This window comes from Nicotiana sylvestris, chromosome 7 (genome assembly GCF_000393655.2).
Source record: "Nicotiana sylvestris chromosome 7, ASM39365v2, whole genome shotgun sequence".
Taxonomy (NCBI): Eukaryota; Viridiplantae; Streptophyta; class Magnoliopsida; order Solanales; family Solanaceae; genus Nicotiana; species Nicotiana sylvestris.
Window position 1 is genome coordinate 18,146,263 of NC_091063.1, and position 72,089 is coordinate 18,218,351.

The window sequence follows — 72,089 nt, forward strand, 5'->3', positions numbered from 1 at the left end:
TATCCCCCTTCAGCATACCCCAATGTGACTCTTCCTTACTTATGTTTCTCTGATTTCTGGCATGAACCTTTCTGTGCAAAGTAGTTGGCTATCCTTAAGTCACCTGATTCTGTGTTAATTCTAAATTTCCTTAACCTCTTAGCATATTGTTGATTCTGTACTTAAGTGCTCCTGCAACTATGTGTTTACCTATGTGTCCCCAAATCTCATTACCCTTGTTTGTGGTTGCTGAACCTATCTTGGTTCTATGTTCTTTGGTTATGTATGAACCTGTTTTGGGTGTTGTGTTTGGACTGTTGCTTATTACTCCACTCTCTTTTCAAAACTGTCTTATTGAATAACTCCTTCTGTTGTTTTTTATAAAAATATTTCAAACAAGTCTCTTTTCAAACTATTTTCCTACTTAAACCTTTTCAAACTATGCCAAGCACTCTCACTCTTCTCTTAGGTCCTTATGTTCTACCCCTCCAATGTGTGACTGCTTAGAGATCCCTATGAGATCCTTCTAAACTCTGATGCAATCGAGCTGGCCCTTCCACACTGCACTTACTCAACTATGATTATGAAATCTGTGTGTGAGCATTTCCGGAGATCCCTTGAGGTCCTTAGGAAACTCTGACACACCTGGATTATGTGAAAGGCTGTGAGGCAATCTGGCATTGGAAATTCTAGAAATCTGGGCCCACTTTCAGGCTCCCTATAGTGTAACTTCTTATTTTTCTTATCTACTTATGTAATTCATATAATATTGGTCTGTGATAATTTATTGTAAACGGATATTGGGGTTGGCTAATGAAAAGGGGAGGGTAGTCATACATATTATCATATCAATAGGTAGAAATCATGCCTTAGGTTTACATTTCCCATATGTTCATTAGAATCCATATTTAGGATCAATACATTCCAAGCATGTCATGCATTAGATATCATGTTCTTAGGTTTACTGTTTCAGTATCTCATTTGACATTATTTTATCACTTAGAAACACTGCTTTAGGCTAAATAGCAGTACTAACATAAAATTATTGCTCTTGCACATCCTGAAATCATGTTGTAACTGTCCGGGCGTCTAGAAATCATGCTTTAGAAATTCTGAATGTCCTGAAATCATTCTGCATTTATATGTGCATGTTAGATACCCTTGTTTTAGGATCTCATTCATACTCGCTCAGTCACACCTAGTTTAAACTACTGGTTATGAAAGATATAAAAACAATGTCATATTTATCCTGTTTAAGCAAAATTGGTCATAATACATGTATCTTTGCAACACTTAGTATAGCATGCTTTGGGTAAAATAACTTCTAAACTGTTTTAATAATTTTGGTAACTGTGTGCATTGTCCTATGCCTAGGCAAGCCTTAGGCAATCAATCTTTATAAAACTGGAAATTGTTTTTTGTGTTTATTGCTTAATGGTTAACTGGCTTGAAACCAGTAGGCAAACTGATTAGGGCCCCTGTTTCTGAGTTATAAACCAATCTGCATGTCTCTCGTATTCTGATACTCACCTAGACATCATGTCTTAGGATCCTGTTTAATAATATTGTCCTTGTGTGTGTTTGAGTCGTGTTGTTTACATACATTATCTGCGGAGGTAAACCTGAGCCTCTTATTTGCTCCTTCCTGCTTTTATTTGCTAAAAGTCCTATGTGTTATTTCTTTGCCCCTTAGTATTTTCTCCTTTAAACCTTAGGGGGTATATCTAGAACTGCCTGTAAGTAGAGGTCCTAACCGCCTCCAGGACCATTAAGAAGGGACAGGTAATAATACGCAATAGAGATCGCTAACCGACACTCGCTTTAATAACCGCTAAGGTGTGGGAAGGGTAGATATGGTATATGATGACTACGCGCTAATGTCACGTGTAGCCCCTCATTGAGGAGTGTTTACCGAGCATTGCGTAGGGTGATCCTGTAGGCTAACCAACTTAGGACCCTTCTTTCCCAAATTCCCTTTACTTAAACTTTACTTTTCTATATGTATACAATTTGTTTAAGCCTTTCCTTTGTCTCATTATTTGAGTCATGTAATGTCCAAAACGTGCTCTTATTTGTAATTATGTGTTTAAAATTATTTATTTGTTAATGGACTAGTTCACAAGTATAAGTTCGGCCGGGACCCACCGTTGTGGACCGAGAAGGATGCCTATCACCTTCCCTCGAGGTTATTTCGAGCCCTTACCCTAAGTCTCTGGTAATGCAAACCAATCCAAGAGTTAATCGCTATAGGTTCCCTAACGCACCATAATCCATTAGGGGGCGACTCTTCAAAATACCCAATTTCCAAAAGGAAACGAGTTATTTCCCCCATATAATATCGAAACCCGAACCTTCTCTCCGCGGAGGAAAAAAAAGGGGGTGCGACAACCAACCATATGAAATCACCACACTTTTAGTTCTCAACTTCAATAGCTTAGTATATACCCTCTGGTGTGGCACTGCACAACAATTCTTTAGCTTTTTAGGTGATATGTCAAAAGTCTATGATGTCAAAATATCTAACTTAAGAGTGATAGAATATAAACTCATCGTGTTTGCTTGAAAACTTCCATAGCTAAACTTTCCCAATCACATCATGTCTCTAAAATGTGACGTTCCTTGCTAACTTTTGCCTGAATAGATTAGAAGCAAAATCGAGTTAGGCTTGAAAATTATGTAGAAAAATGAGGGATTATTTACTGTGCCGATGACTTTCTTTTTCAATAAAAAGAAATATCTTTCTTAGCTATGAAACTTGAAAGTCTTCCTCTTCACTTTAAAAAAATTATTAAAGAAAAATAGACCACCATAAGAATGAGATTAAGGAACAAAGTATGTAATTCTTATAAGATAAAAAGCGAGTGCTAACTTTAAAATTTCACATGAATATATCCATTTATCATTGAGGAAGAGCGAGACGAATTGCTTTGAAAAAGAAAAAAACGAGCCATAAAATTGCTTATCAATTTATAGAACGGAAGCCAAAGGCCTTCTAAGATGAGAAAATTATAAGAAAATAGCAGGAAGTGATTAAATATACTATAATCGGACACCACATGTGATTAAAAATAAGTAATGTAGTTGGAAACAATCCATATGCATTGCAGATTTCAATTTCATTAGAGATATTGACACTACTACATGTTTTGGAGTGATATAGTATACAAGTTATTTACTAGGTTATAGTATACAAGTTATTTACTAGATTAATCTTAACTTATGTCAGAATCTCACAATTTAGGAAACCCATTATTTAAAAAGAATCATCTCTAAATTACCTTTTAGTTTGATTCCTTCTTTCTACTAAACCAAAAAAACACTTGAAACATCCTTCATGACTCCAAATTTATTATCCTATTCTAAAGAATTTGGAACCCATCCAGCCACAATAATTAGACCTTTCAAAAGCTAAAATTTTCAGAAAAATAAAATGTCACATTAGCATAATACAAAAACCCAATTTATATATACTAGGTCACCGTTTCCTTCCTCCACTATACTAAAATTAGGTCTCAGATGATTACTCCATAACTTTTTTCACATCTCATCAACCCAAAATTCCTTTAAGCTGTATTTGGATTCACTTCTACAAGTTTTTTCACATACTCCATCAAATCTTATCTCATCAAACCCATAATATCAAATATTATCTGATCAAACAAATGATTAATCCATAATTTTTTTCACATTTCATCAACCTAGAATTCCTTTAAACTGTATATGGATTCTGTTGAGTTTTTGTTTAAGATGAAATAGTCTTAAAATTAGAGTGAATGGGAAATGGGATTTGGATTTGGATTTGGATTCGGATTTGGTCAAATGATCGATCGATTGATTAATTTTTTGGACCAAATTTATTTGTTAATAGTGAATATTAACGTGATATAATCCGTGTTTGTAACGGATGTTTTCCAATCCGTGTATTGTGTTGCAACACTAAGCAACAATGCAGCCTAGTGCACCTCCCACAATGGTGCAAGTGTTCCTCCCACCAAGCAAGTGTATATACCACCATGTAAGTGCTTTCTCCATGATCTAGTGCTTGTTGCACCATGGAAGGGGCGGATTTCTCTCAAATAACTGCTATAAATAGAGCATAAGTTGGAGAGAAAGAAGAACACATCGGAAAAAACACTTGAAACACTCTGTATACACTTAATATACACTCTGTATACACTGGATATACACTCTGCATATACTGGATATACACTCTGTATACACTGCGTATACACTGGAAAAACGAATTGCAATTTGATATTCTCTTCAGTAAGAATTCAACATTGGCTATACTTTGCATTCCTTCCTCTCAGAATTTCCATTCGACTTCTGAGTTGTCCTCCTTATTCTGCATTGTTTTTAACTACAAACAAAGCATCCATAAGTGTGATTTGTTGCCGAACTTTGTGTTCACTGAAACACTGGGGTTTGAAGTACCGCTACACTAGTGTGTAATTCGTTCTATCCTGGGAGGAAATAATCTATAACTTTGGGTACTAAGAGGGGATTAAATTCCTTAAGAAAATACTGTGAATTCAGTAGGCTCGAATTAATTTCTGTTTTATTTATATTTACGTTTATAAGCTAAAGTTCTAATTTCCAGAATCATTATTTACAAGTACAGAAGGAACAACAATCTTAAGGAATTTAATAATTTAATTTCTGTATTTGTGTTACTTTTATTATTCTGGAAACTATAACCTTTGTGGTTTTTTGTGTACTCCCGTTTGGAGAGTAAAGCCTTCGTGGCGGTTTGTTGGAGATTAAAATCTACGTGATTTTTACTCCAGTTTTAAAGCCTTCGTGGCATTTTGTTGGAGATTAAAATCTACATGATTTTTCACTCCAGTTTTAAACGTTTATTAAACGTTTGATTGTGTCATTTTTACAGTAAAAATGGCGAATGACGGAAATCAAATTGTTCCGATGATGACTATCAACGCATCGACAAGTCGAACTCCGGCGTTGGCACCGGCAGAGAAACCCGAAAAATTTTCCGGGATGGATTTCTAGCGCTGGCAGCAAAAGATGTTCTTCTACTTGACTACGTTATGTCTACAGAAGTTCATCAAGGAAGATGTTCCTGATCTTCCAGATGAAACTCCAAAGAATGATAGCTTTCTCGTGATTGAGGCGTGGAAGCATTCTGACTTCTTGTGCAGGAATTATATTCTTAGCGGACTGGAGGATAATCTTTATAATGTATACAGTGGCGTGGAGACGTCAAAAAAACTGTGGAATGCACTTGAAAAGAAGTACAAAACTGAAGATGCCGGGATGAGGAAATTCGTCGCCGCAAAATTTTTGGACTACAAAATGGTAGATAGCAAGTCACTTATTACCCAAGTCCAGGAATTGCAAGTGATTATTCATGATCTATTTGCTGAAGGTATGTTTCAAATAAATACTGATATTGAAAGTAAATTTTTTAGTAATTTTACTAACGGAATTTTCATTGAAGGTCTTGTCATCAATGAAGCATTCCAAGTAGCAGCAATAATTGAGAAGTTGCCTCCATTGTGGAAGGACTTCAAAAATTATTTGAAACACAAACGAAAGGAGATGTCCCTTGAAGATCTCATTGTTCGATTGAGAATCGAAGAGGACAACAAAGCTGCTGAGAGAAGAGGCCGTGGAAATTCAACAATAATGGGAGCAAATATTGTTGAAGATAACAAAAAGATAAAGAAGGCTTCTGGTCCGAAATACAACCCAAGCAAGAAGCGGTTCAGTGGAAGCTGCTACAACTGTGGGAAAACCGGACACAAATCTACGGAGTGTCGTGCTCGGAAGAAAGACAAGCAAAGGGGTCAAGCAAACATGGTAGAAAAGCATGATGATGTTGATGACTTGTGCGCCATGCTTTCTGAATGCAACCTGGTAGGAAACCCAAAGGAGTGGTGGATTGATTCTGGAGCCACTCGCCATGTTTGTGCTGTGAGGGAAGCATTTTCTACATATGCTTCTGCTGGACCCGAAGAGACGCTCTCTATGGGAAATGCTGCTACAGCAAAAATTGAAGGATACGGTAAGATATTTCTCAAGATGACTTCTGGCAAGGTCATGACTTTGAACAACGTCCTTCATGTTCCCGAGATTAGGAAGAACTTAGTCTCTACTGGACTTCTTGTAAAGCACGGTTTCAAGTGCGTTTTTGTATCTGACAAGGTAGTGATTAGTAAGAATGAAATGTTTGTAGGAAAAGGTTACCTTACTGAGGGCCTTTTCAAGCTGAATGTAATAGTTGTTGAAACTAATAATAAAACTTCAGCTTCTTCTTACTTACTTGAGTCAAATGATTTATGGCATGTACGTTTAGGTCATGTCAATTATAAAACCTTACGAAAAATGATAAACTTGGAAGTATTGCCTAAGTTTGAATGCGAAAAATCAAAATGTCAAATATGTGTGGAATCTAAGTATGTTAAACATCCTTATAAGTCGGTTGAAAGGAATTCAAATCCTTTAGACTTAATTCACACAGATATTTGTGACATGAAGTCAATACCATCTCGCGGTGGAAAGAAGTATTTCATAACTTTTATTGACGATAGTACTCGATATTGCTATGTTTACTTACTTAATAGTAAAGATGAAGCAATAGACGCATTCAAGCAATACAAAAATGAAGTTGAAACGCAACTTAACAAGAAAATCAAAATGATAAGAAGTGATAGGGGTGGTGAATATGAATCTCCTTTTGAACAAATATGTTTAGAATATGGAATTATTCATCAAACAACAGCCCCTTACACGCCCCAATCCAATGGGATTGCGGAAAGAAAGAATCGTTCATTAAAGGAGATGATGAACGCATTGTTGATAAGTTCTTGTTTGTCACAGAACTTGTGAGGGGAAGCCGTTTTTACGGCCAACCGAATACTAAATCGAGTACCCCATAGTAAAACACAATCCATTCCTTATGAAAAATGGAAAGGAAGGAAGCCCAACTTGAATTATTTTAAAGTGTGGGGGTGTTTAGCAAAAGTGCAAGTTCCTAAACCCAAAAGGGTAAAAATAGGACCGAAAACAGTTGATTGTGTTTTCATAGGATATGCGACTAATAGCAAAGCATATCGATTTTTGGTTCATAAATCAGAAAATCCCGACATTTATAATAATACGGTTATAGAATCAGATAATACTGAGTTCTTTGAATATATATATCCGTATAAAAAGTAATGCAAGTCGATTGGTGAAGGATCTAAACGACCTCGAGAAGAAACAAAAGAAAGTACATTTAACCAGGGGGATCCAAGACGTAGTAAACATCAAAGAACGTCTACTTCGTTTGGACCAGATTTCTTGACTTTCTTATTAAAAAATGAGCCTCGAACATTTAAAGAAGTTATGTCTTCTTCGGAATCATTGTTCTAGAAAGAGGCAGTCAATAGTGAAATAGAATCCATATTGAACAACCATACATGGGAATTGGTTGATCTTCCTCCTGGAAATAAACCTTTGGGTTCTAAATGGATTTTTAAGAGAAAAATGAAAGATGATGGCACTATTGATAAATTTAAGGCAAGACTTGTTGTCAAAGGGTATAGACAACGAGAAGGTCTTGACTACTTTGATACATACTCCCCAGTTACAAGGATTACGTCCATACGGATGTTAGTAGCATTAGCTGCAGTGTATGGTCTTGAAATTCATCAAATGGATGTTAAAACGGCCTTCTTAAATGGAGAGTTGGAGGAAGAAATTTACATGGAACAACCTGAAGGGTTTGTGGTTCCAGGTAAAGAAAATAAGGTATGTAGACTTGTTAAGTCCCTTTACGGACTAAAACAAGCACCCAAACAATGGCATGCGAAATTTGACCAAACAATGTTGTCAAATGGTTTTAAGATAAATGAATGTGATAAATGTGTGTACATTAAAAATGTTCCAAATCACATAGTCATTGTTTGCCTATATGTGGATGATATGCTGATAATGAGTAATAACATTGCCAACATAAATGCTACTAAGCGTATGCTAACTAGCAAGTTTGATATGAAGGACTTGGGAATTGCGGATTTAATTCTGGGGATTAAGATCCAAAAGACTCCTCAAGGTCTGGCATTGTCACAATCTCATTATATTAAGACAGTACTTGAAAAATTCAAGCACTTGGGCTTTAAAGTTGCAAAGACTCCAATTGACGTGAATCTTGCACTAGCAAAGAACAAAGGCCAAAGCATATCACAATTGGATTATGCTCGTGTGTTGGGATGCTTAATGTACATCATGAATTGTACACGACCAGATATAGCTTGTGCTATAAGTAAACTAAGTCGATACACGAGCAATCCAGGCCAATCTCACTGGATGGCAATGAAACGAGTTTTGGGATACTTAGAACATACCCAAAACTTTGATTTGCACTACAGTAAATATCCTGCGGTGATTGAAGGATATTGTGATGCAAATTGGATCACCGGTTCAACTGATTCGAAGTCCACAAGTGGATATGTATTCACTATTGGTGGAGGAGCGGTATCTTGGAAGTCGTCCAAACAAACATGTATTGCCCGCTCTACAATGGAGGCTGAGTTCATAGCCTTAGATAAAGCCGGTGAAGAAGCTGAATGGCTCCGGAATTTCTTGGAAGACATTCCATTTTGCCCCAAACCGTTGGCACCAATATGCATACACTGTGATAGCCAAGGGGCAATTGGAAGGGTTGGGAGCGTTATGTATAACGGTAAATCTCGTCATATACGACGAAGACATAAAACCGTTAGGCAACTTCTCTCTAGAGGAATTATCACGATTGACTATGTAAAGTCAAGTGATAATATGTCAGATCCACTTACAAAAGGCCTAACTAGAGAGGTAGTTGAGAAATTCAACTTACATGAAAAATATTTGGAGGGAATTGGTGATTATTGTGAAAAAAATGGAGGGAAAGATAAAACATTAAAATTTGGTTTCAATTGCTGAAATGTAGTGGACATTCCTCTAAATTGCCAGTAAAAGAAAAAAGTTTCCAAACGAATGTTGATCTGCCGCAAATATTTCAATTTTAGGAATAATATACTAGCAATAAGTCTATTATCGTTAATTAATAGCCGGTAATAGTTATTTTTTTTTGTATTCTTCTCCTCAGTTGTCGCATGCTCCCCGGGAGGGATTGATTAGTGCGCAACAAAAATATCGTCTTCTTCAGACTCATCCATGAGCCGGAGAAGCGAATCAGAATCCGGTTCCTGAGAGTTCATGCTCTTCAGGGGCTTACGAGCCACCCTCTTCTTTGACTTCACCTCGGAACCCGGGGAACCTGAAGACTTTCTTTTCCTCTTCTTCTTTTCCCCGCGGCAGCCCGGGCTATCCCATAACGGAGGGATCAACGAACAAGGACACATCCCCTTACAAAGGCCTAAGCTCGGTGGTCTCAGACAAACCTACAAAAGAAAAAAGATAGGTTAGTATTATGTGAGTTAAGAGCATGATAGTAGCTATTCAAATGAGAACCTTACCGTGAGAATGGGCCTCCTATCGCCCCATGAGCGCTCGAAGTATGATATCTACGTAAAGATGCCTTCGATCCACTCATTGAGCTGGGGGCGAATTTGAAACCCGGGCAACAACTGCACAACCAGAAATACGAATGATGAGAAAGGAAATGAAGAAAAATTGAGACTTACGTAAAGACTGCACTTATGGGATGCATTCCACTTCTCGGGGAATGGTATGAACTCGGGAGGGATCAGATTCTCAGTTTTTACCCGAACAAAACTCCCCTGCCAGCCTTGGTCTCGATCCTCGTTAATGCTCGAAAAGGAGGCCTTGCTGGCCCTATGAGTGAGTTTGAGTAGTCCCCCTCAGAAAGGAGTAGATGGTCGAGGGTAAACCGAGAGGATTCGATGTGGTTCACAAAATAACAAAGCAGGATCACGATCCTCCAAAGAGACGAATGGATTTGCCCGAGGCATAATTTATACCTCTTACAAAAGGCCAAAATCAACGAGTCTACCGAACCCAGCGTGAAGGGGCAAGTATAAACACTTAAGTACCTCCCTACGGAGGTAGTAATATCATATTTGGGCCTGGGGACTACTGTTACGACCCTAAAACGGACCCAATTGTGATGGCGCCTATCGTGAAACTAGGTCAGCTGACACAAACCCTCAAACCAACCAAACAATTATTGTCACACCTCCTTTTTCGCCCGCGCCGCAAGGGCGCAGAGGGAGTTTTTCCAATTAAAGGACAATCGAAACAGGATTTGTTTATTTAATTCAGAGTCGCCACTTGGGAGATTTATGGTGTCCCAAGTAACCGATTTAATCCCGAATCGAGGAAAAGAATGACTCTGTTAACAGTCCGCGAATCAGAAATCCGGATAAGGAATTCTGTTAACCTGGGAGAAGGTGTTAGGCATTCCCAAGTTCCGTGGTTCTAGCACGGTCGCTCCACTGTCATATTTAGCTTAAATATCTGGTTTTTTATACGATTATGAACTTATGTGCAAATTTTAACTTTTAGGCGCTTTTATTATTGTTATTATTATTTTATTTTATTTTAAGAATGTGAACATCGTTCAAAAAACATGTCTTTGGATTGCGTCACATGAAATGCACCCGCAATTCGGAACACAATTTTATTCAATGTTTTGGGATTTGGATTTGGGTCACATGAAATGCACACCCGGGTTTAAGAAGGTAAGATTATTAAAATGCGTGCCTAAAACGACTAGCGCGTGGTTACTTTGGAAAAAAGCCGTGAATTTTGCTAAACAACCGATTCCGATTTCTAAGTAATTAATACATACATTTGTGAGGGCCCCGCAATCTATACATTTTACTAGGCGAAGCTCATCTCATTTTATTTTTTAAATGGACAATCCTAAAATGACTACATTTTTCTATTAAAATTAGTCTTCTAAAATAAAGAAAGAAAATCCAAATTAATTACGAGCTTAAAAAAAATAAGAAAAAACGTAACATACTACTTGCCAGATTAAGACAAATATTAATGGAAAGGAATTTTATTAAAAAAACAAAAATTCGAAATTGTGAATAAAATACTAAATTCGCCAACTAATATTCAAAAGAAATCAATTATAGCTAGATTAAAAGCTCGTGTTGTTATAAATAAAAAAAAATTATTGGAATTAATTATTCACAACCATTTGAAACTAGATTTAACCATAATTACTAAAGCTTATTAGATAGTTTATTAAACTTAAACGTTGATTCATCTTGCTCAAGCTCGCATCTAATGGATTAATGTTCTTAACCTTGCTACGTTGAGTCACACATTAAAAGCATCAAGTCTGCTGATTCTACGAAATTATTGGCCTAATATTTGCGGATCTTAGTTATTAACAAGATTCAAAGATTAAAAAAAAACTCAAATTGCTTTTATTCCAATAATTGCAAATTCAAATCTAGATTTTTACTAACCCTTCCCCCTCCAAAATTAAATCAGTTTCCCATATTGACTATTTACCAATTTTGATTTGAATACGATCTCAAACTAAAAAATTAACAAAAAGCTTAAAAATACTTATGGTGTTCATACCGACACCCATCCAATAGTTCCGCAATTTAACGTTTCACATTATACATAATTCTACCATTCATATAACATGCAACACATAATGTATATCTAATTAAAAATATGAATATTCTATAATTAGAAGCATAAATCTTCTGGCCATTTCATTTCAGCTTCAATGCATATGTCAAAATGATTCAGAGTAGTGTACCTGGTGTTTGTACAAGGAAAGGAAGAATAGGATCAGCAAAATAGTATGTAACGCAGCAACAGCAACAAATAACCAGCAATATCCAACAAACGGAACACCCAGTGACAGATTTGAAAATCGAACAAAATCCAGCAATAACCAATGAAGTAGTAGCAAATAACCAATTAAACTCGAGAAATAAACCACATGAAAATCCAAAAAGAACCAATAATAATCAACGGGCAATAATAAAGTGAACTTCTTCTTTTTTTAATTGAAGACCAGTTAATGTTTAACCTTTAATTCTCTTTTAATGTTCAGGAAATTCTTTGTTTTAAACTCTCTTCAAATTTGAATCCCTAAAAATCCTTTAATATTTTCGAATTTTTCTCTCTCTATTTTCAGTTCTTCCCCCCTTTTCAATTCTGTCCAAGTCCCCTCTATTTATTACCAACTTTCAGCATTTTTAAAATTAAATCTCACTATCTTCCACTCATCCCTCTTTTAATCCCACTACCTAATGTTTTGTCCCCCACTACATTAAACAAATACATTATTTCCCTCATTATATCTTGTCCCTCATGCCTACATTAAACAATTATATTATCCCCCCACTACATTATGTTTTGTCCCCCACCATGTACTATTTTAATATTATTTAAATATTATTTAATCTTAATGGACAGAACACTCAAAATAAAAAATTGTTCAGATTTTCAATTCCAAAAATACCCCTCTGAAATTACTGAAATTACTATTTCACCCCTGAAAATACTGCAATTGACCATTCTACCCCCATCAGCTATAACCAATTCACCTAATCAATTCCAACCAAAATATAGCAGCTATAACCAATTCCTAATCAAATTTTATGAACAAACTCAAACTAAATGATAAACAACAAAGAAACAACTGGAATTATTTTGACTGAAAATCTTCAAACAACAAATCTACTTTCAGATTCAACAACAATAACAAACAAGTATATTCAAATCATTGAGCTCAAATTCAAATTAAACTTAAACAGAACAAATAAATGGATTCAAATCACTAAACTCAATAATTAATTGATCTTCAAATTAAATCCAACAACATTACAACAAAGATGCATGATTCAAAATAAATCAAAAAATTAAAAACCAAAAAATAAACTCACATTAAATCACTGGATTAAAACACTCATTCGAAACAAAAATGAGTGCGAATTAAATCTATATTAAACAACAAACATGACGGATTCAAACGATTTAAACTAACACTCTTCTATATTAAAACTAAATCCTTTTAAATTAATAAAACAAACTGAAGAAATAATTAATTGAATCTTCAACTTAAAACTAACAACATTATAATTAAACTAACAATTTTCACATAAAAATAAACAAGAAAAAATGAAACAAACGAAAGAAAATAACAAAACGATAAAGACGAAATTAATATCGAACATATCTAATTTCAGATTCGAAAATATCAAACAAATTACGGACAGAAACGAAACTTAAACCCACTAACCGGATCGGAACGACGATGAACTCGAACGAAAACAAATCTGCCCGGAAACAAATATCGCACCAAAATAACTCGACGACAAAGACGACCGAATAAGAAGCAACTGATCGTGGCAGTCGCGTGCTACTGGCTGGACGGAGCAGCAGCAGCGATGACATAGTAGGGTCGTTTGGTCGAAAACGATGAAGAAGGTGTAGCCTGGCAGCTCGCGCGATGCAGTTGGAGGTCAGATGGACGTGAAGCAGAAGACGCAGCAACGCAGCAGCCATGGTCATGGTGAAGCTGGAAGGAGAAGAAGAAGAAGCAGCCAGGGTGGTCAATGCTCGACAAAAGCATGTTGCTCATTAATGGCGGACCACGGAGGAGGTTGGTTGCTGCTGTTTGGGCGACGAAACAACTGCCATGACGAAGAAGGTGAATACAAAGAAGATGAAGATGGGGCAGCCATGGGAGCTGTTTCACGTCGTCCATGGCTGGAGCTCGTCGAAGCGGGGCTGTTGGTCGTTCATGGCTTCGACGACGAGGCGGGGTTGTTGCTGGGTGGTTGTTCATGAGGAGGTGGGTGGCGGGCAGACATAGGAGGGCAGCCATTGGAGTGGAGTTTGGAGGTCGTTGGGGTGAGTCGAGGAAGAAGAAGAAAAAAAGGGGGGGCGGGTAGTTTTCAACAGTTAGTTTTAGGGTTTTGTTTTGAAATGAAAGATTGGGAAATAGGGGTGTTGGGTCTTTGGAGTTATGGACTGGGTCGGGTCGACCCGGTGAGGTTTTGGGTTGGGTAGAGGTGTTTTGGGCCTAAATTTAGAATTGAAGAGGAGGCCCAATTTCGATTTTCTTCTATTTTTTGTTCTCTTTTCTTTTACTTATTAAAATGTTAAAATTAAATTATAAAACCAAAATTATCTTAAAATACTAATTAACTTCTAACAATAATTATCACCCAAAATCAAGCATCAATAAAATAAAATCACACAATTTGGACATTAAATGCTAAAAATGCAAAAGATGCCTATTTTTGTAATTTTTATTCTTGTAAAACAAACTTAATTACTCGTAATTGAAAACCTAAATCCTAAATGCAAATGCGACATATTTTTTATTTTTTATTTTTATTATTAATTTAGCAAATAAACATGCACAGACAAAAATGAAAACAATACAAATAACACAAAATTCACAACAATTGCAAACAAAAAATTGTTTTATTTTTTTGGAATTTTTTGGGAGTAATTCTCATATAGGGCAAAAATCACGTGCTTACAGCTGCCCCTCTTTGTCCGAAAACATGAAGTGTTATCGTGCAAAGATAAAGTGAGCGATTTTTGCCCATCTGAGTACTCCGTGTGAAGCATTTTTTTTTGAAAAAAGTTTAACCGAACATTTGCTTCAAAGGTTTCCTACATATCCCTGGCTAGAAGGGAATCAGGTTAATGTAGTTCAGGAAGTTTTGGTAGCTGGGACTACCATGGGACTGCAATTTGTTGTTACTGCTGTTGTATGCTGTTACTACTACTTACCGATCTCCTTATTACATCGTGCTTAAAAGAAAAATCAAGAAGCTAGGCTAGACTACGGATTACAAGATCCCATCTATCTTCCATTTGTTCTTGATGCCCTGCTTTCTTGTCGGCTTGCGTCTATTCCGGTGCTTCTTTCTTCCGAGAACTGACGGGGATGACACCGGCCTCTTGCTTTCCTGAACACCAGTTTGCATCATTTTGTTCTGTCCGCTTGAGGATGCGGCTTCCTGCATTATGCTGTGGATCTTTTGTTGTAACCTTCTGCCTTTTGGTGGGTTACGGATTTCAAAACCTGAAATGTAAAGACTGAAAAATATTCCCTCGTTATACAGGTGAGCGCCTAATGCTAAGACATGAAAGTATTCCCTTTTTATACAGGTGGGCGCCTAATTGCTAAAGACATGAAAAGTATTCCCTTGTTATACGGGTGGGCGCCTAATGGTAAAGACATGAAAAGTATTCCCTTATTATACAGGTGGGCGCCTAATGGTAAAGACATAAAAATATTCCCTTGTTATACAGGTGGGCGCCTAATGGTAAAGACATGAAAAGTGTTCCCTTGTTATACAGGTGGGCGCCTAATGGTAAAGACATGAAAAGTATTCCCTTGTTATACAGGTGGGCGCCTAATGGTAAAGACATGAAAAGTATTCCCTTGTTATATAGGTGGGCGTCTAATGCTAAAGACATGAAAGTATTCCCTTGTTATACAGGTGGGCGCCTAATGCTAAAGACATGAAAAGTATTCCCTTGTTATACAGGTGGGCGCCTAATGGTAAAGACATGAAAAGTATTCCCTTGTTATACAGGTGGGCGCCTAATGGTAAAGACATGAAAGTATTCCCTTGTTATACAGGTGGGCGCCTAATTGGTAAAGACATGAAATGTATTCCCTTGTTATACAGGTGGGCGCCTAATTGGTAAAGACATGAAAAGTATTCCCTTGTTATACAGGCGAGCGCCTAATTGGTAAAGACATGAAAGTATTCCCTTGTTATACAGGTGGGCGCCTAATGGTAAAGACATGGCGCCTAATGGTAAAGACATGAAAAGTATTCCCTTGTTATACAGGTGGGCGCCTAATGCTAAAGACATGAAAAGTATTCCCTTGTTATACAGGTGGGCGCCTAATTGGTAAAGACATAAAAAGTATTCCCTTGTTATACATGTGGGCGCCTAATTGCTAGATAATAACTTGAATTTGTTTCCTCGATTCTCCGAGAAAATTTTCACCTATGGCAGAAAATTTTCTGCCCCAGTTCTGGCGATCTTTCTTATGGCGTGTCTTTCGGCCATCATCAACACTTTATTTTCCTGTCCAAATCAAAGAAAATTTAGTTAGTTTTTAAAATATGGCGAGTGGTCATGTCACTCCTGACGGGGGATGATTGTTCCCTTCCCCTTATTCCTGTTTGGCGTTCCCAAAACTTGTTGGGGATGACGTTATTTGCTGGGGATAACATTCTGCTGGGGATGGTTTTTTCATTTATCCCTTCCCTGTTCTGGGTCTCAAAACTTGCTGGGGTTATTTTGCTGAAGATGGATTTTCCTTTCTTCCTTTTCCACTCTGTGTTGTCCGACCACCTCGGAACTTGGTCGATAATCGGTCGGAGTTCTGCTGAGGATCCTCTTGGAACTTGGCCCACAATTTCCTCAACATGCTTTTTTCAGTTCTTCCCCGTACTTTCCTTGCCATTTTAGACCAATATGATTCGGCCTTGCAACCAACGTCTTTTGTCTTATTGCCTTGTCTCTGGCATGTCCTCTTCTCATTTTCGTTGGACCATTTTGGCAACTGGTAGTAAGCTCTGAAAGACCTTTCTCAAAAAAAAAATCTGGAAAAAGTCTTTTAAACAAAGAAATGAAAATATAGAAAAGAGAAAATCTTTCTGAACAAATGCTGGGGAAAAGAAAATAAATGAACTTATCTGGGTGGTATAACCGATTCTAACGATCATGTCGTACATTCCGGATTAATCAACCTAGTTTGTGTCGATCAATCTTTCTGATGTCTTCACTTGCTGGGGATAAATAGGTGCCCACCTCTTCGCAAAATGCGGATCCTTTCCGCCAATCTATCTTGTCGCCTCATAGTGCCCTTCGCGGGGTTTTCACTAATAAGACTCTCTCATTTCTCTCAGTTCCCGTCGCCTTATGGTGCCGGTGAAGGTTTTCACCGATAAGACTCTCTCATTTTGCTTCTCTCAGCTTACGTCGTCTTATGGTGCCTGTGAAGGTTTTCACCGATAAGACTCTCTCATTTTGCTTCTCTCAGCTGGGGATTGGAGTGTTGCCAGTAAGATTCTCTCTGCTGGGAATTCTTATGGCTATCAATTCTTTCAGCTCATGATCCTCATTCAGTCGGGGACCGGCGTGTTATTCTCGGCTTTCATTTGCCTGTCTTGGCACCTCTCGGATACTGATCGGGAGGTCTCTTTTGGACATCAATATGGGTTTTATGTGGGGCTTAGAAGAAAAGGATATAAAATTCAAAATAACTTTGATGGGTAAAACATTACAACTCTTGGAATCAAACTCTTTTTTTTCAAAATTTAAAAACATAACTTCTGCCCCAGTTTTCTTGCTTGGGGAATTTTTGATTTTTGTTACATTATGACCGAGCCGTGAGGTGCCGACGTATCCTTTTTGAGGAATCAAGTCGAACGTAGTTCACTTGATTCCTTTGTTTTTCTTGCGACCTTCCCCCCCCCCCCCTTTTTTTATTCTCCTCTTTTTTTCATTTTTCTTTTTCTTTTTCATTAATGATTCTAAGGGAGGGGTATAAAAGAATAAGTAAGGCTCAAAGGGGTAAAGCAACGGTTAAAAGTGTTTGGATAGAAGAAAGAATTGCCTCCGTCATTTCATTATTCGATAAGCACCAAGTACAAACAAACAAATAAACAACAAAAGAAATTACACATAATTTCTTTTGACTGCATCAGAATTGATAGCCATGTCGATGCATCTTCCTTCGACATCTGTCAGACGTAAAGCGCCGTTGGATAATACTCTGGTCACAGTATACGGCCCTTGCCAATTCGGGGCGAACTTGCCTTTTGCCTCGATCTGATGTGGGAGGATCCGTTTCAATACTTGCTGACCTACTTCAAATTTCCTAGGGCGAACCTTCTTATTGTATGCTCTTGCCACTCTCTTCTGATATAACTAGCCATGGCATACTGCTGCCAATCTTTTTTCATCAATTAAGCTCAACTGCTCCAGTCGGGCTTTGACCCATTCATCATCATCAATCCCGGCCTCAGCGACAATCCAAAGGGATGGAATTTCAACTTCTGCTGGTATCACTGCTTCAGTTCCGTATACCAACGAATAAGGAGTTGCACCTACTGATGTACGAACAGTAGTGCGATAACCCAACAATGCAAACGGTAGCTTTTCATGCCACTGTCTGGACCCTTCTACCATCTTCCTCAAAATCTTTTTTATGTTTTTGTTGGCTGCCTCAACTGCACCATTCGCCTTGGGACGATACGGGGTGGAATTATGATGTGTAATCTTGAACTGTTGACATACTTCTTTCATCAAACTGCTGTTAAGATTAGCACCGTTGTCCGTGATGATAACTTTCGGGATCCCAAATCTACAGATGATATGGGAATGGAACAAATTACCGCCTTTGTGGTCACTGACTTGAAAGTCTTGGCCTCCACCCATTTGGTGAAATAATCGATGGTTACCAGAATGAACCTGTGACTGTTTGAAGCCGCCGGCTCAATGGGTCCAATGACATCCATGCCCCACGCAACAAATGGCCATGGCGCTGACATTGTATGCAATTCTGTCGGTGGAGAATGAATCAAATCTCCGTGTATCTGACATTGATGGTATTTCCGCACAAAACTGATACAATCTCGCTCCATAGTGAGCCAATAATACCCTGCTCGAAGAATCTTCTTCGCCAATACATATCCGCTCATATGGGGCCCACAGACTCCAGCATGTACCTCTGTCATCACTATCGTGGCTTGACCCGCATCTTTTGTACAACACTTCTCCACTGAGGAAAAATTCATTTGCCAATCGTCTAATGGCTCTCTTTTGATATCCGGTTGCCTTCTCCGGATATATCCCCATCCTGAGGTATTCCTTGACATCATAAAACCATGGTTCGCCATCCATTTCTTCCTCTATCATGTTGCAATAAGCATGTTGATCATGAACCTGAATATGCAACGGGTCAACATGGATCTTGTCTGGATGGTGCAACATCGATGCTAAAGTGGCCAAAGCATCGGCAACCTCATTGTGAACTCTCGGGATGTGTCTGAACTCCACTGATCGAAATCGCTTGCTCAGATCGTGCAAACATTGTCGATATGGTATAAGCTTCAAATCCCGTGTTTCCCATTCACCCTGGATCTGATGTACTAGGAGGTCCGAGTCTCCCAAGACCAAGACGTCCTGAACATCCATGTCTGCAGCCAATCGTAGGCCCAAAATACATGCCTCATATTCAGCCATGTTGTTGGTACAATAGAAATGTAGCTAAGCTGTAACAGGATAGTTATGTCCTGTTTCCGAAATAAGTACCGCTCCTATTCCAACTCCTTTTGCATTCGCAGCCCCATCGAAGAAAAGTTTCCACCCTGGTTCCTCAGTCAGTTCTAACTCCTCTATATGCATCACTTCTTCATCTGGAAAATACGTCCTCAAAGGCTCGTATTCTTCATCAATAGGATTCTCAGCCAAGTGATCGGCCAATGCTTGGGCTTTCATGGCCGTCCTCGTCACATAGACAATGTCGAACTCTGTGAGTAATATCTGCCATTTTGCCAATCTTCCTGTGGGCATAGGCTTCTGGAAAATATACTTTAATGGATCCAGGCGTGAAATAAGGTAAGTAGTATGTGACGACAGATAATGCTTAAACTTCTGTGCTACCCAAGTTAGAGCACAACATGTCTTCTCAAGTTGAGTGTACTTATTCTCATAGACTGTAAACTTCTTGCTGAGATAATAGATGGCTTGCTCTTTTCTTCCTGTGATGTCGTGTTGACCCAACACGCAACCAAACGAATGATCCAGGACCGTTAGATAAAGGATTAATGGCCTCCCCGACTCAGGTGGAACCAATACAGGTGGATTAGATAAATAACCTTTGATCTGGTCAAATGCCTCCTGACATTCTGCCGTCCATTCTATCGCGGCATCTTTCCTCAACAATCGAAAGATGGGTTCACAAGTTGTTGTGAGCTGAGCGATGAATCTGCTGATATAGTTCAACCTTCCCAACAGACTCATTACTTCTGTTTTGTTCCTCGGTGGCGGCAATTCCTGGATGGATTTGATCTTTGACGGATCCAACTCAATGCCTCGCCGACTGACGATAAATCCTAACAGCTTTCCAGATGGAACACCAAATGCACATTTGGCTGGGTTGAGCTTAATGTCATACCTGCTAAGTCTTTGAAAAAACTTCCTTAGGTCTGCTACATGGTCTTCCTGATGCTTAGACTTTATGATCACATCGTCCACGTATACCTCGATTTCATTATGGATCATGTCATGAAACACAGTAGTCATTGCTCTCATGTATGTTGCCCCAGTATTCTTCAAACCAAATGGCATCACCCGGTAGCAATAAGTTCCCTACGGCGTAATGAATGTCATCTTTTCCGCATCTTCTTCATCCATCAGAATCTGATGATACCCAGCATAGCAATCTACAAAAGATCCGAGCTCACGTCCGGCGCAATTATCGATCAAGATATGGATGTTGGGTAAAGGAAAGTTGTCCTTTGGGCTTGCCCTGTTCAGATTGCGGTAATCGACACACACCCTGATCTTCCCATCTTTCTTTGGCACCAACACCATATTAGCCAACCAATCAGGATATCGAGTGACACGAATAACCTTTGCTTGCAGCTGCTTGGTTACTTCCTCTTTAATCTTCACACTCATATCCGTTTTGAACTTCCTCAATTTCTGCTTGACGGGAGGGCATGCCGGGTTCAGTGGGCAATTTATGAACCACTAAATCTGTGCTTAACCCCGGCATGTCATCATATGACCATGCAAAAACATCTTTGAACTCAATAAGTGTTTTGATCAATTCTTCCCTGATATTTGGTGCAATGTGGATGCTTATTTTAGTTTCTCTGATATCGCTGGCATCCCCTAAATTGATGGCTTCTGTGTCATTAAGTTGGGCTTGGATTTTTCTTCAAACTGGCTTAACTCCCTATTTATCTCCTCGAAGGCTTCATCCTCATCGTATTCCGATTCATTATCATAATCGACCTCTTGTATAGTTAGTTCGGAATCAGATTGATCTTTTAGACTAGGTTGAAAATCCGTTGTGCATGCCATGTCGTTAGAACCAGTATGAAAAGAACTGTTCGGAAAAAGAAACGAAGGAAACAAAATTAAAAAAAACAACATATAAAATAAGGCATAAAGAAGAAACTTTTTCGTTTTATTGAATTATGGGATAACAAGGTTTCACACTTTGTTGAGCAGTAATAGAAATAAAAAGGAATCTGGATTACAACCCTGGAATAATCCAAAAAACAAAAAGGAAAATCAGAGCCAACTACCAGGACTCCCTCCGAGTAGGAAGAGGAGTAGCTATCCAATTGTTGACATTGGCCCTAGGCCCCACAAACTGTATGTCTGCCTTACTGGAACCCTCTCCAGCTTCTATTGTGTTGACATCTGCGAACATTCTTTCTAAGCCCTCATCCAAATCTCCATCTGGCCCAATCAACGGTCCACGAATTTTCGGGACTGACGACCTTGTGACACCTGCTCTAACAAAAGATCTAGAGAGACGCGGAACTGGCTTGGGAAGAACCCAAACTTTCTTCTTCATTTTCCGAGCTCGCTTTATATCCGCTGCAGTTTGTTTGAATCCCAATCCGAAAGTCTCTAAATTCTTGGGCAAAGAGACAGGTTGAACAATTCCCTGGAGCTCAGCCCCCAGACCTTTTCCTGGCACGAACCCGTTACTTAGCATCTCCGAAACTATCATGACGGTTGCGGAAGCTATCCTGGGGTATGGAATGCTTTTACCCTCGGGAATCTTGTTTGCTGACACTGCATCAAAAATCTGATAAACCCAGGGACCTTTGTCATCATTGGTTTCTATGAATGGCACCTCCCATGGTGCACGCAGTGTCTTCCCCATGCAGTATGACATCTTGTCTGTCCCATTCAAACTTGACCATTTGATGCAATGTGGATGGCACTGCTTTGGCCGCGTGGATCCACGGTCATCCCAACAAAAGGTTATAAGATACCGCGACATCCAATACCTGGAACTTCATAGTAAACTCGACCGGGCCGATGGTCAACTCGAGTATAATATCCCCCACGGTGTCTGTTCCACTTCCGTCAAACACTCGGATGCAAACGTTGTTCTTGTGGATTCTATCATGGTCAATCTTCAACTGGTTCAGTGTGGATAATGGACAAATATTGGCACTTGAACCGTTATCCACCAACGCCCGAGTAACTGCCGAATCTTCACATTTGACAGTCAAGTAGAGAGCTTTATTATGTTCCGTGCCCTCCACTAGCAAATCGTCATCAGAGAACGTTACCCTGTTTACCTCAAAAACTTTGTTGGCAATCGTTTCAAGGTGGTTCACTGAAATTTCATTGGGCACATGAGCTTCATTTAGTATCTTCATCAGGGCCCGACGATGCTCGTCCGAATGGATCAATAGTGATAACAACGAGATCTGGGCCGGTGTTTTCTTCAATTGTTTGACAACGGAGTAATCCTGCACTTTCATCTTTTTCAGGAATTCCTCCGCTTCTTCTTCTGACACGAGTTTCTTTGTTACTGTTGGGTTGGTCCTTCTCAACTCCACGGGAGTAAAACACCGTCCCGATCAAGTCAGTCCCTGCGCCTCACAACTATCCTCCTCCATTTGCTTTCCCTTGTACATTACCACTGCCTTTTCATACTTCCAAGGCACAGCCTTGCTATCAATCACTGGCAATTGGACTACCGGCTTTATGATGACCGGTTCCCTGTAGACCCCTTTCACAACAACTACGGGTGCAGATGATGCTCCCGATACTACCAACTTGGCTAGCTCTGGTTTCTTTGTAGCGGTGGATGGATTCTTCCCTAATATCACCACTGGCTTGACATCTTCCCCCTTCAACTGTACCCCTGCTTCCCCACCGGTCGATTTTTCTTTCGGAGTGGCACGGATCATCATCACTGTCTGTGAGGGTTTCTTTGGCTCCCCTCCTTCGTGCACAAACTCGATCATGTGGGCTTCGTGGTGCATTGGCAATGGGTTCTGGTTAATGTTGGGTGCCTCCGGTGCCTGTACCTCGATCTTGTTGGTATCAATAAGATCTTGTATCGCATGTTTCAACCTCCAACATTTCTCGGTATCATATCCAGGAGCTCCCGAACAATATTCACATCTTACCGAGTGATCTATATTTTGGGGTAAGGGATTTGGCAACCTAGGCTCAACAGGATTTAATAAACCCAACTGCCTTAATTTGTGGAACAAGGCAGTATAAGTTTCTCCTAACTCAGTAAAGGTTCTTTGCCTCTGCAGTCTTTCATTTGTGGAAGCCGGATTCCCCCTGAAACCTATCCCTGGAGGGTTTCTGTAGGCTCTTGGCGGTGGATAGGTGTTTTGTGGTGGTGGGTAGGTATTATGTGGAGCTGGCGCGCGCCATTGCGGGCGAGCCGGGGGTTGAGTATATGTCTGGGCTTGATAGACGGAGAAATGTTGTTCTTGTGGTGGGTAGTAGGGTTGTGGAGGGTAATTTGGAATGTGTGGGTAGTTTAGATGATGGGGTTTGGGTTGGTAATGAGGGTAAGGACCTCTAGATCTAGACCAATTGCCTGCCTCTATTGTCGTAGCCTCCTCTCTCCTTTTCTTTCCGAGCGCACCTCCCGTGCCGCTCTGAATGGCCTGAGTTGTTGCCTTAATTGCCGAGTAACTCAGGATCTTATTGGACTTAAGTCCCTCTTCTATCATACCTCCCATTTTCACCACTTCATTGAAGGATTTGCCAACTGACGTCACCAAGTGACCGAAGTAAGTTGGCTCTAGAGTTTGTAGAAAGTAATATACCATTTCTCCCTCTCTCATTGGAGGATCAACTCTGGCTGCCTGTTCTCTCCATCGGAACCCAAATTCCCGGAAGCTCTCTCCGGGTTTCTTCTCAAGCTTTAGCAATGTGATACGGTCTGGGACTATCTCAAGGTTGTATTGGAAGTGTCCTGCGAAAGACTGTGCCAGATCATCGCAGGTGTACCACCTGCTCGGATCTTGTCTTGTATACCACTCTAGTGCCGACCCGCTCAAACTCTGGCCAAAGTAAGCTATCAGTAGCTCATCTTTGCCCCCCGCTCCCCTCATCTTGCTACAAAAGCCCCGTAGATGTGCCATAGGATCGCCATGCCCTTCGTATAAATCGAATTTGGGCATCTTGAACCCTGCTGGTAATTGGACGTCAGGGAAAGGGCATAGATCCTTGTAAGCCATGCTGACCTGGTTGCCTAACCCGTGCATGTTCCTGAAGGACTGCTCCAGGCTTTTAAATTTCCGCATCACCTCATCCTGCTCTAGGCTCTTAGCCGACTTTTCAATCTCCGTCGGGACCTCAAAGTGGGGATTATAGGTATGTGGCTCAGGTGCTTTGAATGTGAGTTCAGGGGGGTAACATTGTGTATCGTGAGCCTGAAACAATGGCTAACTAGACGATCTGTGCAATGGGGCTGGGGCAGGCGCCACAAAGACGGGAACATTTGGTGGAGGAGGATTCTGATTGGGTGGTGGAGCTTGGGTATCATAGGCCCCTCTTCCCTGATAGTAGTGATGGCTTGGGAAACTCGTTGAAGGGTCGGGAGAGGGGTATTCTAGCGTGTGTCCTGGTTGGAGAGTAAGAGTAACAGGTAGTTCATGCTCCTTTTGGGCTCTAGCTAAGGCTATCTGCATTTCATTCATTTCCAGCCTCATCTTTTCCATTTTTTCCATGGCCTCCTTCAGCATCTGATTTGCCGTCTTTTCCGACTCAACACAGTTGTCTGAGCCAGTCATGCTTTCCGGTATGGGCCCTTTTGATCTTGCTTGATAATGGTATGGTGCCAGTACGCTTTAATAAACTAACTGGTATAGATTGGAAAAGAAAACTTGTCAATGTTAGAGTCTTAACAGATATTGTAATTGCACGTTGGGGGATGCAATGTTCTTAGGTAGTTAACTATTTCTAACATGATTTTGCTCTGACCGCATGCATCATCCCGACTTATTTTATTTGTGCCTCTTTCGAGTGTTTCAGAGACCTCTCTTTTCTTCTTCTCTCTCTTTCTCTTTTTTTTTCAATTACGGTTGAATCCTATAGAGATTTCCTACGTATCGTAACCCCGCACGAATCAGACCAGGTGTAGTTCGTGCAAGAAAATTTTCAATTTTTCATTACTTAAAACAAACTATTACAAACTAAAACCCTTTTTGCAGAAAGAAAATAACAAACGCAAACTAAGGTTAAATACAAGTTCCAATACTACAGAAATACTTTGACGTAAAAAGACAACGGACAGACAAACCACAGGTTAAAAAAAAGAGAAATACAGACGCGAACTACGCATACTCTAAAGCTTCAAATATGGGTGCCCGCGGGGCATCGCTCGGCCTTGCCGCGGGCCTCGGTTCCAAATCCTTTTGGAGTTGCTTTAGTTCATTCATGGTCCGTTTCACATAGATTAGCACTGCTGAGACAAACGTAGTAGGGGTCATGTCCTTACAAGCTCGACATCTTCTGAAAATGGTGCGAGCAATGGCTCTAATCCTATCCCTTACTTGCTTCTTTTCTATAAGCAGGTGTTTTATCTGATTACTGCATGCCTTTAATGCCTGAGAATCCTGAAGGTGCTGATTCCGCAGTTGCTGCACTTCTACCTCCATTTGGGCCAACAGATCATAACAGTGTCTACTTTTTATTTCAAAATCCCTCGCCTGCTCAATTGCTTTACCCTCGAGGGTATCCACCTTTTCTTTCAGTTTGACAACAATTTTCTTGTGGTCCCATTTCAATCGATCTAAGTATTGGCGATGTTCATCTGCCCTCGTAGCCCCCTGTGCTTTGAGTTCTACCCTGACATTTTCAGATCTTTCCAACCTATCCCGATAGTCCCTGACTTCATTTTTTAGCCCTTTTATCAATCGCTCATCTGATCGACTCCTCGGTCGTTTATCAACGGCCATTCTAGATTTCCGGATTTGGGCCTTAAGTGTTTCGTTTTCCCGGGTCAATCTATTCTTTTCACCCTGATCCGCATCAATTTGCGCGCCGTTCTCGAATTTCAGACTTTCAACCTGTTGCTTCAACTTACCAATTTCTGCTCGATAACCTTCTTCTCTTGCCAGCCAATCCCATTGTGCTTGAGATGATTCAGTAAAATCTTGGACGTGGGGCCTTTTGGCGGGCCTCTGCGGAATCAAGAACCTTTTTCCAAACCAAGCATTGTACTTAGGCTACCTCGCCCTTAGCCCGATCTCGCACTATGGTTTTAGGCTCGAGGAACCTATACCGATTCTAGATTTCACGGATTTTTCCTTCAAGAAAGATATCTTTTGGGCCTAATTCAATCACTTGCTTGCTTAGATTTTCGTCATTGTGCACAGTTTGAAACCTTCCCAGTTGACGCAAGACCCTGTAAGGGGCATAAGGTTGGATGCTTCGAACTCCCATTAAGAGGATGTAGGGAACTTCAGTTGAAGTATATATAGCTTCTGTATCAAGAAGCCACCCTAGGGTCCACTCGATTTTGTCAGCAGTTAATGATCTCAAAAGCGATAGCCAAGCCTCTGTTCCTTCGGGGAACTCAATGCCTGTTATCCGAGTCCCAAATTCTTCAATATAGCTCAATCCCGTCAGTCCGTAATTCATGTACCCAACTTGATGGCAAAGGTGTTCCTGCATCCACAATTGCAGCAACAGGTTGCAACCTTGAAAGAACTTCCCTCCCTCTCCGCATATAGTTAAAGCTCGATAGATTTCAGCTATGATTAAAGGAACTATTGTGCCGTTGACTCATTTGGTCGCAACATCCAACATCCCAGCAAGGCCGATCTCTATGTGACCGTCTTCCCGAGGGCAAACCACAACTCCCATGAAAGCTACCATGAAAGCTAGAACCCGCCTGGCCTCCCATTTGCCTTTGTTTCCAGCGTGAGTCAAACCAAGTTTGGGCTCTTCGAAGCCTCGAGGGTTACCATAGCACTGATACAAAAACTGAAATGTGCAATACCGGGCTGCTAACTTCTCTTCCTGGGCATTCCGGCTGATACTTAACAAGTCCAAGAATTTGTGTGCCGTTACCGGCCTTGGTGCCAAAGGATAAAGAGTTCTAAAATTTGGGCTGAGACCCGCATAACTGGCCATTTCCTCCAAGGTGGGTGTAAGTTCAAAATCAGAAAACTGGAATATGTTGTGTGCAGGATCCCAAAAAGGTACCAGCGCCTCAATAACATCCACCTTCGGCTCAACATCCAATAAACCAACGAGGCCACCCAAATTTTTTATCACTGCCTTTCTGTTATCGGCTTCTAAATCATTCCACCACATGTGGAGCTGCAGAGGGATCTCTTTAAGGGCCGTGAAGGGTTTATTTTCGGTCGTGCTCATTCTGCACATTTATTAAGGTGATTTAGACAAAAGGGAAAACCTATATTTGACTCAAATATAAAACAAAACTTCTTTTCCATTTAATAACATTTTTCGACATTTTCGGGTTATCTTTTGCAAAAAGGGGAAGTTGGACCCGATGAGGGTTGCCTACGTATCTCACATCCGGTGAGAATCAAACCGACGTAGTTCGGGCAATTAACTGAACTAATTTAAAACAGGACCTTTTTTATTTTTATTTTTCTTTTTTTGGCAGCAAATAACCAAACCACTTTCAAAGCATGACTCTTTTAATTTTTATTTTTTGCATTTTCATAAACAACAAAAAAAAAATTAAAAATAAGACTCTTTTTCATTTTCATTTTTCGTGGCAAGACAAACTATTTTCCTTTTCTATTTTTGAAAACAAGACAGAACAACGACTCTTTTTTTTCAACAAACAATAAAACAACCTATTTTTCCCAAACTAAAATAAAGACTCTTTTCTTTTTCTTTTTCTGCGATCAATTTCCAAAAATAAAGACTCTTTTTCTATTTTCCTTTGCTTTTAGTAAAACAAACTATTAAAACTAAAATATTTTTTTAAAATTTCGACAGAGTTTTGACACTATTTGGACATTGTTATTTTTTCAAAGCAGAAGATTAACCCTAGACACTGCTATTTTTCTTTCTTTCTTTTTTTTCAAATTTTTTTCAATATTCAAAACCAGTCAGCATGCAAGTCCAAAGCAAATAAAATGCACAAGCAGTAAGTAGGATGCATCAAGATGGTCTTTTCTGTTTCAGGTTGCTATTCCTAGACGGACCCAACCCCTGTGTTGAGTCCCCTAAGTCAAAAATGCACATGATGCAGATAAGCGTTCCTACTAGGGATCCGACATGAAGTTGAGTTATTCTAGGTTCAGAACCTGGGTGTTTGTTCTAGACCTGGCTTACCCGAGCGGACAGCTCGAGCCGAGGGGGCAGCGTACCGGGGATATAGAAGCTCAACCCGGCTTTGCAACTTATCCGAACCTCGTTCTAAAAATGGGATTTACTCTAAACAGAAAAGAAGTCACACGAAGTGCACCCTTCTTCATGATTTAGAAGACTCAGAGAGGAGATGGGTTTCAGCACAGTTTATATACAGTTCACAAAATATCAAAGCGGTAAAAGCATCATTTTGCATATTAAGCACAAATCATATGAGAATACCAAATTTCTAACCCTGAACTGGTGGTTCTGGGTTAAAAGTCCCCAGCAGAGTCGCCAGAGCTGTCACACCTCCTTTTTCGCCCGTGCCACAAGGGCGCAGAGGGAGTTTTTCCAATTAAAGGACAATCGAAACGGGATTTGTTTATTTAATTCAGAGTCGCCACTTGGGAGATTTATGGTGTCCCAAGTCACCGATTTAATCCCGAATCGAGGAAAAGAATGACTCTGTTAACAGTCCGCGAACCAGAAATCCGGATAAGGAATTCTGTTAACCTGTGAGAAGGTGTTAGGCATTCCCAAGTTCCGTGGTTCTAGCACGGTCGCTCTACTGTCATATTTAGCTTAAATATCTGGTTTTTATACGATTATGAACTTATGTGCAAATTTTAACTTTTAGCCGTTTTTATTATTATTAATTTTTTTTTAAGAATGTGAACATCGTTCAAAAAACATGTCTTTGGATTGCGTCACATGAAATGCACCCGCAATTCGGAACACAATTTTATTTAATGTTTTGGGATTTGGATTTGGGTCACATGAAATGCACACCCGGGTTTAAGAAGGTAAGATTATTAAAATGCGTGCCTAAAACGACTAGCGCGTGGTTATTTTGGAAAAAAGCCGTGAATTTCGCTAAGCAACCGATTCCGAGTTCTAAGTAATTAATACATACATTTGTGAGGGCCCCGCAATCTATACGTTTTACTAGGTGAAGCTCATCTCATTTTATTTTTTAAATGGACAATCCTAAAATGACTACATTTTTTCTATTAAAATTAGTCTTCTAAAATAAAGAAAAAAAATCCTAATTAATTACGAGCTTAAAAAAAATAAGAAAAAACGTAACATACTACTTGCCAGATTAAGACAAATATTAATGGAAAGGAATTTTATTAAAAAAAAATCGAAATTGTGAATAAAATACTAAATTCGCCAACTAATATTCAAAAGAAATCAATTATAGCTAGATTAAAAGCTCGCGTTGTTATAAATTAAAACAAATTATTGGAATTAATTATTCACAACCATTTGAAACTAGATTTAACCATAATTACTAAAGCTTATTAGATAGTTTATTAAACTTAAACGTTGATTCATCTTGCTCAAGCTCGCATCTAATGGATTAATGTTCTTAACCTTGCTACATTGAGTCACACATTAAAAGCATCAAACCTGCTGATTCTACGAAATTATTGGCCTAATATTTGTGGATCTTAATTATTAACAAGATTCAAAGATTAAAAAAAACTCAAATTGCTTTTATTCCAATATTTGCAAATTCAAATCTAGATTTTTACTAACCCTTCCCCCTCCAAAATTAAATCAGTTTCCCATATTGACTATTTACCAATTTTGATTTGAATGCGATCTCAAACTAAAAAATTAACAAAAAGCTGAAAAATACTTATGGTGTTCATACCGACACCCATCCAATAGTTCCGCAATTTAACGCTTAACATTATACATAATTCTACCATTCATATAACATGCAACACATAATGTATATCTAACTAAAAATATGAATATTCTATAATTAGAAGCATAAATCTTCTGGCCATTTCATTTCAGCTTCAATGCATATGTCAAAATGATTCAGAGCAGTGTACCTGGTGTTTGAATACAAGGAAAGGAAGAATAGGATCAGCAAAATAGTATGTAACGCAGCAACAGCAACAAATAACCAGCAATATCCAACAAACGGAACACCCAGTGACAGATTTGAAAACCGAACAAAATCCAGCAATAACCAGTGAAGTAGTAGCAAATAACCAATTAAACTCGAGAAATAAACCACATGAAAATCCAAAAAGCACCAATAATAATCAACGGGCAATAATAAAGTGAACTTCTTCTTTTTTTTAATTGAAGACCAGTTAATGTTTAACCCTTAATTCTCTTTTAATGTTCAGGAAATTCTTTCTTTTAAACTCTCTTCAAATTTGAATCCCTAAAAATCCTTTAATATTTTCGAATTTTCTCTCTCTATTTTCGGTTCTTCCCCCTTTTTCAATTCTGTCCAAGTCCCCTCTATTTATTACCAACTTTCAGCATTTTTAAAATTAAATCTCACTATCTTCCACCCATCCCTCTTTTAATCCTACTACCTAATGTTTTGTCCCCCACTACATTAAACAAATACATTATTCCCCCCATTATATCTTGTCCCCCATGCCTACATTAAACAATTATATTATTCCCCCACTACATTATGTCTTGTCCCCCACCATGTACTATTTTAATATTATTTAAATATTATTTAATCTTAATGGACAGAACACTCAAAATAAAAAATTGTTCAGATTTTCAATTCCAAAAATACCACTCTGAAATTACTATTTCACCCCTGAAAATACTGCAATTGACCATTCTACCCCCATCAGCTATAACCAATTCACCTAATTAATTCCAACCAAAATATAGCAACTATAACCAATTCCTAATCAAATTTTATGAACAAACTCAAACTAAATAATAAACAACAAAGAAACAACTGGAATTATTTTGACTGAACAATCTTCAAACAACAAATCTACTTTCAGATTCAACAACAATAACAAACAAGTATATTCAAATCATTGAGCTCAAATTCAAATTAAACTTAAACAGAACAAATAAACGGATTCAAATCACTAAACTCAATAATCAATTGATCTTCAAATTAAATCCAACAACATTACAACAAAGATGCATGATTCAAAATAAATCAAAAAATTAAAAACCAAAACATAAATTCACATTAAATCACTGGATTAAAACACTCATTCGAAACAAAAATGAGTGTGAATTAAATCTATATTAAACAACAAATATGACGGATTCAAACGATTTAAACTAACACTCTTCTATAAACTAAATCCTTTTAAATTAATAAAACAAACTGAAGAAATAATTAATTGAATCTTCAACTTAAAAATAACAACATTATAATTAAACTAACAATTTCCACATAAAAATAAACAACAAAAAATGAAACAAACGGAAGAAAATAACAAAATGATAAACACGAAATTAATATCGAACATATCTAATTTCAGATCCGAAAATATCAAACAAATTACGGACAGAAACGAAACTTAAACCCACTAACCGGATCGGAACGACGATGAACTCGAATGAAAATAAATCTGTCCGGAAACAAATATTGCACCAAAATAACTCGACGACGAAGACGACTGAATAAGAAGCAACTGATCGTGGCAGTCACGTGCTACTGGCTGGACAGAGCAGCAGCAGCGACGACATAGTAGGGTCGTTTGGTCGAAGACGATGAAGAAGGTGTAGCTTGGCAGCTCGCGCGATGCAGCCGGAGGTCAGCTGGACGTGAAGCAGAAGACGCAGCAACGCAGCAGCCATGGTCATGGTGAAGCTGGAAGGAGAAGAAGAAGAAGCAGCAGGGTGGTCGATGCTTGACGAAAGCATGCTGCTCATTAATGGCGGACCACAGAGGAGGTTGGTTGCTGCTGGTTGGGCGACGAAACAACTGCCATGACGAAGAAGGTGAAGACAAAGAAGATGAAGATGGGGCAGCCATGGGAGCTGCTTCACGTCGTCCATGGCTGGAGCTCATCGAAGCGAGGTTGTTGGTCGTTCATGGCTTCGACGACGAGGCGGGGTTGTTGCTGGGTGGTTGTTCATGAGGAGGTGGGTGGCGGGCAGACATGGGAGGGCAGCCATTGGAGGGGAGTTTGGAGGTCGTTGGGGTGAGTCGAGGAAGAAGAAGAAAAGAAGGGGGGCGGGTAGTTTTCAACAGTTAGTTTTAGGGTTTTGTTTTGAAATGAAAGATAGGGAAATAGGGGTGTTGGGTCTTTGGAGTTATGGACTGGGTCGGGTCGATCCGGTGAGGTTTTGGGTTGGGTAGAGGTGTTTTGGGCCTAAATTTAGAATTGAAGAGGATACCCAATTCTGATTTTCTTCTATTTTTTGTTCTCTTTTCTTTTACTTATTAAAATGTTAAAATTAAATTATAAAACCAAAATTATCTTAAAATACTAATTAAATTCTAATAATAATTATCACCCAAAATTAAGCATCAATAAAATAAAATCACACAATTTGGACATTAAATGCTAAAAATGCAAAAGATACCTATTTTGTAATTTTTATTCTTGTAAAACAAACTTAATTACTCGTAATTGCAAACCTAAATCCTAAATGAAAATGTGACATTTTTTTATTATTAATTTAGCAAATAAACATGCACAGACAAAAATGAAAACAATACAAATAATACAAAATTCACAACAATTGCAAACAAAAAATTGTTTTATTTTTTTGAACTTGTTTGGGAGTAATTCTCATATAGGGCAAAAATCACGTGCTTACAATTATAATAAGTCATTTAAAGACATTTAATAAGCTAAAATCCCAAAATGTAAGGTAGAATAGAACAGTGCGGAAATAAACACATCCCGATATCGGGGTGTAACCAGTCATGAGCATCTAAAACTCGTCTAGGAATATGAAAAAGCAACATAGTTTGATACAAAACTAGTACAAAGCGGAATAAAGATAGAAAGGAGAGGTAATGGGCTGCAGACGCCAAACAACTACCTAGTCAACTCCAAAAGCCTGCTGGAAGACAATCAACACACGCTAGCGTGACCTGAGACTCCTGGATCTGCACACAGGGTGCACGGAGTAATGTGGGTACGCCAACTCAGTAAGTAATAAAAGTAAAGGTAGTTGAGCAGTAAGAAAAACATGCAAACCATAGCATAATGCTACAACAAAACAGTATAAATCCAGAACAATGCAGTAAAGCAGTAAAATCTCGTAAAAGCATCTCAGTTCAGTAAAAACCTTTTTAAAACATCTTTCAGTAGTTCAAATGAGTGATGAAAAGGGTGAGAAAAGGATAGAAACATAATTCAGCCCCTCAAACAAAATACCAACAGAACCAGCCTCTCGGGCAATATCAGATCTCACACTGGGTACCCGCGCTCACTTGGGGTGTGCAGACTCCGGAGGGGCTCCTACAGTCCAAGAGCTATATCAAGACATCTCGTGGCATAATCAAACTGGCCCTCGGCCTCATAACAAGTCAGCTCGTGGCGTAACAAATCAGTACAACACTGTTGTGGCGCGCAACCCGATCCCATAATACCATCACAACACATGACCTCAGCCCTACTCAGTCAAAAATCTCTCAAGCCACTCGGGCAATAGTAACACATGATGCTCAGCCCAAAAATATTATTTAAAATATCAAAATGGAGTAAATATTGTTGAGTTATGAAAACAGTAGAATACAACATAACTGAGTACAAATATGAAGTCTAAAACAGTGAGGAATAGTAGTAAAAATTCCCTAAGGGTCCAAAATAGTTGGCACGAGTCCCAAATATGGCATTCAGCCCAAAACATGATAATACTTTCCAAAACACAATGATATCAAACAGTATTCAATCAAATATGCAATTTAACAGTCATACGGGATAGACTAAGTCACAATCCCCAACGGTGCACGATCCCACACTCATCATCTAGCGTGTGCGTCACCTCAAAGTATCACAACGATGTGAAATCCGGGGTTTTATACCCTCAAGAGAGCATTTACAATCATTACTTACCTCTATCCGGTCCAAACTCTAGCCTATGACGACTTTGCCTCTCGAATCGGCCTCCGGATGCTTCAAATCTAACCAAAACAGATTTATACCATCAAAATATGCTAAGGGAACAAGGCCCACTCGAAAATAACAAATTTACATCAAAAATCCCGAAATTGGCCAAACCCGACCCCCGGGGCCCACGTCTCGAATTCCAATAAAAATCAAAAAACTAGAATCGTTACACTCCCACGAGTTCATACATATCAAATACATCAAAATCCGACCGCAAACAATCTCTCAAATCTTCAAATCAAAGTCTCAAATTCTAAGCCCTAGCTCTCCAATTTTATGCTTTAGATTCCATAAATTTCATGTTTAATTAGGTAGAAATCACAATATGATCGAGTATTAAGTCCATAAATCTTACCTCCAAGTGTTTCCCTTTGATTTCCTCTTCAATTCTCCTCAAAAAGCTCCAAAATCTCTCAAAAATGGTGAAAGTTAGACCCAAAATAGCGGACAATGGCTATTTAAACATTCTGCCCAGGTGACCCTTTCCTTCTTCGCGAACGCGGTCAACGCCTCGCGTTCGTTAAGCATAAAATCCATTGACCACTTAAATCCTTCATCACGAACACGACATCCTGAATGCGAACGCGAACGCGAAGCTCCTCAACCCATCGCGAACGCGACCCCTAGCTCGCGAACGCGAAGTACAATGAACCTGGACCTAGCTGCTCCCATTTACTCTACGCGAATGCGGGACCAACATCGCAAACGTGACGGCAAAACTTCCTGCCTCACACCACATCCCTTCGCGAACGCGAGAGCCTACTTATGAACGCGAAAGCCAAATGTCTGCAACAACAACAACAGAAATCTTTAACTTTTCCAACATGAGTTTGATCCGATCAACCACCCGAAACTCACCTGAGGCCCTTGGGACCTCAACCAAACATGCCAACATATCCCATAACATCATATCAAACTTGTTTCAAACCTCGAAACACTCAAAACAACATCAAAACACCAAATCATCATCGGATTCAAGCCTAATAATTCCAAAAACTTCCAAATTCCGTTTTCGATCAAAAAGTCTATCAAACCTCGTTCAAATGACTTGAAATTTTGCAGACACGTCACAAATGACACAATAGACCTACTCCAACTTTCGAAATTCTATTCCGACCCCTACATCAAAATCTCACCTATCAACCGAAAAATGCCAAAATTCCAATTTCGCCAATTCAAGCCTAAATCTACTCCGGACCTCCAAAACACATTCCGGTCACGCTCCTAAGTCCCAAATCACCTCCCGAAGCTATTCGAATCATCAGAATTCATATCCGAGCCCTTTTTTACATAAGTCAACATCCGGTTGACTTTTCCAACTTAAGCTTACTCAAAAGAGACTACGTATCTCATTCCTTTCCAAAACTTCTCCGAATCCGAACCAACTAACTCGATACCACATAATATAGCTGAAAAAGACATAAAAAAGCAAAAATAGGGGAAAATGAGCGGTAACTCATGAAACGACGGGCCAGGTCGTTATAACTACCATGTCTTTGCCCTCCCATTTATAGTCCTCTTGGACTAAAGGAAGGACATCTTCGATAATAGAGCATGTATATCTGCATGCTCTTTTGCCCCGATCTTGTTTGGACAAGGCTTTCTCGAATTTAAAGTCATATGCGACTGAACAACCCCCAGGTACGAAGTTTTTCATGGGAGGCTCGGGAGCAGCCTCGGGAGAAGCCACCTCGATATCTGTGGCCGAGTGGGAAAACGAAGAGCCAGCCTGCTGAGGAACTGACTTGGGGGTTTTAGCCATTGCTATCTCAGAGAGTTTGAAGATTTAAAGAAAAAGTATGAAGGTTTGAAGGAACAAGTTTGAAGGTTGAAGAAAAAATTATGAAAACTTGAAGGTAGGATGAAGATTTGGGTAAAAACCTTATAACAATTATGAAAGATATGAAGGTTTGAAAGAGTTGATAATAGCTAGAAAATTTGAAGGTGGAAGCTTGATCGGAAAGTGGAAAATAACAAGGGGTAGAAGCTTTTATAGGGAAAGCACACGGTGTTTCATATTCGAAGGCAACCAGACATTGATTGACATGTGTCCGAAGTCAGAACGGCATGACTGATGGGACATTTCAACTTTTTCATCATATCGGTTGCTGAAAAGACTAAAGCAACTATAAGGCCTTTCATATTTGTACTCTATATCAGCTTCAGCAAGAGCGTAAAAGTAGATCTGACTCTGTTAATAAACATCTGATGGCTCCAACATTCTGAAACTCTTACATTTTGCAAGCCTTGCTTTCCTTGCACATTTCCTCATGTATAGAAAGAAACAATAAAGGCACCAACAACAACAGAAGAAAGAAGAAGAAGAAGAAGAAGAAGAATAAGAAGAAGAAGAAGAAGAAGAAGAAGAAGAAGAAGAAGAAGAAGAAGAAAACGAAGGAGGGGGAGAAATAGGGCTGAAGTTATTTAAAAAGTGGGTACAAGTTAAAAGTTTTTTAAAAAATGGGTATAGGTTAAATGGGGGCGACCAAATAGGGCGCCCCGTGCAATTTTTACGATGAAACCCTCATACTATATAAAGGAGGTAAATTTTATTAAGTGAGAGCACGATAACACGCATATCAAGGCAATATAAACTTATTTTCCCTGCTTCTAAATTATTCAAAAGTTCTTATTTTTTTCATGATCTTTATAATTTGGTTCCGAATCGAGGGCAAAACAATTGTTAAGCTTAGGCCCGAGCCCGGAGTCAGCATCACAACTGGTTTGATAATTTATTTTACTTTTAATTTGCTTATCTAACGTTATTGATCACTTGTATTAAATTAATCCACATATCCTTAAAATCGCGTATAAATTCAGTTGTTATCGATTTTTAAGGGTAAACACAAAGTTCAATCATCTTTAAGAGGTTAAGTGGCTTGCTATTAATATAATCCAGTTATAGAATTCGAAATTGATTACATATAGAACTAACTATGTAGATAGTGAAATTTTGGTTAACTTCGATAAATTACGCTCTTCCAAATAAGTGATGTTATAACCATGAACCGATTTCAAGCTTTATAGTGAATGCAAATTTATTAAATAATTAATGATCTAGAGCAAAAGGTTTGGAATCTATGTTATTAAAGACCTAGAATGTTAATTTTCCTATTGCCATTGTGACTAAATAGCACTTATCCAATTAAATCTCATGTGGCACTTTGTTAATCATGGTTCCTTGGTTAATCACTAGAGTTTCCTAATTACTTGCGATTCTATCTCAATTAGAGTATATTTTTTTTAACTAATTAAGGTAAATATCATAACCAATCATTTCAGTGTTGAAATTGTTTATTTTAACTGGATTGGTTATTGTTCTTTAATTTGCTTAAAACCTTGTTTTCCAAGCCAAAAGTTACCTAAAACAACTTAAAATCAAGTATTGAACTAAACTTTTATTTTTTAATTTTTAGCAGCGTGCCAGATACACCCAAATAAATTCTATTATATTGTTCCTTTCATGAGGTAAGGGTAATGTATGCGTATATTCTATCTTTTTTGGACTTTACTTGTGTGATTACACTGAGTATATCATTATATATTGTTCCTTTGTACTATTTCTTCTTTATCACAAGACTTTTTACTTCTTCATATCAAGTATGCTTTTAAGCACTCATCAGTTATCATAAAAAATTGTCAATGATCAAGCAAAATCATAAGAAATAATTATCTATAATCAATTTTGATGTAAAAACAACTTGTAAATCGATCCATTTACATCCCTCTATTTTTTCTTACATTCAATTTATCTTGTTTCTTTTAATTCTTTTCTTTCTAGCCTATATTTCTTCTCCTTTTCATTTTGCCCCGTTTATGTGTTCATTAAAGGATGCTTTTGACCCGAAACTCTAACTGTATCATATAATTTGAAGCGACTTCAATTTTGAATTAAAGCCTTTTCTTTTCCTGCCATAACAGGATTAGAGTGGATCCCAAAAATTAATTTCACAGCCCAAATAAATGTCGATTGAGTTAAATCTTAAACATTACCTGCTAATTCAATTTATATTTTAAAATTTTGTTGTCCCGTTTTATATACTATTTTCAATTAGAATATTATAAAAAGCTTGATATTATTCTAGTAACAATATTGTACAGGGTAAAATATGCTATACCAGGTGGCCGCTTAAAAGAATTCCCGTTTGGCACCGTAGGGAATGAGACTCATAGAGGCAATAAATACCTTCCGTCCGGTGGCATTAATGAAGAATATTCCATGACATTTATGCTCGGCATTAAGTGCACTGCCCGTACAAGAAATTTGTCATTTATGCTTAGCATTACATCTTCATCAACGGCCCCTCATAATTGACATTAAAGAAGAGCACGATCCTAGGACCTTGTTCCCTAGACGTAACTATAAATATTGAGCCATGTTATCATTGTAAGGACACAAATTTTCTGGCAAACTAACACTACAATCTATTCAAAGCTTCATACAATTTTATCTTCTTATTTTATGTTCTTATTATTGTTGTGCCCGGAGGCTTCGCTACCAGAATCTTTATTTATGTCATTTCCTCTTCTGAGTTATGAATGATTGAGGTTCGGGACCTCGTGAAGGTTATTGACTAAATCTTGATGCAAAAGTGATTATTTTTATCTGGTTGCTACTTGCTTTTCTTTTAATCGTGTTCACCGGAATTAGACTGTGTTCAACTCACCCTACTGTGTCAGTATTATGGTGTTCCACTATTAGTTGTTTGTTTTCTTTTCTTACTGTAAATTTCTGTATTCTGCCATTATGCGTAGTCTTTATATAGATATCGCACTCTGTTATTTCTACACTTATACTTGTCCAGGTTATTTAGTCCAGTAGATGTCTTGATTGTTCCTCGTCACTACTCCATCGAGGTTGGTCTTGATACTTACTGGGTACCGATGTGGTATACTCATACTACGCTTCTGCACAATTTTTGTGCAGATCCAGGTATTTGATCATTAGTAGCTGTGCGGATCTTGCTGTGGAGACTCAAGGTAAACCTGTTGCTGCGTTCGCAAGCTTCGGAGTCACATTCTTATTTTGTATTTACACGGTTCACTCTTATTTCGAGACAGTTATATTTGAGAGGTTTTCCTAGCAAACTCTGTAGAGCTTATGACTTGTACTACTGGTTTTGGGATAGTAAATTTTAAAGAGATTTCTATTTTAAATTGTTAGATATTATTTAAATATTGTTATTGTTTCATTTAATGTTAGGCTTACCTAGTCCCTAAGACTATGTGCCATCATGATACCCAACGGAGGAAAATTTGGGTCGTGACATCAAACCTATAATATCAAATCTTATCTGAACAATCAGATGATTGGTCCATAACTTTTTTCACATCTCATCAACCCAGAATTCCTTTAAACTGTATTTGGATTCACTTCTATAAGTTTTTTCACATACTCCATCAAATCTTATCTCATCAAACTATATATATAGCAGAGAGAGATAAGTGGGATTACCCTGAGAAGGTAGTCGGCAACGGTCGGAGGAAGATGAGTTTGGCAGCCGCTATAGTGAGAGACAAATGAAAAATATTTTGCTTATTTCTGTCGTCTATAATTTTTCTTTAATAGAATCTATTCAACTCACATGAAAAATTTTTGGAGGGAATGGGTGATTATTGTGGGAAAAAATGGGAGGGAAAGATAAAACATTAAAAATTACTTTGAATTGCTGAAATGTAGTGGACATTCCTCTAAATTGCCAGTAAAAGAAAAAAGTTTCCCGGCAAATGTTGATCTGCTGCAAACATTTCAATTTTAGGAATAATATACTGGCAATAAGTCTATTATCGTTAATTAATACCCGGTAATAATTATTTTTGTTATAGTGTTCTTCTCCTCAGTTGCCGCTGCTCAGGTTGATCCGTGGGCAAAAATGTCGTCTTCTTCAGACTCATCCTTGAGCTGGAGAAGCGAGTCAGAATCCGGCTCCCGGGAGTTGGTGCTCTTTTTGGGCTTACGAGCCACCCTCTTCTTTGACTTCATCTCGGAACCCAGGGAGCCTGAAGACTTTCTTTTCCCCCGCGACAACCCCGGGTTGTCCCGTAACGGAGGGATCAATGGACAAGGACACATCATCATCCCCTTCCAAAGGCCTAAGTTCGGTGGTCTTAGGCAAACCTACAAAAGAAAAAAGAAAGGTCAGTATTATGTGACTTAAGAGCATGATAGTAGCTATTCAAAGGAGAACCTTACCGTGGGAATGAGCCACCCATCGCCCCTTCGAAAGCTTGTGCCATGAGTGCTCAAAGTATGACATTTACGTGTAGATGTCTTCGATCCACTCCTTGAGCCGGGGGATGCATTTGGAACCTGAGCAACAGCTACACAACCATAAATACGAATGATGAGAAAGGAAATGAAGAAAAATTGACACTTAAAGGAAAGAATGCACTTATGAGATGCATTCCACTTCTCAGGGAATGGCATGAACTCGGGAGGGATCAGATTCTCAGTTTTTACCTGAACAAAACTCCTCTGCTAGCCTCGTTCCCGATCCTTATCAATTCTCGAAAAGGAGGCCTTGTTGGCCCAGTGAGCGAGTTTGATTAGTCCCCCTCGGAAAGGAGTAGATGGTTGAGGGTAAACTGAGAGAATTCGGTGTGGTTCACAAAATAACAAAGGAGGATCACGATCCTCCAAAGAGACGGGTGAATTTGCCCGAGGTACACCTCATATCTCTTACAGAAGGACAAAATCAAAGGGTCTATCGGACCCAATGTGAAGGGCTAAGTGTAGACACTTAAGTACCCCTCTACGTAGGTAGTAATATCATCCTTGGGCCCGGTGACTGCTATGTCCTTTCCCTCCCATTTATAGTCCTCTCAGACTAAAGGAAGGACATCTTCGGTAATAGAGCACATATATCTACATGCTCCTTCGCCCTGATCTTATTTGGACGAGGCTTTCTTAGCTTTAAAGTCGTCTATGATTGAACAACCCCCGGGTATGAAGCTTTTCATGGGAGGCTCGGGAGCGGCCTCAGGAGCAGCTACCTCAGGAGCAGCAACCTCGAGAGTAGCGACCTCCATATCTATGGCTATGTGGGAAGACGAAGAGGCAGCCTGCTGAGGAACTAACTTGGAGGTTTTAGCCATTACTATCTGAGAAAGATTGAAGATTTAAAGAAAAAGTATGAAGGTTTGAAGGAACAAGTTCGAAGGCTGAAGAAAAAATTATGAAAACTTGAAGGTAGGATGAAGATTTGGGTAAGAACCTGAGAATAATTATGAAGAATTGAAGATCAAAGATGAAGATATGAAGGTTTGAAAGAGTTGATAATAGCTAGAAAATTTGAAGGTGGAAGCTTTGGTAAAAGAACAAAGGATAGAAGTTTTTATAGGAAAAGTACGTGACGCTTCACATTCGAAGGCAACCAGCCCATGGTTGACATGTGTCCGAAGTCAAAACGACACAACTGATGGGACGTTTCAAATTTTCGTCATCTCAGTTGTAACGTATGAAGGAAGGAACCTGGGAACACCTACCGTTTCTCATCGTTTTGGAAAACCTAATATCTGAGAAACGAGGGGACTATCTGTATATGGGTAAAATCGGGGCAAATGAGCACCCCGATTTCCCGGTGGGGCAAACGAAGCAAGCACATAATTATATGGAATTGGAATCGAAGCTAGTAACCTCTCGTACTAAGGCCCGAACGAAGCGCTTACCACCGAAGCCATCGAGACAACACTCTCCGGATCCGGTTCGATCTCCAAGACCTCGGAAAGGATTATCAAACGGTTGCACATGACTAATGAAGGACCACGATATCCGTGTCCAACCGGATATCACGGAGTGGATATCGGCCCGTATCGGCAGCAGATCAGTGATTAACGAAAAAGAAGATTTTTACCTTTCTTAGAATTGTATGAGGGATGAAACCCTCCTACTATATAAAGGGGTGACTTTTATTCAATGAGAGCACGGTAACACGTATATCAAGGCAATATAAACTTGTTTTCTCTGCTTCTAAGTTATTCAAAAGTTCTTATTTTGCTCATAGATCTTCACATATAATTTGGTTCCGAATCGAGGGCAGAATAATTGTTAAGCTTAGGCCCGAGCCCGGAGTCAATATCACAACTTGTTTGGTTATTTATTTTATCTTTAATTCGCTTATCTAACGTTATTGATCACTTGTATTAAATTAATCCATATATCCTTAAAACTGCATATAAATTCAATTGTTATTCATTTTTAAGGGTACACACAAAGTTCAATCATCTTTAAAAGGTTAAGTGGCTTGCTATTAATATAATCCAGTTATAGAATTTGAAATTGATTACATATAGAACTAACTATGTAGATAGCGAAATTTTGGTTAACTTCGATAAATTAGGCTCTTCCAAATAAGTGATGTTATAACCGTGAACCGATTTCAAGCTTTAAAGTGAATGCAAATTTTATTAAATAATTAATGATCTAGAGCAAAAGGTTTGGAATCTATGTTATTAAAGACCTAGAATGTTAATTTTCCTATTACCATTGTGACTAAATAGCACTTATCCAATTAAATCTCATGTGGCACTTTGTTAATCATGGTTCCTTGGTTAATCACTAGAGTTTCCTAATTACTTGCGATTCTATCTCAATTAGAGTATATTTTTTCAAACCAATTAAGGCAAATATCATAACCAATCACTTCAGTGTTGAGTTTTGTTATTTTGACTGGATTGGTTATTGTTCTTTAATTTGCTTAAAACCTTGTTTGCCAAGCCAAAAGTTACCTAAAACAACTTAAAATCAAAGTATTGAACTAAACTTTTCTTTTTTATTTTTTAGACGCGCGCCAGTATAGTACATCAAAATAAATTCTATTATATTGTTCTTTTCACGAGGTAAGGATAATATTTGTATATGTTCTACCTTCTTTAGACTTTACTTGTGTGATTACACTGAGTATATTATTATATATTGTTCCTTTGTACTATTTCTTCCTATATCGCAAGACTTTTTACTTCTTCGTATCAAATATGCTTTTAAGCACTCATCAGTTATCATAAAAAAATGTCAATGATCAAGCAAAATTATAAGAAATAATCATCTGTAATTAATTTTGATGTAAAAACAACTTGTAAATCGATCCATTTACACCCCTCTAATTTTTCTTACATTTAACTTCTCTTGTTTCTTTTAATCCTTTTCTTTCTAGCCTATCTTTCTTCTCCTTTTCATTTTGCCCCGTTTATGTGATCACTAAAGGATGCTTTTGACCAGAAACTCTAACTGTATCATATAATTTGAAGCGACTTCAACTTTGAATTAAAGGCTTTTAATTTCTTTTTCTGCTATAACAGGGTTAGAGTGGATTCCAAAAATTTCACAACCCAAACAAATGTCGATTGAGTTAAATCTTAAACATTACCTGCTAATTTAATTTATATGTTAAAAAATTTATTGTCCCACTTTATATAATACTATTTTCAATTAGAATATTATAAAAAGGTTGATATTATTCTAGTAACAATATTATCTAGCTTGTACAATATTTGATGATTCAAATTCATCTAGTTATTCAAATTATATATCATTTACTTTAATAATATCTTCTTTCAACTAACATGATGTACACCTTAAATTGTGTATCTTTTAATTTTGATCGCATGATAAATATCGAGAGGTCTTAAATTCAAGCTCAATAACAACAACAATAATAATAACAAACCCAATATAATCTCATAAGTGGGGTCTGGAAAAGGTAGTGTGTACGTAGACCTTACCCCAACCTTATAAAGGTAGAGAGATTATTTCCGATAGACCCTCGACCCAAGGAACAATGAAAATAAAGCAACAAATGATAATAACAACATATAATAGGATAACAGAAGTGAATGACACAATATGTAATAATAAAGAACCAAGAATAAGAAAATACAAGAATAGTACTAGTACTACTAGTAAGCCTACTCCTAACTCACGACTACCGGTCAATATTCAACTTTAATCCTTGACCTCCACACTTTCCTACTCTAGGTCATGTCCTCGGTAAGCTGAAGCAATGACATGTCCTTCCTAATCACTTATCCTCAATACTTATTTGGCATATCCCTATCATTCCTAAGACCCACCATGACCAACCTCTTACACCTCCTAACTGGTGCATCTATGTCTCTTCTTTTCACATGTTCGAACAATCTCAGCCTTGATTTCCGCAACTTGTCTTCCACAGAGACCACTCCCACCTTGTCCCTAATAATTTCATTCCTAATCTTGTGTTTCCTAGTATGTCCACACATCCATCTCAACATTCTCATTTCAGCTACTTTCATCTTCTGGACATGAGACTCCTTGACGAGCCAACACTCAGTCCCATATAACATAATTGGTCTAACCACCACTCTGTAGAACTTGCCCTTAAGTCTAGATATCATATTCTTATCATACAAAACCCTCAAAACGAGACTCTATTTCATCCACCTCGTTCTAATACAATGAGTAACATCCTTATCAATCTTCCCGTTGTCTTGGATTATAGACCCAAGATACATGAAACTATCTCTTTGGGGGAGGAATTGAATATCAATCTTCACTTCACTTCTGCTTCATGTATTCCATCACTGAACTTGCACTCCAAGTACTCTATTTTCGACTAACTCAACTTATTTCAGCGTGTGTCTCCAAACTTCTAACCTAGCGTTAACTCCGTCTCGCGTCTTGTCAATCAGTACTATATTATCAGCAAATAGCATACACTATGGCACCTCTCCTTGTATAACCAGCACATCCAATGCTAAGGCAAATAAAGATGGGATAAGAGTCAATCCGATGCAACCCCATCTCTATTGAAAAATATTTCGAGTTTCCTCTCGCAATCCTCACCCGAGTCTTAGCTCCCTCGTACATGTCCTTAATCACCTTAATGTATGTTATCGGGACATCGTTAACCTCCAAACATCTCCATAAGACCTCAATCGGGATTTTATCAAATGTTTTCTTTAGGTGAATGAACACGCAAGTCCTTTTTCCTCTCCATATACTACTCCACCAATCTCCATACAAGGTGAATGACTTCTATAGTTGACCATCCCGATATAAATCTGCACTGATTCTCAGAAATAGATATACTTCTCCTTACCCTCCTCACCACCACTCTCTCCCAAACTTTCATACTCATGAAACTCTACTGCCAATCTTCAGGCATTTTTTTCATCCTGAAAATGAAATTAAGCAAACTAGTAAGCCACTCCAAGCCTGCCCGATCCGCTTTCTTTCAAAATTCCACTGTAATCTCGTCAGACACAATCGCCTTACCCTTGCTCATCTTCGGTATTGCACCCTCAAACTCCTCGCTCTTAATACGCCTACAAAATCCAAACTCTCTCTGACTCTTTGAGTTCTCCAACTCACCCAGCACGATGTTCCTGTCTCATTCATTTTTAAGAGTTTATGGAAGTACTTCTGCCATCTACACCTGATACATGCTTCTTCCACCATTACCTTACCATCTTCGTCTTTGATACACCTTACTTGGCTCAGGTCCCGAGCCTTCCTCTCCTTAATCTTGGCTAACTTGTACATTTTCCTGTCACCTCCTTTGTCCCCAAAATCCTCATATAATCGTTCAAATGCTGCAGTCTTAGTCGCTATGACTGTTAATTTCGCCTCCTGCCTTCTTATAACAATCAAATTCAAGCTCAAAAGCAAATATGGACACAAAAATAAGATGAAATAGGTGCACTAGTACCTAATTCGTGAAGATTGATGCTTTATTAGAAGATAATTTAGTAAAGAAAAATAAAGAATAGAAATTATTCAGTGACTATTTGAATTGCTTCCTGTAGTGTTATATAGATTATGTTGTAGCCTATATTGCATTAATAAACAAGATATTAGTCGAATTAGAGCAATAATATCTCTAATTTGCTCAAACAAGTTATATCACAATTTGACATGATTAATATTTTTTTATTAAAGCAATGGTATCTCTTATTTGCTCGATAAATTAAATTATAATTTAAGATGATTAATAGTATTCTTTAATAATGTCCGTATAATTTTTAATAAAGAGGTATGGAATTCAAGTTTGAAAGACAAAATTGGACAGATTTTTGAAAGCCAAGAATAACCCTAAAAATCTTTTTAGAGAGGGAGCAAGCATTTGGGGCCCGTTTGGCTATTCAAATTTGATGCCATTAGCCTACGCAGCCCCCCTTTATTCTCTCCTCTTTCACCATCTCTGTTGTGGTCTCCTCATGACCACGTTCACCTATGACTCAACCCAACAACAACACTCCTCCATTTTCTAACTCATCCCACAATATCTTAATGAACTCTTCTCACTGTTATCATCCTCAGTTTCACCGCTCGAAATGTTAAAGACCCTTAAACCCAGGCGTTTTTCTCATCTGGGCCGTCTTCAATTTTCTTCAATACCCGAAATTAGTGAACAATTTGATTCCTTACATACAGGAGAGAAAAAGAAATTCTCTTTCATTATTTCAAAGGTTTCTGAAATTTTGTCTAATCCGCGAATGCAATGGAAGACAAGCAGAGAGCTTGAATCCTTGAGCTCCAAATTAAGACCCCGCCACGTGGCAAAACTCGTTGAGATCCATGAAAATACTGAGGTAGTTTTGCAGTTTTTTTATTGGGTTTCTAAGAGGCATTTTTACAAACACAATATGAGTTGTTATGTTTCGATGTTAAATAGGCTTGTTTTTGATAAGAAATTTGCTCCTGCTGATCATGTGAGGATTTTAATGATCAAATTTTGTAGGAATGAGGAGGAAATGAAATGGGTTATTGAGTATTTAAGTGAACTTAGCAGAAAAGGTCTTGGGTTCAGTTTGTATAGCTTTAATACTTTGTTGATTCAGTTGGGTAAGTTTGGCTTGGTTGAGGAAGCTAAGAGTGCTTATCAAGAAATCATGAGTAATGGAATCGAGCCAAGTTTATTGACTTTTAACACTATGATAAATATATTGTGCAAGAAAGGGAGAGTTCAGGAGGCCATGTTGATAATGAGTCATATTTATCAGCGTGAGCTGAGTCCTGATGTATTTACATATACATCTTTGGTTCTTGGGCATTGTAGGAACAAGGATTTGGATGCAGCATTTATGGTGTTTGATAGGATGGTTCAGGACGGAATAGATCCGAATGCAGCAACTTATACCACTCTTATAAATGGACTCTGCACGGAGGGAAGAGTCGATGAGGCTTTGGGAATGCTTGAGGAGATGATTGTGAAAGGCATTGAACCCACTGTGTATACATACACAGTTCCAGTTAGTTCCTTGTGTGCAGTCGGACGGGAGAAGGAGGCTGTTGATCTTGTTGTGAGCATGAGAAAGAGGGGGTGTGAACCGAATGTCCAGACATATACAGCTCTAATTAGCGGGCTGTCTCAGTCTGGCCACCTTGAAGTAGCGATTGGATTGTACCACAACATGTTGAGAAAAGGCTTGCTCCCAACTATGATTACTTTCAATGTATTGATAAATGAGTTATGTGGAGCAAGAAAAGTTGGCAATGCTTTTAGAATTTTTCGTTGGATGGAAGCACATGGATACGTACCTAACACTATAACTTGCAATGCACTTATCCATGGATTATGCTTGATTGGGGATATTGAAAGGGCAATGGTTCTACTCACTGAAATGCTAAAGGTGGGTCCGGCTCCTACAGTGATTACTTATAATACCCTCATTAATGGCTACCTTCAACGGGGCTTTCTCGACAATGCTGTGAGACTGCTGGATTTGATGAAGAACAATGGATGTAAACCTGATGAATGGACTTATGCAGAACTTGTTTCTGGTTTCTGCAAGAGGGGCAAGCTTGACTCGGCTTCAGCTCTCTTCCAGGAAATGATAAAGCATGGTTTAAGTCCAAACCAGGTCAATTATACAGCTTTAATCGATGGTCTCTCCAAGGAAGGGAAAGTGGACGATGCACTCGCATTACTTAAAAGGATGGAGGAGAGTGGTTGCAGTCCGGGCATTGAAACATACAATGCTATTATAAATGGTTTGTCCAAACAAAATAGGCTCTTGGAAGCAGAGAGACTTTGCAATAAGATTGCAGAAAGTGGACTGCTCCCAAATGTCATCACCTACTCAACTTTGATTGATGGGCTTTGTAGGAATGGTGGGACTCATCTTGCATTTAAAATTTTCCATGATATGCAGAGAAGAAATTGCACACCGAACCTGTATACATACAGTTCGCTTATCTACGGTTTATGTCTTGAAGGCCAGGCTGATAGTGCAGAGAGCTTACTCAGAGAAATGGAGAAAAAAGGGTTAACTCCTGATTATGTGACATATACTTCACTAATTGATGGTTTTGTAGCATTGAGTAGACTAGATCATGCGTTTTTACTTCTTCGCCAGATGGTTGATAAGGGTTGTGAACCAAATTATAGAACCTATGGTGTCTTGTTGAAAGGATTGCAACAGGAGTGTCAGTTGATTTCAGGGGAGGTCGCAATCCAGCATGAAACAGTGTATAGTAGCACAGGTAGCAAGAAGGATGTTAGTTTTGAACTGTTATGTACTCTCTTAGATAGAATGTCTGAAATTGGTTGTGAGCCAAATACAGGCACATACTGTACTTTAGTTCTTGGCCTTTCTAGAGAAGGAAAAACTGCTGAGGCAGACCAGTTGATAAAACATATGAGAGAGAAAGGCTTCAGTCCTACTAGTGCAGTAAATTGCTCTCTTATAGTTTCTTACTGCAAGAATCTGAAAATGGACGCCGCTATGGAAATATTTGATTCATTGATTCTACAAGGTTTTCGGCCTCCTTTGTCAATTTATCAATCACTCATTTGTGCTCTCTGTAGAAAAAGCCGACTAAAAGAAGTTGAAGTGTTATTTGAAAACATGCTTGGGAAACAGTGGAACAGTGATGAGATTGTTTGGACCATCCTGATTGATGGTTTACTCAAGGAGAGAGAATCTGAATTGTGCATGAAGCTTCTTCATGTCATGGAATCCAAGAGCTGCACTATTAGTTTCCAGACATATGTTATCTTGGCAAGAGAATTGTCCAAACTAGATGGTTAAATGATGCAAGTCAAATGAATTTTTTGAGGTGCAACTGATCTGCAGCTCCACAAATCAGAAATAAGTGAGTTTATTTTTCATATAATAATAGCCTCTCATGTATGGTTGCTTCAACTACTTTCTCTGAAGCTCGTTTGAAGAGGAAGCTAAGCAGAAAAAAATCTTCTGTTTCAGAAGCTGCTCGGCAAATGCAAGTAAGCTGAGTTTTGGCTGAGCTTCATGTTGAAGGAGCTGACCTTTGCAGGTCAAATGCAGAAGGTGCGTGAGATTGCCTTTTAAAACTTCGTTTTCTCTTGCCTAAGCTTGCTTACTATAGTAAAATTAAAATAAACACAGTGGCTTTTGGGGGATTAGTTGAAGCAGTACATTCTATTGGTTCCTTTTTTTTTTTAAATCATTAATTGTTGACATTTTTAAGTATCTAGATTAATATACACTTTCTTGCCATCTGTGATTATACAGCATTTATATGCCAGTTACAGCATAATAATCAGTTATAATAGCTATGTTAAGGTCCAGGGAATTTATTTTTTTGTAAGTTTTCAATTATGGAACTACTTCTCCCTTGTTTTTTAAAACCCTTTATATTTGATGTGTCTCATACTTTCGCTGTGAACTTTATCAGTAGCAGTGAATCTCAAAAGACCTCATTCCCTTTTATTCCAAGAATCAGCCTGTTTAGTATCGAACTAATCATTTAGAAGGAACGCGGCAATATTTTATGAGGAAGGAAGTTTCAGTTTCTGTGATTATTCTCGTTTCTAGATCGAATGTTAAATCTCAGAAATCTATGCCCCTAGTGACTTCTGGAGGTAGTGGAGAAAAATGTGTCGAGTAGTATTTTTTTCTTTTGATAAGGTAAGATATAAAAGAACAAATGTGTCAAGCAGTACAAGGTTTTTTTTTTTTTGGGAAATGGAGCAGTATAAGGCTTTCTTGTTCAGTATCAAATCAATTTCACTGCAGATTACGTAGAAGTTGAACGCTCTCGAATGTTTAGTTGCAAGTATTTTAAACCCCGATGAGATAGGCTGCAATTCTTGAAGTCACAGCTGAAATGTGATAACTACGTATATACTAGACAGCTCCATAAAGCTCCTTCAAAATGTAGTCGCAAACACCTGAATTTAACTTTCTGTTGCGGTATGAGAATCTTCAAAGATACCAAGTTTTTCTTGTGTATGTCATGTGAACCCTAATCCACATGATTATCATCCCTGGAGAGTGTCTCAACTGAGATGCTTTTTCAGAGAATCGCGATTCCCATTTATCGATTTGGGGCTGTGAGGAAGTCTAAGCTGTGGTGTATCTTCGCTAGATTGAAGTCTGAAGAGTTCATTTTGGACATTTGATTGAGTGGACAACCTTAGATGATAGGGATTGCTAGATCAACATTGATCTTTTTCCTGTTAATATACATTTAATGATGTGTTGAACCACAGGTAAATTTACTCCACTACTTGAGCTACTATGCAAGGAGAAAATTTCACTGAGTCAGAAATCCTGGAAGTGAGAAGGACAGAGCAAAGGATTTTCACAGTAAAAGTCCCTCTCTCACAGATTACTGAGAAGGGCGGAACAGGCACTTTCTGTAGTCTTCAGTATAGCACTAAGGGGTCGTTTGGTACATGGGATAAGAATAATAATCCCAGGATAAAATATGGGATTAACTTTATCTCATATTTGGTTCGGGGTATTAACTAATCCCGGGGTAACTTTTACACTAAAATGGTGGGATTAGTTATCCCACGTAGAAGGCAGGATAACTAATTCCATGGGATATCCCACCCCATGGGATATTCTACCATTGTACCAAACGACCCCTAAGAGTGCAAATAAAACTTTAAGTCTTTGTTTGGTTGGCAGCTAGGGGGGGCATCTTTGCTACAGAAAATCTGGGGAAGAGAAAGATCATTCATCAGTTGGTGTTATATGTGTATGAGGTAAGAGAAAGATTTAATCCACTTATTGTTGCACTGACAGTTTCTACAGCTGTCGATACAATTCGGAACCTGTTTGATACAAAATAGGTAATATTAAATATTGGCAACTGTTAAAGCCTTTTTTTTAAGTTGAGCAGTTAGAAGGAAGATGGAACGACTGAGTTACCCGGTACTTATGCTAGTAGGAGGTGGTAGGTACCCTTTGGAATAGTCGAGGTATGTGCAAACTAGCTCCGATACCACCGTCATCCAAAATAAAGGAAGAGAAGGAAAGGGCTTCGACTCCACAATTTGGAGCCTGTTTGGTATTGAACTGGTAATGTAAGCAACTGAAAGGTTTGTTTATTAGTTGGGCAACTAGAAAGAAGAGAATGAAAAGAGCTTAGGAAGTTGCTTATTAACACTCATGACATTTGGAGAGAAAGGAATCAGAGGTCACTTCTCTTATTTTGTGAAAAACTGGAGTACCTTTGGGGTCCCTATTTATTATAGATGATCGGGTACTCCTCATAGGAAGTCTTATTTTCTCCAGATACCTACTTTTCTGTACCAATTTTATATGGGAGTTTTACTTTTACTTCAATAAAAACTTGATTTATCTATAATTTCTGGATCTCCACAAGAAAATTAGCTTTAATTAACAAAATTATGTCCTTTTCTCTATTAATTAGCCTAGAAAGATTATGTTTCACTCATTAATCATTATAATAACAATACTATCGTATTGACAGCAACTACAGTAGTAACAGGAAGGAATAATCATCAACCTACTTATATTATCCATGAATTGACTTGAGAACTCAAAATTAAGAACCTCTAATTTAGTGCAAAGGAGCCGTAGCGGTAAAAGGAGGAAAAAAGGAGGGAAGCATGAGAATTATTTAATCTGAATAATGAAGCCTTTCCTCTCTTCTTCTGTGATGTTTTTTGCTCTAGTATATCTTGTTGTTTTTCATTTCCATTTCTCTCCTGGTGCTTCAAAGCCCCTCTTGCGTTGCTTTCCTCATAGACATGAATGTTGATGAGAAGAAATTGATTCTACGGTAGTTGGGAATGTAAAGGGGAAGGAGATGTAAGCCATTGGCTTGGGGGAACGATTAAATTCCATTGTACATAGTCTTGCCTGTATATCTATTTCTGTATATGGTTCCCTCCGATTAGAATGGAACCTAGCATGGAGATTAAAGAAAGCAAGTATTAATACAACTAGGTAACTTTTGCTTATCAAAAAAATAAAATAAAAATACAACTAGGTAACTTTCTATAACTTTTCTTAAAGGTGCCTCAGTTCGTACCTGATTGATACAAAAACTTGTAGCGAAGCTTATGGAAATAGGAATAGAAACAAGAGATGTGAAGGTTAAAATTTAAGATAAATGGAGAACATCTAAATGAGTGTTTCAATTTGCACATTCTATTTGTATCTTTGAGGACTAGGCCAGGACCCTTTCTGTCCTCCTCATTCTTCTTTGCTCTGATGTAAAACTTGATATATATATATAAGAAGTAGAAGATCAACAACTCTTCTGTGACCTGACATCTTTTGGTGTTGGGATGGAAATTAATCAGGGTTTAACTTTGTTCTTTGTGTTCTCTTGCAGGATCCATTTCGATAGTTGTCAATTCTCACCTGCTTATGGCATTTTTCATGTCCAGCGAAGTAGGAATCAAGCCTCAAGGCATCGACTAGAGCAGCCATATTGATTCTTTGACACATATACCTCGGTCCAAAGGTTCATTCTTTTTTCTCTTCTTTCTTCTCTAATACTAGATTCATGTAAATTTTAGAGTGTAGTTCCATTTTTTGAATTAACATGGAGGTATAACAGAGCAGTTTGATGTACATAGATCCTGCTTAGCTTCAGAAATCTTTGTTAATTGATGAACATCTACTTTGTGTCATTGTATTTATGATTTCGAGTTGAGCAGGATGCTGTTTGTACTTGTATTGCTTTAGACATAGTTACAGGTAATAAGATATGTACACATAAAAGTTTTTTGGGTTTTATTTTGCTAATGGTGGTGTCTGGATCTGCTTGCGTGCACCTTGAGTATTATCTCATGTCACGTTACATTCAATGTGTTTATTCAACACTTATCAGATGCCAAATATTTGAGATGATATGATGAATACAACTTGTGTGACATAATAAAGTTCTGATGGATAAAAAAAAAACTAAACAAAGTGAAATCCAAAAAAGAAAAAGAAAAAAAAAAGAAAAGGGAAGAAGTTTCTGCAACTTTGTTGACCTACGTGGAATAAGTAACAGAATGCGTCTCTCAAAGAGGTCCAAATCATGCATGCCAAATCTTGTCTTATATTACGAATATACAATGTCGCTACTGAATGAGCGTTTTATGAATTTTATTCTTTAGTATTTGGAGCCATCTCAACTTTCAGTGCCATATCATTTATTCGTTTTACTTAATACTGCTGTATGCATCATACTAGCATCATATGATATGGGTACATTGCTGAATTTTTGTTATCTCCCACCAATACAAGTATTGACTAGGGGCGGAGCTGGTTGTTAGTCGAACACCATTCGCCGGAAAATTATACAGTGTATATATATATATTAAATCCTGAACACCCTTAGCAAAATATCTGACTTCTCCACCAGTATTGGATAACTCTGCCTATGAAAACCAAGGTGGATAGAAAAAAATTACCTAATTTCTACTTTCAATGGTTTTCATCCGATTTCATTGACCATTTTGAAGGGAAGCCTTGGCGTAACTGGTAAAGTTGTTGTCATGTGACCAGGAGGTTATGGGTTCGAGTCGTAAAAACAGCTTCTTGCAGAAATACAGGGTAAAGCTGCGTACAATAGACCCTTGTGGTCCAGCCCTTCCCTAGAACCCTGCACATAATGGAAGCTTAGTGCACCGAACTGTTTTTTTTTAATTGACCATTTAGACCATACTCTTGAATGCTATTTCTGACTAATACAGTGATGTTCCTTTAACAAGCTAATCACAAAGGAAAGACAGGGCAGTTCTTCAACTGCACGTTCATGTTTTCTTTGGGTTTTTCTTTATTTCTGGGAAGTTCTAAATTCTAATACTGTTTGGTTGGATTCTCCCCACATCAGAAAAAAGAAAATGAGAAAGGGAAAGTTCATTCACACCAAAAAAACTCCATAAAGGATAACCACTACAATATTTGTCTTTAGTGTATGGCTTCCTCCTCTGCTATCAAAAACTCCATTACACAGCAACAATAATATACCTATTTCCGAAAAAATGAGGCTGTTATAGAGAGATTTAATTATATAAGCAGACTTTACCTCTACCTTGTGAAAGTAGAGAGACTGTTTCCGATAAATTTTCGCTCTCAGCACAACAAAAAATTTGGATGTCAAAATCATGAGACAAATAATAAAGACACAATGCCTCAACAAAAAATATAGTATAAAAAAATATACAGACGTAACAATACCTAACCCTTTATTCCTTGAAACACAATATTCCAAGTACTACATACATCATATTTGGACATTTCTTCTCACCATTTTCCTCTTCTAAAAAGTCCTCCTGCCTTTTACTCACATCAAAATAGCCTATCTTAACATAATCATTCTAAACATTTCTTTTTGGATTTTCTTCCTTAGTCGCCTGATTCTCGCCTCCTTAATACGTCATTTCTGAAATTTCAATAAACCAACACAAAAAAACTTAGCCATTCTCCTATATATATGCACAAATATAGGCAAAATCAACATAAGTTTTCACATTCTGAAGCTGTTCTTGATCTCTAGACTTTTTTCCCCTATATATCCATTTTGTTTAAAGCAGTCTTTCGATCGATGGAAAGGCCGAATAATGATGCTAATAATATTGCAGGTCCTTCAATTGCATTATTACAAGAAAGATTCAGACAATTGGAAAAAGCAAGAGAACAAAGAGAAGACAAGACACTCAAATTGTTCCCAGAACCTCAGGTGATGAATATTTCAACCAAGATTTGTATTCCTGCACATAAGCAAGGATTACAACATGATCAACTGGTAATTTTTCCATCCGAAAAGGATCATCTTTCACTTGGACTCAGCTTGAATAATAGCAATCGAACAAGTCACAGAGCTACGAAGACGCCAACTTTTTGGTCAGGTTTTAGTTCAAAACGTAAATTTGAAAACTCTGATGTTGATACCTCTCTTCATTTATAAGGCACGCAGTCCGATGCACAAGTCATCTCGCGTTCATGCAAGGTCCGGAAAGTGCTGCATCCCAAAGGGTTGCCTACCCTAATGCAAACATTAGTGGCTTCTTTCACGGCTCGAATTCGTGACCTATAGGTCACAAGGAGACGACTTTACCGTTGCTCAAAGACTTCCCTTTTTCTCTTTTCATTTTATGGGCATATCATAAATTTTTGTCAGATTTTTATTTCATTTTTACTTGTTCGGAGACTGTAAAAAAAATATCATTGTTCAAGCTCTCCTGATCCCTATGTAATCACGTTTCCTTAATTCCTTTTTCAAGAATCTGGGAATTGAATTGTATGTAGTCACACTTCCGATCCCGACTGTATATTTATATAACCAAGATGAAGTAAATCATGGAATTCACATCAAGTTTGATCTTGATGAGAAAAAACAAAAACTACATGATATGGGTACGTTAAAGGGCAAAGATCACTCCCGTGGCTGAAACTGTTTACATCCGGTAGCCACAAAAGTCATAAAATTTATATATTTTTCGTATATAACATACAAAAATGTATATATATACAAAAAATATACAAAAAATTCATATGTTTCGCTATTATTTTAAGAGCAACTATACAATGTTATTTTTTCACGTTGTTGTTAAATATTAGGCCCATTACCAATAATATTTAAAGTAATGGGCTCGAAATGATCACTTGAACAGGATGAGATTGATCGATCTACATAAAAAAGACAGTATCTTGAAATCCTAAGCAAAAGCTCAAATGAATAATTAATACTGTCTAGACTCTTTTCATATGCAAGGAAATGCTTTTATTCACAAAATCCTAGATCATCAGATCAATTATTTCTGAATAAGAAATAAAAGTCATGTTTCTTATCAAAGTTATGAGCAGTGGAAACTCAACATTTTGCCTACTGAGCCATTTGATGCTAAAAAGGTTTTGTCCTGGCCATGAAATGCCAGGAGAAATTAAAAAATAGCTAGATTTACAAGTGGTCATTAAAAAATAACCACGGTTTTAAAAGTAATCAAAATTTAGCCACTTTTCATGTAAAGATAAATCTAAACGAAAACATTGTTCAAAATCCAGAAAATACTCCAGCATAATATACTGGAATTCCAGTATAAATACTTCCAGCATAATATGCTGGAAGTTCATACACAGGTACTCCAATCTCCAGTATGCTAGAACTTTTCGTATTTCAGCAAAATAGTGTCTATTTTTCAATGACTTTGCAAACACTGACTATTTTTTAATGATCAGTCCGAAAACTGGCTAGCCCGTACTATTTTTACTGGAATACCTGAGTAAGCTCCCGAAGAGTTTGAAGAATTAATGGGGTAAGAATAAGATACAGCCCAAAAAAGCTTTTAAAAATAAAAATAAAATCCGAGTCATTATTTTTTATAAATTTTGGCTAGATGCGGTGCATAATCAATGTTTAATCAACATATATACACTTATTATACATTTGCTTACACTGAGTGGGCGTTTGGACAAACAAATTGTGAAATTTTGAGGAAAAAATAAAGTAAAAAAAAAATTCAAGTGAAAATGGTACTTTAAAATTAGAGTCGTGTTTGGACATGAATATAATTCGGAGCTATTTTTTAATTTTTGTGAGTAATTTGAAGTGAATTTTTTGAAAAACAGCTTTTTAAAAATTTTCAAATTTTTGAAAAACTTCAAAATTTAAATTCAAGTAAATTTGAAATTTTATGGCAAAATATTGATTCCGAATAAAAAATATTTAAAAAAAAAAGTAATTTTTTTTTTATATATGGCCAAACGGGCCTTGAGTATATTATACACCATCGATAGCTACAAACTGTTACATCTTGGTGGTTGGATACTGGGCCATCAATATATTTCATTGAGAAACTTTCAGAAATCACTATGTTTTAGTGGTTATTAGCTAGTTGTAGCTATCATTTACTATATTATTTCCTGTAGCTATGTTTTCAGGTTTTTTAGAGTGTATTCGGTGTATTTAAGCTACTGTATTTATGAATACAGTAGCATTTCTAGGCGTGAAATAGGGGATTACAGATAGACAAATTTTTATATTCGACTGTATTCACGGCGTGAACACATGAGATTACAGCTGGACAGATTACTGTATTCGACTGTATTCACGACGTGAAACAGGGGGGATTACACTATTTTTAAACGGAAACTGAATCGATTAGCATAATAGACTCCTAATATAACTCAACAAACTCAATTATAACACACAAATTTTGTATTTTCAGTTATAAAAAAGATTCTCAACCGAAAAACACCTCCAAAACATAGCAATCTTTAGAGAAATTATATAATACATCTGAATGCATAAAATATATTAATTAAAAAAAACATATGAATACATTCATGGCATATAGAGAGACAGTGAATACAATGAAATGCATAGAATACAGCGGGATACATTGAAATAAAATGAAAAAAAAAGACAGTGAATACGATGAAATACATCGAGATATATTGAAATACAATGAAAAAAAGACAATGAATACAATGAAATACATAAAAATACAGCGTGATACATTAAAATATATTAACAGAAAATTCAAGTTGCTCAGCCCCAAATTCCGTCGTCTTTGTTCAAGAACAAACCCTAATTTCCGGCGAATCCGCCGTGGAGCGTCAGAAGTGGAGTGTCGTCGTTGAGCATGATAATCTTTATAGAGCTTCACCTAAACCAGCTAGATTGAGAATTCGAAATCAGAGAAGGATAGATTTGTTGATGCATTGAATTCTGGCCTGATTCATGCGTCTTCGCCGGCGGGAGCTGTTGCGTCGCCGGCTGGAAGCACGGATTTTCTGTTTGATTCCGAGAAGGGAGTGGTAGAAAGAGAGGTAACATATTTTATGGCTTAAGGGTAGGAGGTGACTATAAATAGATATTTGACTATAAAAATCAAAAGATAGTTATGGAATATAATTTTTTAAAATAATATTTATTTAAAATAAATAAGGTATCAACCTTTACCATAGGAGGTAACTAATCCTATTTCATTCGGAAGGCCTTTCAGTGATGGGTCATTGATGGTATCGTTAGAAGCCCGTTGAGCTAAGTGATTGAAAGTTATTAGGACAAGTTATACATTTGGTCGGTCGACCAATAATAATTATATATATATATATATATATATATATATATATGCTAATTTTGTATAAGATATGCATATTATAAACTAATATACAAAGAAAATATTTTTGGGTTATTATTTTTTAGAGTGATTATACATTATAGTTTTCCCAAGTTATTAGGAAAGACAAGTGATGAAACAAAGGCAATGGAAGAGCAAAATGGAATTTACTATTATGATGGGTATACTCTTCAATTCCTTAGCATTCTTAAAGTGGTGTGTAGTTTTGAAAACAAAAGCTGATAATATTTTTGCTTTTTCCTTTTGATTTATGTATTGTTGACAATTACTCTCTCCGGTCTATAATAAATGATTAATTTATTTTTTTATTTTGGTTTAAATGTCCATTTATATAATCAAGAAATATTCAATTTATTTTTTCAAACTTACCCTTATATACGTATCCCTAAAAAGTATTTTACTCCTCAAATGGAATTATGCTGCAATATTTAATTAAGGATAGTTTAGTCACACTAACTATTTTTGTCTAGAATTTAGTATTTATTTAATGGGTGCCCAAAGCAAATTAGTTACTTATTGTGAACCGGAAAGAGTACAACGAAGAAAGAAAATCTTTTGAAACTTGAAATTTTGCACTGCTATAAAAATATGTCGTTAAAGGTAAAATGAAAAACTAAGATAACTCCGATTCATAGTTCAAGCTCACATAGTCTTTGTACGATAATTGAATTTTTAATTTCCCCCACCATCAACTTGTGTTAGAAAAAAAAATCAGTAAGTAATGATTTTAATTATATGCAACTAAGATCTGTTCCTCCTAACCTTTTCCTGTATTATAATTCTTTAAAATTTAGCAGATAAATACAAAAAAAGTTTTAGGTATATCTCCATTAATCATGCTTTCCACAATGTACAATATCTTTTTCTGGTTTTGTTTTTATACTTCAGCCGCCATGCATACTTCTTCCTTAAGTTACTTTAATCCACCTATTAAATTATTATTTCCTAAATTTAGTTACTTTAATGCAAAAATATATGTCAATCATTTCCTGTTACCTTCCATTTGATTTGAACATAAATTGATAAAGTAATAGTGTAAGTAGTACACATACTGATTGGTCTAAATGTTTGCCTCGAAGATCCCACATAATTAAATTTGTCAGAAGTAGTAAAGTTTTAATATAGTCTAATAATTTAGTGCACAACACGTCAGGGACTAAATGATTTAATATAAGCATCGAATAATTCTATGATTCTATCTAACAAGATTTGGCATATAAGAAAAAATTATGCAATTAAATCTATCTACCAAAGTTTATAACTATTTTTGCATTAATCACTCGTTAAATATTACTATTGCTATTTTTTGCGTGTATATTTTTATTTTGTATAAAAATATATATAATCTGGTTGAGTATAGCACTAAGACTAGATTACAGTTTTTGTTGAGGTGAACAGATAATAATTCAAAACTATAGTCATAAGAAATTATGAATGACAAGGATAAACTAGAATATGTTTTTCAAGCTTTTAAAATTAAGAAAATTGTATATAAACCGCCAAAACCTCTTGGTTTCTCGTCGGGAGAAATTCAAAAATAGCCAAATTTACAATTGGTAGTTCAAAAATAGCTCAGTTTCAAAAGTAATCAAAATTTAGACACTTTTCATGTAAAGATAAATCTGAGCGAAAACACTGTTCAAAACCCGAAAAATACGCCAGTATATTATACTGGAGTTCCAACATAAGTATGCTTGAACTCCAGCATATTATACTGGAGTTCCAGGATAAGTATGCTGGAGCTCCAGCATAATATGATGGAGTTCTAGCATAAGTACACTAGAACCCCAACATAATATACTGGAGTTCCAGCAAGTATAATTGTCCAGTATAATATACTGGAGTTTGGAGCACCGATGCTCTAATCTCTAGTATATTATGCTGGAGTCAGCAAAGTATACCGGTCCAGCATAATATGCTGGAGTTCATACACAGGTGCACCGAACTCCAGTATATTATGCTAGACCGGTCTTTGTTGCAGCAAAATAGTGACTATTTTTTATTGACTTCATAAAGCTGCCTATTTTTGAATGACCAGTCCGAAAACTGGCTATACCGTACTATTTTTACTTTCTCATCGTACTTCCAAAAGATTATTTTTAGCCCACGATCGAAATTATTTATATCATGTAGCCACAAAATATATAAAATTTATATATTTTTTGTATATAACATAAAATATATATAAAATAAATAACTTTTGACTATTATTTTGAGAGCGACTATATAATGTCATTCGCTATCGTAATTCCTGAACTTTTGGGGTCAGAAAAGAAAATAATTTTTGAAACATCGCCCACCATTATAACTAGTGTTATACCACGCGCCATACACGGATAAACTTGAAGAATCTTATGAAATTATGATATGATATATCATATTACTTTAATAAATTTTAGTTGCTATTTCATTTTTTAGTACAGTGTGCTAAAATATAACAAAATTTATATAATTAAAGGATACACATTATATGGTAATTAAATAAATTATTTATTTCTTATTTAATTTTTATTAAATTAGCAAGTACTTAGTGCTAAATACTTACTAATATGACTTTTTATTAACTTGTCAATTGGCTTAGTATTTTGTAACTATATTTCTATAATATAACTTGGATATATATATAATCTTACTATGAAAATATTTTTATTATTTTTACTGTTTAAATTCTTTAACTGTCTAAATTTGTCAATATTTTTTTGAGTGTTATTTACTTACATCTTATTTGTATTAATTAATATAAATTATAATATTCTAATGTTATCTTTATCATTCTCTTTTTATACATTCTTTTCTATTGTAATATTTGATTAATTTTCTCATTTTGCATTCTACTTGTAATTAAAAAAAATTAATATCTTTTTTTTTGGTTAAATTATAATTTTGAATTCATCAAAAATATAAGAAAAATAAGTCTTTTATTTTTTTAAAAATATAACAATATTTTTAATAATTATTATTTTGTGTTATATATATATATATATATATATATATATATATATATATATATTATGTATAATATCCTAATATTACTTTTTTCAATTATTTTTCAATTTGGATTTATGAGTTATGTTCTTATATTTAATAACTAAAACTTCCTATATGAAAAAATTAATTAATATATACATTTATGTTATCGCTTGGAATTCTTTCTTTCTTTAATATTCTTCCTTTATGACTCTTTGTTTATTATAATTTCAATTATGAATATATGTATGAATTTTATCATCATAATTCTACTTGTAAGTCTTATATTTCTATATTTTTCTAAAATTTATACTTTTTTGTTCCTTGATTATTCTAATTCGCATTATCAAATTATAACATAAAACTTTTAGTAACTTACCATGTTAATATAATAAAATTTATATAGTTTTATATTATTCATAAAATTTAACTTGACTTTATCTTGTATGACTATTTCTCAAAATTCTCTCGTTGTTCAAACTTATCAATAATATTTTTGAGTATTATTTATTTACTTATTTTTGTCAAATAAATTTAAGATAAAATCATATTATCTCTATTTAAAGTATGGATATAATATTTTACTTGTTCTATTTAGCATTTATCTATAATATGAATATTTTTATATTATTTTTTTAAATGCGTGGTGTTGAATTAGTTCAAAGTTTAAATAAAGAAGTTCGTTTGTTATATATCATAAATCTACTAATAACCGTAATAATTATTATTTTAGTATCACTTTCAATAAGCAATTAAATTAAATTCTCCTTCCTTTATGTATTTAGTATGAAAGTTGACTTTTAAATTTTTTATTAAAATTACTACATAAAAATTTAAATTATTTATTTATATTTATATTTGTTTCTTAGAATCATGTCAATTGTCTATATTTTTTGTTTTAGTTTTATTTATTATAATATTTCAGTTACGCGATCTTATCTATATAGCATGACCATATGAATTATTTCAAAAAACTATTTAATCTCGAAAATCGAATAACTCTTATCTTTTTATATATCTCAATACTAAAATTTTGTATCTATATATTTTTTTCTCCTTTTTTTGTTTTCTTGTACATATTATTAAGTTAACCATAATTTAGAATTGTTGATATCTTCCGTACTCTCATTATGACAATGACTTTGGTTTTTCTTTTTCTTGTAAAAAATAAATTTTCATCTACTTTTATTCTTGTGTTGTTTTATTCTATAGCTCATATTAGTGTTTAAACTTATAAATAATATTTTTTTAATATTATTTATTTATTTATTATCTTTATTTTATTTTTTATATTACTCAAAGTATAATTTTTCTCACACTATCTCCACCCCACTTTCTATATTATTTTATTACTATAAAATTTGATATTATTATTTCATCTAATATCTATCTATAATTAAAAGCAGAAGACAAAAGCACCTCATGAAGCCAAATGGCAGAACAATAGAATGACACATGGCATAATTAGTTATTGGTTAATATTTTTAATTTAAATATATCTAAAAAATGAAAATAATTAAAAAAACTACCATATATATGTATATATATATATATATATATTTGGTTATATATATATATATATATATATGTATATATATATATAATTGGTTATATATATATATATTAATTGGTTACTTTAATTTAATTAATAAATATAGATTTCTTATCTATATCTATATTAATAATTAACTATAATAAAAAAATAAAAAAAATATATAAAAAAATAACTACCCATTCAAATTGGGTGGGAGTAGTTTCAAGTTGGAATTTTTAAATTATTTTAAAATCAAAAAGCAAAAAAAAAAAAATAAAGCCATAAAAAACAGAAAAAAAAAACATAAGAAAAACTACCCATTCAAATCGGGGAATAGTTTCAAGTTGGAGTTTTAAAATCTATCTATAATTAAAAGCAAAAGACAAAAGCACCTCATGAAGCCAAATAACAGAACAATAGAATGACACATGGCATAATTAGTTATTAAATTAGTTATTGGTTATTCTTTTTAATTTAAATATATCTAAAAAATGAAAATAATTAAAAAAACTACCATATATATATGTATATATGTATATATATAATTGGTTATATATATATTAATTGGTTACTTTAATTGAATTAATAAATATAGATTTCTTATCTATATCTATATTAATAATTAACTATAATAAAAAAAATAAAAAAAATATATAAAAAATAACTACCCATTCAAATTGGGAGGGAGTAGTTTCAAGTTGGAATTTTTAAATTATTTTAAAATCAAAAAGCAAAAAAAAAATAAAGCCATAAAAAACGAAAAAAAACAGAAGAAAAACTACCCATTCAAATCGGGGAATAGTTTCAAGTTGGAGTTTTAAAATAATTAAAATAAAAAAAGATATCTTATAATTAACTATAATAAAAAAACGAAAATATAAATATATAAGAAAATAACTACCCATTCAAATTGGTAGTTATTTTTAATTAATAATTAGTTATTGGTTATTATTTTTGAATTTAAATATATATAAAAAACGAAAATAAAAAAAATACAAAACTACCATATATATATATATATATATATATATATATATTGGTTACTTTAATTGAATTAATAAATATAGATATCTTATAATTAACTATAATAAAAAAATCAAAATATAAATATATGTAAAAATAACTACTCATTCAAATTGGGTGGGATTAGTTTAAAGTTGGAGTTTTTAAATTATTTTAAAATAAAAAAACAAAAAAATAGAAGAAAAACAACTCATTCAAATCATGGAGTAGTTTCAAGTTGGTGTTTTAAAATAATTTTAAAATAAAAATAGATATCTTATAATTAACTATAATAAAAAAATGAAAATATAAATATCTATCTATAATTAAAAGCAGAAGACAAAAGCACCTCATGAAGCCAAATGGCAGAACAATAGAATGACGCATGGCATAATTAGTTATTAAATTAGTTATTGGTTATTCTTTTTAATTTAAATATATCTAAAAAATAAAAATAATTAAAAAAACTACCATATATATATATATATATATATATATATATATATATATATATTAATTGGTTACTTTAATTTAATTAATAAATATAGATTTCTTATCTATATCTATATTAATATCTATCTATAATTAAAAGCAGAAGACAAAAGCACATCATGAAGCCAAATGGCAGAACAATAGAATGACACATGACATAATTAGTTATTGGTTATTCTTTTTAATTTAAATATATCTAAAAAATGAAAATAATTAAAAAAACTACCATATATATGTATATATATAATTGGTTATATATATATATTAATTGGTTACTTTAATTTAATTAATAAATATAGATTTCTTATCTATATCTATATTAATAATTAACTATAATAAAAAAATATAAAAAAATATATAAATAAATAACTGCCCATTCAAATTGGGTGGGAGTAGTTTCAAGTTGGAATTTTAAAATTATTTTAAAATCAAAAAACAAAAACAAAATAAAGCCATAAAAAACGAAAAAAAAAACAGAAGAAAAACTACCCATTCAAATCGGGGAATAGTTTCAAGTTGGAGTTTTAAAATAATTAAAATAAAAAAAGATATCTTATAATTAACTATAATAAAAAAACGAAAATATAAATATATAAGAAAATAACTACCCATTCAAATTGGTAGTTATTTTTAATTAATAATTAGTTATTGGTTATTATTTTTGAATTTAAATATATATAAAAAACGAAAATTAAAAAATACAAAACTACCATATATATATATATTGGTTACTTTAATTGAATTAATAAATATAGATATCTTATAATTAACTATAATAAAAAAATCAAAATATAAATATATGTAAAAATAACTACTCATTCAAATTGGGTGGGATTAGTTTAAATTTGGAGTTTTTAAATTATTTTAAAATAAAAAAAAACAAAAAAAAAAACTATAAAAAACAAAACAAATAGAAGAAAAACAACTCATTCAAATCATGGAGTAGTTTCAAGTTGGTGATTTAAAATAATTTTAAAATAAAAATAGATATCTTATAATTAACTATAATAAAAAAATGAAAATATAAATATATAAGAAAATAACTACCCATTCAAATTGGTAGTTATTTTTAATTAATAATTAGTTATTGGTTATTATTTTTGAATTTAAATATATATAAAAAACGAAAATAAAAAAAATACAAAACTACCATATATATATATTGGTTACTTTATTTAAATTAATAAATATAGATATCTTATAATTAACTATAATATAAAAACGAAAATATAAATATATAAAAAAATAACTACCCATTCAAATTGGGTGGGTGTATTTTCAAGTTGGAGCTTTTAAATTATTATTTTTTAAAAAACAAAAAACAAGCTATAAAAAACGAAAAAAGAGAAGAAAAACTACCCATCTAAATCGGGAGTAGTTTCAAATGTGAGATTTAAAATAAAAAACGAAATTAAAAAATAATAAATTATCAATTCAAATTGGGGAGTAGTTTTAAGTTGGAGTTTTAAAATTATTTGAAAATAAAAAAATAAAAAAACTTCAGAGAAAAATATTAAATAACGTAATATGCTAATGAAACTTTCTATTAACAATGTAGTAGCATTAAATATTTGAAAATATAATTCGATGCGTTGCCTGTATAAGTCCCGTTAGTTTAACAAAGATTTTATTCACTAAAATTTAGATAATATTATTAAGAACAACAGAATCTATATATTACTAAAAGGAGAGGAAAAAGCCCTTTCGTTAATCCAAGTGGCAGCTTAAAAAAAGCCACATGACATAATTAGTTACTAAATTTATTATTTAGTTAATAATTAATTATTGGTTATTCTTTTTGAATTTAAATATATATAAAAAACGAAAATAATAAAAAAATATAAAACTACCATATATATGAATATATATATATATATATATATATATATATATATATATATATATTAATTGATTACTTTATTTGAATTAATAAATATAGATATCTTATAATTAACTATATAAAAAATGAAAATATAAATAAAAAAAATTACCCATTCAAATTGGGTGGGAGTAGTTTCAAGTTGGAGTTTTTAAATTATTTTAAAATAAAAAAGCAAAAAAAAAATCTATAAAAAAACAAAAAAAAAAGAGAAGAAAAACTACCCATTCAAATCGGGGAGTAGTTTCAAGTTGGAGTTTTAAAATAATTTTAAAATAAAAATAGATATCTTATAATTAACTATAATTAGAAAATAAAAATATAAATATATAAAAAAGTAACTACCCGTTCAAATTGAGTGGGAGTAGTTTCAAGTTGGAGTTTTTAAATTATTTTAAAATAAAAAAGCTATAAAAAACGAAAAAAGAGAAAAAAAACTACTCATTCAAATTGGGGAGTAGTTCAAGTTGGAATTTTAATATAATTTTAATATAAAAAACAAAATAAAAAAAATAATAAATTACCAATTCAAATAGGGGAGTAGTTTTAAGTTGGAGTTTTAAAATTATTTAAAAATAAAAAAACAACAATAAAGTAATAAAAAAAACTTCAGAGAAACAAAGTAATAATATTAAATATTGAAAGATATAATAAAGAAAAATACATAACAAAAACGTTATTCGATGCGCTGCCTGTATAAGTCCCGTTAGTTTAACATAGATTTTATTCACTAAAATTTAGATAATATTATTAAGAACAACATAATAAAATTTTAAAAAAAAATTCAATAGTAATAAATTATATATCTTCTCATATATTACAAAAAGAAAGCGAATACTAAATATTGTTTAATATAATAAAGAAAAATAGAACAAAAAAGTTATTCACTGACTATATAAGTACGTTTGATTTAATAGAGATTTCATTATTGGGTATATCGTATTGACAAACAAGATGACAATTGAATTTTATTAAAGCAATACGATCTAATAGGATCAAACAAGCCTGATCATAATTTAATTTAATTAATATTTTTTTAATATTGACCGCGCATCGCGCGGGTACGACTACTAGTTTAATTTAATAATAAACAAAAAAAAATAGAAGTGCATATGCTCATACTTTATACTTTACCAAAATATTAAGGTATTTTTTCGTCTTTGCAGTTTTCTTTTTCAATGCAAAAGCTTGGATAAGTTTTTGTTTGATTTTATTTAACAGAATAAATAGATAGAAGAATATAAACTATTATTATTATTCGATGGTTCTCTCTCAAGGCGCACGTTTAGCATGATCGCTAACGTGCGCCAACAGCCATGAACAGCCATCAACGATAAGCTGCAATGACGAAAAGTCTACAAAACACATTGAAGGATCGACTAGTCGATTGGTAACACCAGAATCTAGAATTGAACAATAATTAGGTCCTCGACAACTTATCAACTAGTTGCTGGGGATGGGAAGTGCACCAACAGTCATGCAAACGGCAACGATGAAAGATTCTCAACCATCGGTGAGGGAAATCACTACAATTCCACCAGAAGCCTCAATCCCACCAGAGTTAGGAACGACAACTACAACACGCAAATTAACATATTCAGCAGGATTACCGGAACTACATTGGAAAACTTTTGTGCACTGATAAGCTCACAACTCACTGTGATAGAGTCTCTTATGCTAGAGTGCTCATAGAGGTTGATGTCACTCAACCTCTACCTGATGTTCTCCCTGTTATTAAGGCGGATGATAATATTTGAAATCAAGATGTAGAATACGAGTAGAAGCCTATGTTCTATAGAGAATACAACCAATTTGGCCACACGACTGAGAAGTGTCAAGGAAAACAACCATAACAGCTGCATCCAGAAAAGAAACAGAACAAGAAAAAGAAGAAGGAGAAATAGGAATGGAAGACAAAGGTTGTAGAGCCAATTGATACAGTTGTCCTTGAAAACACTAAACCTCCTGAGACACCTTCAGTTAAGAAACCAGCAGAAGAAACACAAGATGTTTAGATACAAATGCAGCTATCAGACAGAGGGAAACAAGTTGGGGTTCATCATGGTTCAAAGAAAAAAGGTGGACATCACATTGTCATACATGATATTGCCAAGAGGAACCAATTTGCTCCATTAAGGATACTTGAGAGAGCACAACCTGAGCAAGACCAAACCGACAAAAGGGAGGATCAATTGGTTGATAAAGGACTCAAGGCAAACAAAACACCTCCACCATGATCTTTAGCACTTGGAACATAAAGGGGTTGAATAAACCCTACAAACAAATAGAGTTTAAATTGTTTTTGTTTAACAATAAGATAGATATGGTAGAATGTTTTGAAACCAAAGTGAAAAAGTCAAAGGCGACATTGATACAAAAGAAGCTTGGAGCAGGATGAAAATTTGTAGATAATTACTCCTCAACACCAAAGGGAAGAATCTGGATTGGATGGAAGTTAGTGAATGTTAAAACTATAGTGCTTCAATCCTCTAGCCAGCTTATACATTGTTATATCCAAGATAGAAATACAAGTTTCTGCTGCTATGGAACCTTTGTTTATGGATTGCATACCACTGCTGACAGGAAGCCTCTATGAGATCAACTTAAGGCCATACATACAAAGCTAAGTGGTCCATGGATCCTTCTAGGAGATTTCAATAGTATTCTATCAGTAGGGGATAGGATAAATGGAGCTCCAGTACACCAATAGGAAATTATAGATTTCCAACAATGTATTGAGGATATTGGAGTAGGGCAAATCACCAAACGAGGTTGTCAATTCTCTTGGAGAAATAAAAGATAAGTAGATGAGAGAATATACAGCCACATTGATTGGGCTTTTGGCAACCCCGATTGGTTTCATACATATGCAGGTATTGAAGCTGTGTACTTGCTTACAGGAGTTTCGGACCACTCCCCAATCATGCTGAATATAGTAGTAAACAGTTCTAAAATCAAGAGACTTTTCAGACTCTTGACGGTGCTTCTACAACAGGAAAACTGTAGAGATGCATTCAGAACAGTTGGACACAACAAATTCAGGGCCACACTATTTTAAAGATCTGCAGGAAGCTGAAGATGCTAGAAATCCAAACTAGGGACAGCCACAAAGAATTTTTTCCATTGATTGCAAACTAGAGAATCTGAGAAAGAAGTTGGAGGTAGTTCGAAGGGCCTTAAATGAGGATCATTTCAATCCAAAAACTCATAGATGAGGAAAAAATGACACTCACACTGTTGAGAAATGGGATGCAATACAGGAAAGAGTACTTAGGCAAAAATCAACATCTATATGGATAACACAAGGGGATTCAAACTTCAAGTACTTCCATGCCTATATAAAAGTTAGACAAGCAAGGAACAAAGTATCTTGCATCTACACTGAGCAAAATGCTAGACTAACTAAGGCAGACCAGATTCAGAATAAGTGTATCAGCTATTTCAAGAAGCTACTGGGAGAAACAACTCCTATATTGTCTGGTTTAGACATCAACATAATTAGGGATGACCCCATTTTGACCCTAGCCCAATAACAATCAATGTTGAACCCTGTGACAAAAGAAGAAGTCATGCAATTAGTAATGAACCTCCTAGATGATAAAGCACTAGGATTAGATGGATACCCGACAGAATTTTATAAGACATTCTGGTCAATTATAGGGGAAGAAGTGACATAAGCTATCCAACAATTCTTTGAAGCAGGCAAGCTATTCAAAGAGATAAATTGTACCACTGCCACCCTGATCCCTAAGGTCGATCACCCAACATATGTTAAGGAATTCATGCCAATCGCATGCTGCTCTACTCTATACAAGATCATTGCTAGGATTCTGGCTAAGAGGTTAAAAGCAGAAGTGGATTATCTTGTTGGTCCATCTCAATCTGCCTTCATAGAAGAGAGAAACATTTTAGACAATGTCATACTTGCACATGAGTTGGTGAAAGGATACACAAGAAAATAAGTTTCTCCAAGATGCATTATAAAGGTTGACATTAGAAATGCCTGTGACTCGGTAGAATGGACTTTCCTTAAGCAACTACTGATTGAATTTGGGATTCCTCACAAGATGATGTATCTGATCATGGAGTGTGTAACCACAGTAAGCTATACATTACTGATAAATGTTGGTATAACAGCTAGATTCCCAGCAAAGAAAGCTCTACGACAAGGGGATACTATGTCACCATATCTCTTTGTGCTTCTGATGGAATACCTAAATAGAGCACTAAAACAGCTACAAAGAATTCCAAACTTCAACTATCATCCTAAATGCTCTAAGCAATACATCACTCATATATATTTTGCTGATAACTTGCTTCTGTGTTGCAGAGTAGATGGAATTTCAGTGCAACTCATGATGAATTACATTGAACACTTCTCATCTGTATGAGGACTTAAAGCTAATATGGAGAAGAGCTCCCCTATTGCTGGTGTCAAGGCTAAATTCAGGCAATAACTTCTGACTGAGCTCCACTTCTCTCTGGCCAGCCTTCCCTTCAAATGCCTAGGAGTACCACTTGTCACACCTCCGTTTTCACCCGCGCACGTAGGGGCGCAGGGGGAGTTTTTCTAATTAAAAGACAATCGAAACGGGATTTATTATTTAATTCAGAGTCTCCACTTGAGATATTTATGGTGTCCCAAGTCACCGGTTGAATCCCGAATCGAGGAAAAGATTGACTCCGTATTATAATCTATGTACCAGAAATCCGGATAAGGAATTCTGTTAACCCGAGAGAAGGTGTTAGGCATTCCCGAGTTTCGTGGTTCTAGCACGGTCGCTCAACTGTCATATTTGGCTTATTTATCTGATTCTAATACATTTTGAACCTATGTACCAATTTTACCCTTGAACCGCTTTTATCATTTATTATTTAAAGAATTGCAATGTCGTGAGAATGCATCTCGAATTGCGCCACATAAATGTACCCGCAACTTTCGATACATTCCAACTTCGTTGAGATTTGAATTTGGGTCACGTAAATGTGCACCCGAGTTTAGGAAGATAACATTATTAAATACGCGCCTACAGATACTAACGCGTTGTTATTTTGAGAAAAAGCCGTAAAGTTCGCTATGCGGCCTATCTCGAAATCTAAGCATTTGGAATAACTATCCGTTGAGGGCCTCGCAATTTGTAATTTATTCGGCGAGGCACGCCTCACTTATTTTTAAAAAGGGCTATCAGCCACTTCTATTATTATTTTTAAAGAGATTGCAACGTTGTGAAAACACATCTCGAATCACGTCACATCAATGCACCCATGGTTATTGACACATTTCGACTCCGTTGAGATTTGGATTTGGGTCACATAAATTTGCGCCTGTATGTAAGGATGTAATTTTATTAAAGTCGTGCTTAAAGAGTCTAACATATTATTATTTGGAGAAAGCCGTGAAATTCGCTAAACGGCCATCCCGAATTCTAATTAACTTTCGTATAACACTATGGAGGACCCCGCATTGGTATCTTTGTTCGGCGAGGCTCATCTCATCTTATTTTATTAAAAGGCCAACCTAAAAGTGACTACGATTTTCCATTTGCCTCTAAAATAAAATGAAATCCTAATTAATTGTTGTTAGATAATGAGATCCACCACCTATCCCTTGGGTATTATCAGTCCATCTTCCATTTAATCTCAGGCCCAAATGGCCCAAACTGTGTGACCCAAGACGCCTCACCTGATCGGGATTTGGAGGACAGATCGGGAGATCGATTCCCTGGGCTGGGCAACCCATGTTTTTCCTAAACTACAACCAAACATCTCTGGAAACTGGGCCATCGGCA

At 35.9% G+C, this 72,089-nt stretch overlaps 1 protein-coding gene across 6 annotated transcripts; it reads left to right on the forward strand.

The window, feature by feature from the left end:
* The first annotated feature begins 46,237 nt into the window (after nt 1-46,237).
* LOC104218329 (pentatricopeptide repeat-containing protein At5g65560-like) lies at nt 46,238-55,579 on the forward strand. Of its 6 annotated transcripts, none has more exons than XM_009768790.2 (4): nt 46,238-49,197; nt 49,308-49,391; nt 52,678-52,809; nt 54,923-55,579. In XM_009768790.2, exon 1 carries the CDS (start codon nt 46,434-46,436, stop codon nt 49,131-49,133), a length of 2,700 nt encoding a protein of 899 aa, XP_009767092.1. In that variant the 5' UTR covers nt 46,238-46,433; the 3' UTR covers nt 49,134-49,197; nt 49,308-49,391; nt 52,678-52,809; nt 54,923-55,579. The 6 variants fall into 6 exon arrangements, with proteins under 6 accessions (XP_009767092.1, XP_009767093.1, XP_009767090.1 ...); XM_009768791.2 differs by lacking the exon at nt 54,923-55,579 and adding an exon at nt 50,576-51,076 and having other exon boundaries at nt 52,678-53,093; XM_009768793.2 differs by lacking the exon at nt 54,923-55,579 and having other exon boundaries at nt 46,548-46,691; nt 46,841-49,197; nt 52,678-53,093.
* Nucleotides 55,580-72,089: the final 16,510 nt, after the last annotated feature.

Excerpts from the sequence above, each read along its gene's own strand:
- LOC104218329 (XM_009768790.2), top strand. The coding sequence starts at position 46,434 with ATGTTAAAGACCCTTAAACCCAGGCGTTTTTCTCATCTGGGCCGTCTT.